The 63,733-nt window shown below is 40.3% G+C and overlaps 4 protein-coding genes across 4 annotated transcripts in view; 1 reads left to right on the forward strand and 3 right to left on the reverse strand.

The window, feature by feature from the left end:
• The window catches only part of LOC131878512 (uncharacterized), a 14,968-nt gene extending 7,219 nt beyond the window's left edge, over window positions 1-7,749 (forward strand). The window contains exons 6-13 of the mRNA XM_059224503.1: window positions 2,106-2,246; window positions 2,358-2,513; window positions 3,206-3,366; window positions 3,909-4,409; window positions 4,505-4,666; window positions 6,809-7,168; window positions 7,236-7,416; window positions 7,513-7,749. Of these exons, the coding sequence (XP_059080486.1) occupies window positions 2,106-2,246; window positions 2,358-2,513; window positions 3,206-3,366; window positions 3,909-4,409; window positions 4,505-4,666; window positions 6,809-7,168; window positions 7,236-7,416; window positions 7,513-7,532 (1,682 nt within the window). The 3' untranslated portion in view covers window positions 7,533-7,749. The remainder of the gene's footprint in view (window positions 1-2,105; window positions 2,247-2,357; window positions 2,514-3,205; window positions 3,367-3,908; window positions 4,410-4,504; window positions 4,667-6,808; window positions 7,169-7,235; window positions 7,417-7,512) is intronic.
• A 140-nt stretch (window positions 7,750-7,889) lies between these two features.
• Window positions 7,890-9,323, reverse strand: LOC131878515 (uncharacterized). The gene is made up of 2 exons (XM_059224507.1): window positions 9,160-9,323; window positions 7,890-8,622 (listed from the first exon to the last, which is right to left on the reverse strand). The coding sequence occupies exons 1-2, from the start codon at window positions 9,227-9,229 to the stop codon at window positions 8,033-8,035; spliced, it is 660 nt and encodes a 219-aa protein (XP_059080490.1). The 5' UTR covers window positions 9,230-9,323; the 3' UTR covers window positions 7,890-8,032.
• A 23,627-nt stretch (window positions 9,324-32,950) lies between these two features.
• On the reverse strand, window positions 32,951-35,935 carry LOC131878227 (uncharacterized). Its single transcript, XM_059224142.1, has 2 exons — window positions 35,025-35,935; window positions 32,951-34,965 (listed from the first exon to the last, which is right to left on the reverse strand). The coding sequence occupies exons 1-2, from the start codon at window positions 35,847-35,849 to the stop codon at window positions 33,211-33,213; spliced, it is 2,580 nt and encodes an 859-aa protein (XP_059080125.1). The 5' UTR covers window positions 35,850-35,935; the 3' UTR covers window positions 32,951-33,210.
• Window positions 35,936-58,453: 22,518 nt separating this feature from the next.
• LOC131878269 (uncharacterized) lies at window positions 58,454-60,735 on the reverse strand (the record flags this gene model as incomplete). Its single annotated transcript, XM_059224196.1, is given in 1 exon segment — window positions 58,454-60,735. A coding segment is annotated over 1 exon segment (1,887 nt). The 3' UTR covers window positions 58,454-58,791.
• Between the last annotated feature and the right edge of the window lie 2,998 nt (window positions 60,736-63,733).

Here is a 63,733-nt window from a genome sequence, read left to right on the forward strand (position 1 = left end):
GTTCATGGTTTTGAGTTCCCAGTTGTTATTTGGCACACTAACGATATAGTTGGAAGACTTCAGCATGTACAATAATCTATTCTCTCCCCAGGTTCTAAAGTAGCTCTAAATGAGCTCCTCGTCCGCCTTGGAGTGCTCAATGTTTTTTGGTAATTTTGGTATGGTGGCCAACCTTGTGTCCCACTCACCCATGACTTACTCAGCTTCCGTGTTTCGGGGTTCCTGACATCCAGTGAAACATTTCTGCGTTTGTACGTTTGTACCTGAATTGTTGGAGAAGCTTGGGCCACCATAGATCCCCATGGAATCATGTACACTAAAACGAAAAACTTCATCCGTCTGAGAAATAATAAAATCAAGTAGAGGAGGCACTTGTTTCTGAAGAATGAGCCCGGGTCCAAACTTGCTAAGCACTGTTTGAAGTTGCCTAATCGCCTGCCCCGGGAAGGATCTCTAAAGTTGGGATTCGTGGAACGTGACAAGGTTTAAGACGACTTGACTACTACATTTAGGCAGTGGTAGACCAACGAGGGTGGCATTTTCCCTTTGAAGACATCTTTCATATGTAATGTATACCTTCCCATCGTGGTACGCTTCGATGCGGATCGGCAAGATATGGAATCACACGAGCATATATTCCTAAGGGGGGTTCCAAACCTTCCACAATGCCTGCTACCTCCTCCTAGCAGATTTTTCCATCAACCGCCCAAAAGGATTTGCTGAGTCAGAATCAGACACTTCAATAGCTCGAAACGGATGGAACGGAAGTCGAATTTGAAGGCATCCAACTCCAAGTAATTTCCATCCGATTGTTATACAATACAATTGTGTGTGCGTGTGGGCCATTTAGTGAGATTGCCTCGTTCAATTTAATAACTTCCTAGGTGATGATTGGATCATGTTGGCAAGCACATCAGATTGCCATAGCAGATTAGTGAGAAGGCAATTGAGTTCAGACTGCGGCACCAAACGGTGGGAAGAATGTCAGAGGCTAAGTACTGTACTGCTATTAGCTTAGCGAGTAGAAGGTTGGATAGTTGGAAAGATGGACAGACAGTGAGACCGACGGACAGACGGACGGACAGACGGACGGACGGACGGACGAATTGCACCCTTAGCTCGACTATATTGGGGAAGAATCTCGATGATGTGAAGTATTCCTGTCACGTTGCTAAAAGGTCCTGCAAAAAGTTAATTTTGGTCAAGCCAGATGATAGGAAGTGGTCGTCGAGCCAGGGAGACGCGGGCACGACAAGAAGGATGTGTGCCCAAAAGTCAAGGAATTTGTCCCACCACAGGGATTTGGACGGCTAAGAATGTGTCACTTGGTATAAAAAGAATCTTTCCTAAAGTGCCGTTGAACGAGGATGAACCTAGCGAGTGGGGCTCGCCTAGATGAGTGACCATCAACCCTTCTCCACTTGTTTGGTCTACAGTATTCTAGGGAATTTAGCACTTGAGAAGCTCCTTCAAATTCAATTGTAACCGAGGTCATTGTTGTGCCTGGTGAACGACGAGCTTTCGTGGGGCTTTCAAGTTGAATTTTCTTTGTGATGGCAGGTTTCTTACCCATTCTTTATCGAATAGCTCAATCCCACCACCACAAACAGAGCCAACTTGAAGCGATTGTCCCCTATATATTGTACTTCCCCACATACGTACACTCAGACGTATTTACTGGTAGCCCATTCATGAGAACGAGAGCGACCACATCGTCAATCCTCCTGGTCCCCTTCCTTCTCGTTCCATTGGAACATTGGTGGAGAGGGCGGACTAACATTTCTCACTTTGTGACACCAGTAGCTTCTCAGAATCGATGTCCCCTATCTCCCCGGGGCTCTTTGATGCACTCTCGACGAATCTCGATTTGTGAATCGATTTCAGTATTCTCTCTTTTCGTCAACTTCGGATTCTGGCTTCGTTTTTCGGTTCCCCAGGCCTTATTTCGTGGTTTGGCAAGATGGGGAGTGACGCTGAGGGACGTGGAGGGGGCTGAAGCATATGATGATGATGATGATGATGATGAAGATGATGATAATCTTCTTTTTCTCCCTCGTCGCCTTCTTCTCGTTTTACTTCTATTGCTGCATTTCGTTCATTTTCAGTTGCCTACACTGAAGACGAAGTGCTTTACATCTGGTCGAATCCTCAAAACGCCGTGGGCTACGAAGGAAAACTTGAACTCTCTCAATTCGATATCAAGCACACGTCTTTCAGAGGATTAAACTATTCGAGAGGACACAGCAGTAAGCAAAAAAGAATAATCCGGTGGCTGTATGCCACAAAGACTTCGGCTCAAACATCAAACCTAAATGAATACTTACAACAGCACTACTTTGATCCTTGTTCGTTTCAAGGTGGCCGGTATTCGGTGCTTCAAGTGGTAATCGCTCTTCAAAGACACACGGGCTACTTCTTAATCCAGATCTATTTGCCTTGTACCCTTCTGGTCATCATGTCTTGGGTGGGGTTTTGGTTGAACCGCGAGGCTACATCCGATCGTATTGGATTAGGTACGTCCAATTTCCGTGTGTAAGTTGTCCTTAAGGCCTGGCACTCTCCACCTGTGACCAATCGTCACGGAAGGGTTTGCCCATTTATACTGATTTGGTTAAAATCAATTTTAAAAGCACACTCTACAAAAGATGGCACATTGTCCTGAGAACTGGGTCAACAGGAGCTGTCTGTTGTGGCCTAAAAGTCCTTGAAGTAGAAATTGAATGACAAACCGGGTGAAACTTTAAACTTTGAATTGAATCGATGACCATGTTAGGGTTCGAAATTTATGCAAAGAACTTGTAATACGAAATTGATAGTTCTGTTCAATGCAAACTCGGCTCTTCAAGAGAAAGATATGATTAAAAGCCTTTGTCCAGATTGGTCAGAGTTCACTGGAAGGTGAGGCACAAATTTGTAGGAAACTGTTCTGTGCTCCATCATTCTTCTCTATCTCTCAGATTTCCTCTTCATTCTGAAGCTATCTTATTTGAAAGATACGCCTCATTCGTCATCTGTTCATAGAGGAATCATGTGTGTGAATGAGATTTATCTTGTGTTCGGCTAGACTAATCAAAATATTCAAAGGTTTAATCAAGACCTCAATTCGTTCAAAGTTTTGCCACTCTTTCTTAAATCCCGTCGCTTGTAACTTGAGTAAAGCCATCATGTGGATTCATGATTGTGAGTTATCTTTTTACACTTGTAGGAATTACCACGGTGCTGACCTTGTCAACACTGTCCTTAGAGAGTCGAACAAGTTTGCCAAAAACTCATTACGCCACCGCCTTGGATTGGTTCATCATCTGCAGCTTTGGATATTGCGTGGCCACGCTCCTGGAATTTGCTGCCGTTCATTACTTCACCAAGGTGATCTAGCAAAAGAAGTACTCGTTGGGTCCAAAAAAAGGCTAGACGAAGTCCTAAAAGACCCCCCCCCCCCCCCATTGGTCCCTGATCTCGAATCAAAAGTATCTGGAAATAAGTCATCATTTGAAGAAACTTCTTGTCATCATTCTAGGATAACTCTTGAGACTCTTTCCTCTTGACCCTTGACCGAATCTACTGAACACTACACTGTAGTAGGTGGCAAGTTATTTCCTCAATCTTGATGATGAGAGAATGGCGATCTTAAGAAACCGGAGAAATGCCAAAGAAAATGGGCAAAGGCTCCATTCAAGAGGGAAACTCTCATTTAGTCAGTCCAATCTTAGCCAGAATCTACGATTTTCTAGAGCTCTTAACGAATTCGAAAATACATATATCTAACTTGGCAGGCCGCTTTTTTCAATGATAAGATATGCCCAACCACGTCAATGAGCAGACAACTATTCACCTCAAAGACTCAGTACGACATTTCCGAGCAAGGCAAAAAGAATACGAACGGCCACATTGATAATATATTTTTACAGGTTGGAAGTGGCGAAGTGTTCGGCTTTGATGAGCCATCCTTGGCAGAGGTCGAGTTGCTGGAAAATGAAAAGTTCCAGACAACCCAAGAGGACATCGAGATTGTGATCGAGGACCACCCACTCAAACAAAGCGGGTCGTCTTCCCACATGGAAATGACTCATCACCCACTTTCAAATCACTCCGAGGGAGAGGATGACAATTGGTTAGACATAGAAAACTCATCCTCCGATGTGTGGGAGCCTTCTCCCTCAACCATTCCTCCCCCTCCTCCCGTGATGCCAGAAGAAATTCCAACCTATTACTGTCCTCAACACTCACGGCCATGTCTCGATCAAGTTCCCAAATTGGTCACCGTGATGGCGAGCCAATCTTCAAGTTCCTTAACCAAACAGGGGCGAGGATTTTTCGGAGGTCGAGGCCTCAAGAAGAGGTTAAGATGGAAGCGATCCCGGGAGAGCGATGTCACATCTCCTCAATTTACCCAGACTCCCTTTTACTTGGTAGCTAATATGAATCTATTTTACGGGCCTGCCAGCTTTTTGTACAAAAGAACACGGTTTGAAATTGAGTTGCACCCTGGACATTGTTGTTGCAGACAAACTCCGTAAACCCAGCCTTTAATGTGGACCGCATGAACCGCCAATGTGAATCTCACGTGTTAGGTGATAACGCCCAGCTGGACCTTTGCGATAGTACTCTGAGTGAGGAGAGCCGACTTCAAGGATTACGATATCACTCCTTGGAATCAGTTGATCAGGTGAGAATGACTCAATTTCAAATTGTAAAATACAGCACGTCCCACAAATAAGTAATTATTCTATTTTCTGGCCTGAAACCGTCAAGATCTGTCGTATGAATTAGAATAAAAGCCGATGTAGCTAGCCCCAATTTCTTGCATTTTCTATTCAGCTCATTGTTTAAGATCTACACAAAACAACAAGTCTAGATAGACACCACTCATATGCCGTTGTGTTCCTCCAGTAAGAGGACACGTTCCAATCCGCCTTTCAGCAACGCAATAACCTTGCTCACGGACTTCTACAAATGTGGACTACGAAACGAAAGCAAAAATATCTTTTCTCCTAAACCGCTCACTTGATTCCACATAAGCACGTCATACGACCACAAGATCTTGTTGAATAGATGAACTTGGGCCAGTTTGAGCCCAAAACTATCGTTAGGGAGCTCAGGAGATGTGTCCACAGTAATCTAGCAAACACTACATAAAATTTAAATTTTCGGCCTGCTCTTGGTAAGCTATACAAGCTCTTGACCACATAACTCGGAAACGAACCACTTTACAAGTAAATAGTATAAAATGACCTACCATTGATTGAGAAGATCTACGTTTCTTATCTTATATCGTCAATTCTAAGAGTGGCTCAGAATTGCTATGACCAAAAGTAAGCCGATTTGGCGAGAAACTCGTTCACAGTCCATGTTTCTAGAAGTTCGTGCCTTGGTCTCGACCTCTAATGCAGGGGGAGGAGGAGTCAGCCACGGCTCTCAGTTTAAATTTCACGCGATTTTTCGTGACGTTGGTCCCCGCACATGTCCCGCAATTGCAAAGCCTAAAGATATAATCATTGAAGCAATGACATCAATGTCAATGATATTTGCTCTCAAAACTGATGAAATAATATTGAATTCCATATCTTTTCATTACCATTGAATTCAACTTGTCATGAGAGGGCCAAAAAGATTAACAAATTCATGCATGTTAAAATAAGATTGACTATCAAATTTAAGTAAAAGTTTTTATTTTCTTTGAACTATTTCATTTTTAGGGGAAATGTCTTGCCTCAAAAACAAATTAGTTTTCTTAGCCATGGCATTATTGGTCATTGTAAAAAAATGTTGCTAGTATTAATTGATAAGGTGAAAAACTAATGTTTTGATGATTTCCACTTTATAGCTTTTATAGTTTGATTAATCCCTAGACTTTTAGAGACATAATGACACTAAACATGCTGCATTTATTGGTATTTCTGTTAGAAATGATTAATATTAATGGTCTTTTATCTGTCAGGACTCAGTTTTATATCTAAAATTATTTTTGAGCTTCTAAAGTTGGCCCCCATACATTACTAAACAATACCAGTTTTATATACGGTTCTAAAAAGCACCTCAATCAAGAGTTATAGGCCTATTTCTGACGAATCTTATGTCCTTGTTCATATACAGCTCCACTTTTTGAGGCGCGTTGTGACGTCATAGCTGGCCGTAGAGTCCTGACGACTCCTTAGTACATTGCCGTTCTACCTCTTTTTTCTATATACCTAACTCTAATATAATACATACCTTTGCACTACATAAAATCGGATATCCTTGTTTAAATACGAATTCAATAATTAAAATTGGTAGTTGTTTGTGTAGGTCGGAGTTCAGGGTGACTTGGGAATCTCAATCTCATGAGGTCAAATGTGTTTTTTAATCATTTTATTTGAAACGGTTTGGTTAAAAAAGGAGGTGCATTCTTGAACACACTTTACAGGAGAATTTCAGGGCGACCTTTTTCATGAGATCACGGTCCATTGGAAAGCAGAAATCTGTGGTCCAAAACCAAAGTTAGGAAAGCTGAAACTCTTTCAAATGAGGGAAAGAAGTTGGCCAAGTTTTTTCATTAGCGAGGAAATTGGTTCCATGTGGTCTCAAGTGAAAAGAGCCCTGAAATATGAGCGAAGACATGACCATAATCATTCCCATTTTTTTCCTTCACCAGTTTAGCTATAGATCGCCGGCGGCAAGGGTCTCTGGGGAGTTCCAGATTCCCTATGACCCACCATTAATTGTCTCAAGTTTGGGAGTTCGAAACAATGCAATATGAGAACACGGCTAATGAGGAGCTTGACTTCAGGCTCATATCTAAATAAAGACAACAACATTCTCTTCTTTCTAGTTAGAGAGCCTCGAATACGGTTTACCACTTCCAGCCATCCGGTATTCTAGTAACCACAGTTGTGAGCAACAACCCCAAAGCGAGACCTTAAAACTGAATCCCCGTCCCAACGGACTCCTGGCTCAACGAGGAGCTCCCAGTAGTAGGTCCAAGAAGTACATGGCCTTGTCCAACTCAATGTCGATGCCCGCCATGGCTCAAGCGGACTTGGCAGAGGATTCTACAAGGGTGCCGCCCTACCGAATGGCCAAGAACGGGGTCGAGCCGCGTCGACGGTGCTCGCAAGCCATCGCCCAAACACAAACTATAAGAAGGCCGAGGTGCTGGAGGCAGTTCATATTTTGTCTTCTGGCCAACGAGGTGCGACTTTTCCCTAACTAAAGTCTTGCTATGCAGCACCCTAATGATCTTCATTTCATTTGATCAGAATTATCGGAGAGAACGGCAGAAGGAAGCAGCTAAGTCGGGCACGACCAATTCCACGTCGAAGATCGATTCAGTGGCTCGAATACTATTCCCTGTGTCCTTTGGTCTCTTCAATCTAGCTTATTGGTACAGCTACTTCCAAGCTCAAGCACCCTTTGCTTGGGAAGATCACCCACTGAAAGGTGCCGAATTGATGCCTGCTATCGTTGAACATCCGCTTTAGGGTGCCACGAGTTGGATTGGTTTTAACGAATATCTTTACTTCATTCCTTCTTTAGGCAACACATTGAGCCATTGATGAGCAATTCTCAAAGGGCTCGCAGCTCATGAATGAGCCTGTTCTATCCTTGGTAACTGTCTAACTAAGAATGTCAAGCCTTCAAGATGCTTTAGGAGAGAAAATGGACATTTGTTTCGCCAGAGTTGGTTTTCGGCCGCCCTTTCCCCAACATTCATGGTCGATCTTAAAAGACACTCATGATTTGATTGATTAACCACCGTTCATTGACCTAGATATTGTCGCGCATTTTGAGGGTTAAGGCACTCGGTCTCAGAAGTTGTTCAAAGTGCAAAGAATAACAAATAGTTTGTGATGTTCTAACGAAATATTCGCAACGTGAATCAATACAAAACTGAAGGAGAAGAAAGCGCAGCGTTGAGAATCCGTCTAACCAGAAAATGAATTATTTGATACTGATAATCTTGTATCTGCATCAAAGTTTGGCACCAAGGTAGTAGTACACAAGTTTGGGCATAATGGTGGTGTGGGCGTTTGTCAGTCTCTTTTCTGCTTGAATATCAATATTGATCATATTGACTCGACGAGCCGTAGTCGTCAGCCCCCTTTGATGGTCCATCTGAATATAAATCGTCTCCGACGTCTAGTTCCGAAATGGTTGAACCATCCTCCGGCTTTTGAGACTCATTTCCGTCAAGCAATGGCGGTCTGACTGGACAGGAGCACTTGCGGCATTGGGATTCGCAATCCGAGAGACTGCATCGACACGTGCTACAATCTGTGTTGCATTTCAAGCAATTGCTATTGCACGCCAAAGACAGGTTGCAGTCGCAGATATCGCAATTGAAGCACTTCGGACACACGCGATTGCAAATGGGACTCTCTCCACACTCACATGTGTTACAATTGGCCACACACTTGGGGCACTCGGACGCGCATTCGGGTACCCGGCAGTTGCAGTTGCGGCAGAAATCGCTGCACCGATTGCATTCCCGGCGACAGCGACTCCCATTCACGCAATCGCAAGCCTCACAGAAGCATTCTTGAACGCAAGTCAGATTGCATAATGGGTTGGAACATTGGCAGATTCCACAAACCAACAATTTGATCTCCGGGTCGTCTTGAATGCCCGTGGCTACAACCTCCAGGTCTGCGTGAACGTAGACGAGAATGAAAGATAAGAAGGGCAATAATTATATTAGAATTAGTATGGAAATCAAGTCACTGTTTGCATATTCTAACCGGTTATACTGCACAATTGACAGCGCACAAATGAAGTCACAATAGATAAGTTGCATTAAACAATGAATCGTCTTAATTTTGACGGCTTTTGACCATTTTTGGAATCTTTTGATTTTTTTATTGTTGTAGATGCTACTTGTGTTTAGTTGCATTGTCACTGACTAACTTCACAAGTCTTGATGCATTGTTTTTTTGGTCAATAAACGCATTTACGAAGTAGAGTTTTCATAAGTCAAGATGAACTAACATAAAACCTGGTCAATCGATGTTCCTTTACCCCATTGGCGAGATAAAAAGCAAGTTATTGTCAAACAGGACGGATAAAAGCCACACCAGTTCACCTCTCTCATTTCATTTTTTTTCCCATCTTGTTAAATTCTTCAATTCTGATGCTATGAACCCACACTTAAGCAAAATAATCTATTCAAAACAAGAATAAACTTACCATTTTGAGCTAAAACTTGGGTAGAAAAAAAGACAGAAATCCCAAGAGCTAGAGCAAAAACAGACCTCATGGTTCAAGGGTCGAACACGTTCTGATGGTTTGGTATAGAGTTGGAGATGCCGCGAACTTCAATCTTGATTCAAGATTGAGTACAATTAAATTGAACATTCATTTAAGTATTCAAGAACTGGTTTCAAAATAAAAGGAAAACCCAAACACCTCATGAATAGTGAGGAGAGCATATGTCATAAAAACTCACATTGATCAAGTTTTGCTTAAATGTCAAGCTCGATCATTATAGATGCAAGAACATTCAAAATAGCTTGTGTGAAAAAATTGTCTCTTTAGTAAAAAATAAATGCATTGGTACATTTAAGACAATTAAGAAACTGAAAAATTCATAAACGCAATTCGGAGATGTTATAAGTTCCCTTCATTTTAAACCAATAGACAGTTCATTAACAACTATTCGATTAATGTTTGCATATGATCTGATGAAAACAAGCTTTTGGGTTTCCAGAAACTGAGGGATATTTGCTCAAGCATATTTGTGTAAAAGACATATAAACTGATTTGCTTACTTGCTATTGTTGGTTCTTGAAATATCATTCCTGAAATCAATCAATCAATCAGGATTGAATGAAATTATTTCATTCTTCTGTCGAAAAGGTAAAAACTGCTCATGATATCATTTAAAACTTGAGTCATATGTTGTGCTCACCTATGTATTTCTTTTAATTGAATTTAATTTTCAAACCTTGTGGAATTTTCATGCGGGAAAATTATTTGATTAACCTCCTTTTCTCCGACCGAAAGATTACTTTTTTGCTTTTCGTAATAAAAGAGAGAAAAGAAAGTAAATCATACTTTTTCACTTTAAATTGTTGGTGTTTAGTTTAGTGTTTTAACTTGTTATCACATATGGTTTAAAGGCAAGAGCCTTTGAGACTTGAAATGTTTGCTTCTTAAGGGAGAGAGTAAGTTGGTTTATAGTGAAATAGATTTTGGTGTTGAGATCCTCCCATTGAACCCATTAGGATCAATGTTTTGCTTGGCAGCCTGAATCTTGTTTTTCCTTAACTCTTACCTTCAAGCAAACATTCAAGCGTTACGAAATATAAAAGCTTACTCTCTGAATGAAGTCTTTAGTGAATTTTCATACTAGATAACCTTCGTATACTGACGTCAGTCTGACATCAAAGCAAGAGCCAGGGTTAACCCCAACCCCGTTCTGGAACTTAAGTTGATGATTCCATCCTAGATAGTTGGTGCAGTTCAAGCTTGCTCCTAGAACGGTCGGGATTCACGACGCTGGATATGTCGCATTTTGTCTACAAAGTTTTTAGCTACTCTAATTTACACGTCAAAGGCTGGTTCATAAAATCTTGGATCAACGCAAACACTCATTGACCTCCGAAAACACCTTCAAACTGGCACGTCTATGTAGGCCATGTCTAAACATCAATAAACATTTAGCTCCATGAATGCTAAAACTGAGCCACACTTAAGAAAACATCAGAATATGAAATAATTACGTCGAAACTTTCAACCATTTCAACTGTTTTGCTATTGATTTTACAGGAAAACGTCAAATCAAAATTGAAAATAAGAGATTGCTTGTTATTTTGGAAACGATTTCATGGTACACACATGTACAGAGGGTAAAAGGTCTTTTTAAATTTTGATGGAAATACCGAAGGACATCTTGACATTTTCCTGACACGGAAAACTCTTCGGAAAAACTTTGATTACATTACTTGATGGAATTCTAGCTCATATTACAAACCTGCGTACCTAAAAAACAATAAAAACATATTATTTTCCAATCACATTTCATGAAATTTCGGAGAACTTTTAGCTCCAACTCCAAATTAGCATGTGACTGACCAAATCAGTTTTGAGTTATACTCGGTTAAATTTTAATGATTCTGCTTTAATTCGTTTCAGTTGCCACGGTTTTATCTAAACTCAAGTTCGCAGACAAATAATATATATTTCTAATATCACAAAATAAAACACCGTTTTCCTTCTTCTTGCGTAAACAAAAAAAATAGCTCAAAATGTTATTCAACATCTGTCAAATATCAATTAAGTATTTCTGCAATCGCTCGAATTTGGAAGAAGATATACTTATTCTCTGATTACGTTGTTGAAACGGAGTAAAAATTGCATCTTTGAGACCTCATTGAATTATAAGGATCGCTTAAGTATTGGACAGTGATAATTCTTGAATGGTTTGGCCATATAAGTATTTTTTATCTGAGCTAAAACTCTATTGAAGGATAAAATTAAAGTAATTCCGTATGGTTTTTTTTGAGCTAAAAGGAGTGCCAAGATGCATTTGGGTAGTGTTCTAGAAACTTTATAAGGATTTTAAACCATTTTGCACAATATAAAAAGACTGAGTAATTATTATCCACTCTTTGTCCAAGTACAGTTGTAATTAATCTATTTTGAAGACCTCCTCCTTACCAACATTTCAAGTTGAAAAAGTTATCAAGGAATGATGATTATTTTACCTCGGCTTGCACTTAATCAATTGGATTTGTAATGAAATTAAAACAAAGACTAAGGTCTGCTTTACACTATGATGTAAAACTTGGACAGTATCCGGTTTGAGGATGGAACTGGAACTAGTGCTGAGGCGATTCCAGCAAAGGACTCGAGTCTTTCATTGTACTCAAGTTGAACAAAAGGACTCATTTTGCGAAATTTAAACCAAAGAATGAGATTTTTTCCCAAATCCGGACTTGAGTCTTTTAGCAAGGACTCGGACTCGAGTCTGGACTCGCCCCAATACTAGTCCTACTTCCATCCTCAAACCGGATTCAATCCTGGTTTTCTATCATATGTAGTGTAAGGCCGCCTTAAAATCCTTTTCATCTTATCGGTATTGAGGTTTTTTGATCGAAGCAGCAATTTCGCTATCTTTAAAATCTTTTTCACGCAACCTTTAAATGACTTGAAAAGTAAGGCTCAAGAAAATAGTCGGTTATTTTGGTCAATATAGTTTTTTAAGTAATGAAAATCAGCCAAGGAAAATTTCCTAAAACGCAAAAACTGGGAATCCCCAGCGGTTCGAGATTTCAAAGAGAATACATCCTAACTTAAATAGCTTTATATTCATATGATCTCTGATCAAACAACGAACTATAGCTGGTAGATCTGGCTAACCAATGAATATAGGAATGATCAAGAATTTGACAATGTTTGACAATGTCCACGTGTGCAGTAATCCTTAGATTTTCGTACATTTCCAAATAAAAACTTGGTTTAATGCATCAATTTCTTTCATTTTTTGGTAAATGCAATGTTTTGACCCGTTGATTGCCGTTTATGTACCTTTGTCGAGGTAGAGTTGGTCTTAGCATCCAATTTCAGGGACTGGATCCGATAAGTACGCCTTTGTGCTGTTGTCATTAAAAGTCAATGCTTTCAAACTAATGCTTTTTTGTTTTACAAAAAATAAATTTTGAAATGGCATGATGAAGGACAAGTTCCTCACTTGGATGAAATGAGGGGGACCTCTACTTCTTTCATTGCTAAAGTCGCGGAAACTATCCAATCGATGGGAGAGCTCAATATCATACGAGGGCAAATCAGGTAAAGATGAGATTAGGCTTAGAACTTTAGAATGAACAAACATTTTTGAAATATTTGTGAACTCGAGGGATAAATCTTAGCGTCTTTTCCATCAAGTTTCACTATTACAGTCAAATCTAAAAGACCCCTTCCCTACAACCTTCTTTATGCCGTTGAAGTCGACATCATTTGCTTACCCTTACGGATTCTTTCAAGTTCTTAATTTCGGATCATCGAGACACCAAAGGAACCCCTCTTGATACACCTCGAGCTGAAGCGTTTTGGGTCCAAAACTAGTTGACGACAGTCGTGAGACAATTGAAGGCGAATGCCGACATCATGGGCACTGGACCAAAGAACGCATCGTCGAAGTTGACCTCCTGGTCAAAACGTACGAAGAACATTATCAAAGACATTGAGACAGGAATTTTTATTGTGCATATTATTGTAGTTTAACTTGTCCTCCATGTTGATCTAGGCCTCTCCAGGTCTGCTCGCCAAGACACAGTGGGTAAACGTAAAGAAATAGACTCAGTCTCATCTATACTTGATTTGCCCTCGTACTTGATTATAAGTTGATGATTCAATGTCATACTTGATAAGGCATTAGCCAAGCACCAGCTGAAGCATGGGATTGATTTTTTTGCCTAAAATTCGGTTGTAAACAGTCTAATGATTCTCCAGAAACGTTCAATTCAGTGGGTGCTGGGGGCAAAGTCGCGAAGGCACTAGGCATTTAGACTTGTTTCCCTCAAACATTTACAAGGAATATGTAGGCGTTGATCGAGTAGTATCTTTCAAGTCAAACTTGGACAAGTTTCTGATCAAAATTCCTGATCAACCCTAAATTCAAGGGCTGGTCACATCCGTCAAATCGAATTCATTTTTGGATCAGGTGTCAAACAAAAATACAACTGAATACAATGAGTAACTATTCCATCGTAAAGAGCTAGCAATTCCATTCCCATTAACGGTGAGGAAGTCTACCAAAAACGTTGATTATTCTCATATCCGCAAAGTTGTCGTAACACGGTGTCCTGATGACGGTTTAGTAAGGCCAGAAATAAGGCCTTATATTCACCGAAAACAGACAAGGCGGCAATATTTGTATTTCGTGGCTAGTTGCCGATACTTAACGATACATGGAGTCTCTTCGTCATCATTGACAAACATATTAGCGTGACTTTGTCTTTTGATTTATTAAATGTAAGAGACCAAAGTTGGTGTCTTCTGTAAGCTTCATTTTCATTCATTTCTGACTAAGTGTTTGCTTAAATGCCAAGACTTCTAGTTGCTATTTTCTTCGCTAAAAAGACGAAAGGAACAATTTTTCTTTGAAAATTTTTATCATATTTCTTGTCAGTTTCCACAAGGTATAACCGGAGCATTTTGCGGTCAAATTTGATGCAAACTACGACATTTGAAAGGTAATATCTCAACGTCTGTTTGATGGATTTTTATGATATTGAAATTGAAAACGTGACTAATGGTGCGTCTACACGAGAAACATTCTGTCACAAAGTTTGCCTAACAATTTCGGAAATGTTTGGTATTTGACAAACAGTTCATCTCTGAGCCGTCTACACGTGAAACTACCCGATCAAAACGGTTTGACAAATATTTTGATATAGATTTCTAATCAGATGAACTTGCAAGTGATCGTAACATTTCCCAATGGGCCTTTCATTCAATTTTTATGTTATGCACGGTAAACAAAATGATTAGTATAATGAACATAGGGAAAACTGAGGAATGAAATTTGGAAAAAAAACCACCAATGGGCACTATCATGATGAGAATGTTTCGCTTTCCAAAAAGGTCCTTTATTTTGCCAATTTCAATGTGTGCGGTCATATGCTGGCTGAAACCGATTACTACTTGAAGGCATGTTTTGCCCCGTTCTATGAACTATACCCCATAAGCCACCTAATGATTCACTTTTAATAAAATGTTTGCTTTTCGGAAGATTTTCGAAATTCAATTTGACTATAACCCATAAACCAATTGTTTGGCAACGAAAACCCGACTAATTTTCCAACTCATTACAATCGTGAATAAATGGACAACAGTTCTCCAATAATATGATAAACTATTTAATAGCCGAGTATAGGTCGCAATATGACAACAATATATAGTCCAAAGGTCATGTCAGAAACGTAAACACAAATATAGTAAGAGCATTAAACATGATGAAGACAATTTGGATATTTATATGCAGTTAACATTACAGATGGCATTGATTAAAAAGAGTTCAGCTTTATAGAACAAATAAGGACCCGCCCACAAGAACAAATGCCATTTCACAGGGAAAGTGATGGTCATGGGCAGCTTTAAGGTAATGAGTCAGTGAGTGGGTAGGACTCGGTCCCTTGAGATCCGACTGATCTGGCTTTCATGGCTAAAATTGGCGGGCGGGAAATGGACGAAAGAGCAGCCAAAAGTGGCTGGCTGGTCTGGAGGCTGGGGTCTCAAGGGTGTATGTACAATCATGGGCTTGTGTGTCGGCCGAGGGCTGACTAATAACCGGCGAAGAACCTCCAGGTATGAGCCGATGATTCCGTTGTCTCTGATGATCTGATCCAACTTGAATCGGATCAGTCTTCTTTGGACGAGGTCAAGGAATCCATCCATTCCATCCATCCGTCTAGCTTTGGGTTGGCTCGCTCAAGTCTTGCTCACAGACGGATGTAAAAGAATCCGGGTCGGGTCCATGACCGGGGCCGGGTCCATGACATGACCGGGCTGAGCCCGAGGACAGGCCCAGGGTGGGTGGGTTTGCTGGGGTCGACACTTTCATTGTCTGGACGGGAGGAGATGAATCCGGATTCCGGAGATAAGCGTTGTTGGTTGCTTGATCGATCGATCGATCGTTCATCATTCAATCCTCGATAGGAGATGGAAGTGTGACTATTGAATGAAGAGGGGATGAGATGACATCTGATGACTTTGAACATTGATTGATAATTCCAGGCCCCTTCATACTCTAAGTTGGGGTTATCCTGTGTCAAAATGAACCACAATCAATACATTCTTCTTTGTAATAAACCATCATGGATCGAATGAGTTAAGTTCCATAATTACTGAAAATAGACACTTTGGTTGGAAGGGCTGGGGAGGATGCTGTCTTCCATGAAATATTTGCTCTTTGGCAAACAAACTTTAAACATGTTCAAATGAAGAAATGTTTGTGAAATGCATGTGAAATGGCAAACAATGTTTGTCAAATGGCTAATTATTTGCCGAATTATTTGTCGTGTAGACGCACCATAAGGATACTCACAATATATATATCAAGACGAAGGCCATGGTTTTCCATAAAGGTCGTCTGCCTCCCACCTCCTTCCATATTAACAATAGTCCGATTGAAATCGTCAATAGTTTTAACTACGTCGGTTTCACCTTCTCCACCCAACTCTCATTCACCAATCACCTCAAATCCACAATAACTAAGGCCAGGGCCAGGATCGGATACATATGCAATAGACTTCCCATGAAGAATCTTCCCTCCCAATAGTCCTTCAACTCTTCCGGATCTACGTCACCCCAATTTTTTCTCTACGGCCTACACCTTTGGTTTCCCAACTCCGCCCAATCCGCCCTCAAATCCGCCGATGCCACCTACACCAAGTTCCTCAAGCGATACCTCTGCGTGCCCCAATATGCCAACAATGCATGGACACATTTTCTATGTGAAACCGAGCCCCTCACCATCGGGCTGGCAAGGTTAGTGTCCAACAGTGTTGGAACCTGACCTTTCCGGAGGTGATGTCCGGACACAAGTTGTCCTTCCCGGTCAAGGACTTGCTTACACCCGGCCGCTTTCGTCCTTGGCCCGACATCTCTTCGGAGTATTGGCGGTCACGTACCTTTGTCCGTCTCCCAGCCAAATGCCATCAGCGACGGGAGTTGACAAAGGATCTGTTCAATCTGGCCCATCCACTCTACTGCAATAACCAAGATTTTCATCACTTACCTCTACCTACCTGTCTTTGTACTATCTGCAACTCGCCTCTTACCTTTTTTCATGTGCATTGAACCAATTTTAGTCATACTCATTGTGATATCACTTTCTAGTCAACTATTTTATTGCCTTTACCTTTTTGACATTCTTCTTGTTTTACCATTTTGTATAATGTATATACATCAGATTTTATTTTATAGGTACTTTTACGCCATGACATGACCAAGAGTCGCAATAAAGATTATTATTATATATATAAATCACGCTTTAAAAAAATAAATATCTTCTAATAGGTTCCCACTGACTTATTGTATTAATCAGAGCAACTTTTAATGATGCATTGTTTATCAAAGTTGGTGCTTGGCTTGTGTTGTTTTAACAATGAAAAGCGCTACTAGAAGCCTTGGCGTTTGATCTTTTTTTTTTTGAAATGTAGTGGGCACCACCGTGTTCACGTAAATATTTATTTGCTTCACTTCTGTTTCTGCCATTTTTGTGCACTGTATTCAATTTTACATTCATCAACAATTGCATCGGGGACTTAGGCCTAAATTTAGTCCTCGGTATTACCCGGAAATTCCAGGAAAAGATTCTACTTTTCTCGCTTTCCCGTAAAAAGACATTTAATTTGGAAATTCTGAACTCTGGTGCTTGTTCTGGTTCTTGCACATGCGTATGTAACGAGACTTTTATGATGGCAATGAAAGAGATAGTAGTGGTGTATGCATTCGTTTTATACTGCCTACGAATTCGATCGTCCATTTTGGGCTGCAGCACTTATGAAGATGAGCAATTCCCCCTGCTAAGTGGCAAATGGCCACCAAGAACGGCCCTGCACCTTATAATGGGGAAATCAAGAAGAAAGGTCATGTTCGGTGAGTTTGCTCTTGGGCTTGCCACAACCGGAAATTTTTGCGAACTTCACATTGACAATTTGTTCAAGCTCATGTGGAGGACCTTCCTATGGTTGGGTAATGCCAATTGAGATGAAATGAAAACAAGGCAAGGAAGATTCAGCAGAGACGTTTCCATATGTTTCCGTATGTGCACTATCAGTTAAAAAAGAAAAACTTATTAAAGAGAAGTTCCCGAAGATACGTTGGGATTGTCATCCTAATGAAACCTCCGACTAAAGCTTTTTCCAAGGTGACGAGCAAAAGTTCGCCAAATTCAAAGGTAGAGTGTAGTAATTACCTTTTACGTATGAAATTATCAAAAAAGGCTGTGCGTAGGGTAGCTATTGAGAAAGTGCAAATAATAGGGATTACTCGTTCATTTCCTGCAGAAACTTGGCTTTGGCAAAGGGTCGTAAGGGAAAACCAAATTATTGTCGGTTTCAAGCTAATTTGCTGATAAATCCTAGAGCCCTAAAAGTCAATGGAAAATATTTCAATAAAGTTGGAGTTATGGCTATCATTTTTGTAGATCAGTTCTCTATTTTACATAAGAGCATGTTCATATCATATCTGGTTCATGAGGGAATTGATGTGGTTGATCAGGGAATTTCGTCAGAAGTTTGTCCAAGTCTAACTTTAAACCTGTCAATGAAACAGATTCCTTACATATGCTAGAGAGAGGCAAATTAAACAATGAAGTAGTCTAAGAAGGAAGAGAGATGGATGTCATTGTTTTTATTAACCTGGATTCTTGAAGGATTGAAGGGGCTCTTTTAACGCACCTGGGTTTTTTTTTCGGACTTCCTTACCGCTACAGGGATTGGAATCCCAGCAGTTCAAGACGAGAAGATGATTCATTTTACTTGACTTTTATTCATATATATTATTTGATCAACCAACGAATTAGAATTGGCTGATCTGGCTAACCCTTGAATATAAGGTTGATCCGGAATTTTAGTCAAAAACTTATCCAAGTCTGACTTAAATCCACCTATTGGATCAACGCCTACATAAGCCCTACGAATATTTGAGGGCAGCAAATTGAACAATGAAGGAGCCCGAGAAAGAAGAGAGTTGGACTTCATTGTTTTAACTAGCCTGGATTCTCGAGGGCTGGAAGGTGCTCTAAAAACGCACGTTAAGCCTCTATGGTCACTACAATTGACCCTAAATCCTGGGTTGGGACAGAGCTCATGAATGCATTTGAAAACGTACAATATCAGATACCTTTCGTACCTTCTCTGAGTACTGTACTCCCAACCGTTCTAACCTCTCCCAATACGAGAGCTCTCTCATATCTTCAATGTTTCCTAGTAAAACATCTTTGGACCTGCTCGAGCTTTTGCAAACCTGCTGAACTAATTGGAGCCCAAATGGGAGAGGCATATTCAAGATGCGGCTGAACAATCGACTTGTACAGAGTTAGCATCGTGATGCTATCTCTGGACTTAAACGTGCGATATATCCAACCACACATTTGAAAAGCCTTACCAACTTTCAACTGGATATGGTCATCGAACATATCGGTTTATCTATTGGAAATAGAAGTCACAAAGAAATCCATGATAGATTCTGATACCTATATTACCTCGCCGTGCATAATTTTTTATGGATTTTCATGGTTCATTCCTGTTTTGGAGCTCGCTGAGCACAGACGCATTTTTTTTTTGATTGATTGATTTTTATTTTAGGGACTCGAGATTTGATGTAAAATGAACAATTAGTAGTGTTTTATAAAAGATGAGATCCCTAGGGACCCACATAAACCGTTCGGTTTGTTTTAGTGGGAGACCTTGACTAGAAGTGACACTTTATATTCAACTCACACCATTGCTACTAGCTCAAGAAGCCCGCCCAAATTCTCGCGAAATTCGTCTTTCACCAAGATCGTCAGTGTCTGAGGAAGAGATCACAGTCTGCACGAGTAGCAATTATTTTTGACACAAAAAGGGTTGAATATGATGCAGTGACGGTTTACGTCAAATGCAAGGTCAATCCTTTTATTATTTTGGGAAAAGTCTCCGCTTCCATTTTGGTCTCGCTCATAAATTTGTTCCAAGAATTTGGCAGCCGTTGAAACCAAACCAATTTGAAAAATGGTAAGTCAAAACGTATCATTCCTCCTCGAATTATTTCATAAGATAACTTGTTTACAACTGCAGGAACACTGTTTTTGTAACACTTGAACATTGATTTTAATTCGTTAGCTTTCAAGAGATCTAAAAATTTCAAAAACTTCTATTTTTTTATATGACTAGCATGAGACAGGAATTAAGCACCAGCTATCCATCTTATAACGCGTTGTGAAGCACTGTTACGCTTTTCACTGGTGGGCAATTACTGTACCATAGAATTTTACTTTTAATTAATGAGTTGTAAAGAGTCTGTCCGGTTTTGACTGGAATGGCTTGTTTGGCATGAATAGAGTGAACATAATTTTCCTGATTTTGTTGCTAACTATGCGAATATGTTCTTTCCATTTCAAATGATCGTCAATGTTAAGTTGATGTGCAAAATATTTTGGATTAAGTCGGATTAAGCAAATATATCTCGGATTCGGATTGAGTAGAACATGTCGGATTCGGATTCGGTCAGATGGGGAAAAAAATGTCGGATTCGGATGGCAAAAAAATGTTAAGGTCGAGGGATCCCTTAGTGACATACATAATGTCAAATCGGGTACTCCCCCAGGGTTCCATCTCCTTTTTATAATATTCGTTGCCCCGCTTCAAAAGCTTAGTATTACTGCCAGCCTCTCTTCCTTTGCTGACGACACGAAGTTAGTTTCTAGCAGGAATGGCCAAGATTCCACTAGCCTTGCCAAAGACCTAGAGAGAATCTACTTTTGAGTTACTGAGAGTAATATGGCCTTGAACGGAATGAAATTCCATTCACTGACCTTTGGGTCAACGCCTTTGAATTAGAGCTGTGCATTGGAACTGACAGGGTCTCTGAATTTGATCCGAGGTGATTTTTTGTAATCCGAATCCAAATCCAAGAATATTTACCCAATCCGACAGAATCCGAATCCGAAATTTTTCTGCTAAATCTGAATATGAATCCGAATCCAAGACTATTTGCTTAATCCGCCTATAATCCGAAATATTGTGAAAAATCTGATACAAATCTGATTTTTTCACTCAATTGACTAAAGAAGACCTCATTTAACTTGATCTAACCTTTTTTTAAAGTCAAAATATAATCCTACTGTTGCAATAATGTCACTTTTTGTAACAATAATACAAAAGTACAACTTGTCTTTGTCATATGCTTCAATTATAGTACTAATGAATATAATTCTGCTATCGAAATGATGCAAAGATTGTTCATTAACAGGCTTGATATGCTGAGGTATTCTAATTTCCTTTTTCCTAATATTGATTGCATGGACCGCAAATACTTTAATCCCTTTCTTATTTTATGAAATTTTGGGTTTCTTTATTTATGTGGGATTGCCACACAATTGTGATAGCTTTTAAGATAGTAAGTCCATTCACTGATTTGTATGTATGTATGTATTTCAGGGGTTTTAATGCTAATAGATCATGATGTTAAAAGGCAGCAGCTCCCCAAGACTTCCATAGGCCATAACTTTGATGTTCTTTGATTTCCCTCACATTTTGAGCGTAGTGAAAGAAATCATTATGAAAACAAATTTACATTCATCTTATTCATTTAGCTTATCTTGCAATTTTGAACTTGGATCGGATCCGAACCCAATCCGGCTTTTACCATTCCCCAATCCGAATCCACATCTGTATCCGAATTGTTTCCCAATCTGAATCCGAAAATTGTGGGTCAATCCGATCCGAATCCGGTCCAAAAATCGGATCCGATGCACAGCTCTACTTTGAATAATCCACTTGAGGTAAAGATATTGAGCAGGTGTCATCCATGGAAGATTTAGGTCTAGTCCTCCAAAACAATGAAAAATTCGATGAGCATATCCAGTTGGAGTGGGTAAAGCTTTTCAAATGTGTGTTTGGATATATCGCACGTTTAAGTCCAGAGACAGCATCACGATGCTAACTCTGTACAAGTCGATTGTCCAGCCACATCTTGAATATGCTTCACCTATTTGGGCTCCAATGAGTTCAACAGGTTTGCAAAAGGTCAAACAAGTCCAACGATGTTTCTATAGGGACATCACAGGAATGAGAGAGTTCTCGAATTGGGAGAGACTAACACTGTTAGGGCTGTTCAGTGTTTAGAGAAGGTATGAAAGGTATCTGATACTGTACGTCTTCAAAAGCGTTCGTGGGTTTTGTCCTAACCCAGGATTTAGGGTCAATTCTGGTGACCGTAGAGGCTTAATGTGCGTTTTGAGAGCACCTTCAAGCTCTTGAGAATTCAGGCCAGTTCGAACGATAAAGTCCACTTCTCTTCTTTCTCGGGCTCCTTCATTGTTTAATTTGCTGCCCTCTAACATTCGTAGGGAATACGTAGGACTTGTTGATCCGGTTGCATCTTTCAAGTCAGACTTGGACAAATTTTTCGAAAGCATTCCAGATCAACCCCACATTGGGACCAAACATCTCATGCACGTGCTTTTCTACTATAGTGGCTCTGTAACACCTAATGCGAAATCAATCAGAGTAATTCTTTTTAATTTACGAGGAGTAGCATTTATCAGAAAAGCTAAACTGAACTTGATGACGAACAAATTACATTATTGTTTTAAGTGAAAAGCCTTTTAGAACTAAATGAAAATAAAGTACGGATCAAATGTTAAACAAGTTGCTTGATAAATTGAAACCTAGTGTAAACGTCATTCTCAGTTTGCTTTCATGACATTTATTTAATTCTGTGATACTTGGTAATTGATAAGCATTAGAGAAAATTGCTTGGCGTCAAGTTTGTTCGTCTGAAATGTGTAAAGTTAATTTATTCGAAGGGAATATGTTTAAACCGTTTTTTGACCGAAAAAGTACGTGTCTGACGCGTCTTGGGATTTTCGTTCAAGATCAAGAACAGGGTGGTTCTTGAACCTAGTGCAATTTTCAAACCTCCAAATTATATGCATTAACCAATGCAAACGATTCAGTGCAAACATCCTTATCAGCGGAACACAAATCCCAACGTTTGGAATTGTACAATAGGTTGCACCTAGTACTTTAGATTTGTACTTTTCAAATAGCTTTGTTTTCAGTAACCCCCGAAGCGTTTGAAGCCCTACCCAAGGACTACGTAACCATTAGACAGAGACGGTAGGTAGGGGGAAACGTAACTTCCATCCAGATAAACCGAATGCATTTACCTTCACACAAATTGGGCTCTTGTCAAAGAAAGCGTTCGCCATTTTTTAACTCAAACGGACATTTGTGTAAAATGTAATGGGCTCTCAAATATCAGTGCAATCTACACTTTACACGTAGTTTCCATTTGACAGTATTGCTGATTTGTCATGTGGCGCCACAACGATTTTACTATTTCAGTCATACTCAGTTGCGCCCCTTACGGAGAGTCTGAACCTGTCTGAACCCTTTTTGAAGCGTTTTGAACCATGACTTTCAATAGCTGACCAATCAATGAAACCTGGCCCTATATCAGGATGGTCCTTATATGATAATTTATCAATGTGAATTGATTGCCATTAAGAGGGCTAAACTAGACCAACGAATTCCCTTGAATATAATGCAGTATAACACTTCATGCTTCTGATAAAAAATTATCCGGCTGAGAAGCGTTTTCAATCTCGTTACTAATTAGTAATTACTATTGTGGTGTTCCTCCCAAGCTGAATCTTTAAAACATATTTGCATTGTAATGGGTTTTTGGCTCTTGCTATTCATCAGGGGTCTAAGTTATTTGAAGCTCTTAAACATGTGTTTGGAAACATCTTTTCACAAATTTATTTACAATGACGCCTAATTCCTACAGAGCCTCAGAAATGTTAAACAAACAGTGTGTCCAAAAATTGATGGCGGTATTCATTTTCGAAGGTTTTCTTACATAAAAGTTATGTAAGTGAGAGGACTGATATGAAACCTGGCTGATGCAATCTTTTGAATGTTTGCCTCCCTTTCTGATGCAAATTTGTTATCGATTCCATCATCCAAAAGTATATAAAACTGTCCTATTGTTCTAAGCACCCTTCCACCATGGTGAAGGGGCACAATATCGAGCTGCAGGGTCGACATGATTCAAGCCAGAATAATCCACAGGGACGTCTCGGAAAGTCTCAAGATCCCTTTGCGAACGGTGGAGAACTGGTGGAAGCAAGCGATTGCTGGCAAATCGCTGCAAAACTGAGACGGCCGTGGAAGGCGACCAACGATCTCCAGTGTTGCAAAGCTCGTCATCGTCAAATCTCTAAGAAAGAAGCGGCAATCTAAGCGAAAACTGGCATAGAGGCTGACCGCAAAAGGATACCCGTTGTCTAAGTCCTCTGTTCACAAATATTTACGCAAAACACTCAATGTTTAACCTTACAAACCTCGACTGCAACCAAAGCTAAGCGAGGCACAGCGAAAGGTACGGCTTTAACTCTGCAAGGAGTGGAAGACCTGGACCGTGGAGGTCTAGAGGAGGGTCCTATTCAGCGACGAGAGTCCGTTTGAGCTTTTTCATCCTCCAAATCGCCAGACAGATCGCGTTTGGGCCAATAACATTGAAGACGTTCCAATAACACCGACTGTCAAGTTATTCATTTATTAGCTGTGATGAGTTTTAACCCCCCCCAACAATTCTTGGACATACTCTACATGTGTTAGGTATTTCATTCCTTCTGATATTTTTTTCTTGCCACCGTGAGTTTAGACAAATGTAAAGATAACCACCAACTTATCAGTCCTTGGTAAGAATGATTGGATGAATAGAAAATGGTCAGACCGGTAGATTTGACCACATCCACATGATGTCATTTTGAATAGTGCGTAATACTAAAGGGAGAGGACGGACTTTCATTACCTTTATGAACAAAGCAGCCTCAGTAGCAATATCTTATGACGTGGTCTAACGGTCATGATCAATGGTCATACATTGGAAAGATTGTTAAGTAGGGGCCTCTGTCTCCTTTTCTTAATTCTCAAAGCTGTCCTCGACATCACCAGTCCTGAAATTTCGATCTTTTTTTTTCTTGATGAAAAGAACCTGGTTAATGTGTCAGGGGTTGGTTGTCAATGAGTGCAAAGAATATAAAATCAAAATATCTTGCGTGAAAGTTTTGCAAACAAATACCTATTTGTGCTTGATTTTTCCGATCATTCCCTTTTTGGATTGACGCAGGTCTTCCAGTGACTATGAAAAACCTTTATTGGAAGCAATCCTCTGGTAATCTTCTGTGTACCTTTTCATCTTGGTAAGCTGGATTTAGAGTCTAAACGGTTGTTTGACGTCGTTCAAAATAAGCCACTGTAAGCTGGTTCCCTATTCGTGGGGAGACCCAAAAGCCAAGCAATAGACTCAGGGTTTGGACAAAAGGAGTCGGACAGCACTGACGAAATTAAACTAAAGGTGGTGAGAACAGTTACAGAACACTGATGACGCACCATCATTTTTCTTCCATTGATCCCATCCGTTCATTTTGAGGACTTACTTTGGGAAGCTGGCAAGCTGGGCAAGCACTGCAAGTTCTGCAAACTTTTGTGACAATTCAACAGGCGTGCACTACTGTAAATTAGTTTGAATGCAGTTACATGAGCTGATCGCTTTTGATAGCTTTTGCCAAGTTGGCCTTGGTTTGGAATGCTCAAAGGGAACAAGCCATACAACTTTAGATAACGGACGGAACTTTTTGCACTTGAGAGAGACAAAACGCTCATAAAATTCGTAATCCGGGAAATATTTCTCGCCCGTAACAATAGCACTGCTTGTAGTCGAAGTCCATTTTGAAGTCAGTTCTTTAAGATTCAGCCTACTCAAGCTATGCAGATCCCAGGGTAAACAAGGATGCACTTCTAGACAAGACGGCTCCGTGGAGCCTTCTTTGCACCCTAAGACTCTTCCTTTCAACCTTTTGCTTCCTTCGGGATCGGGAGCGTGATGCCAAGTGCACCAACTCACCCATACTCATCCTCTTCCATTCATTCATTCATTCATTGATCGAGATATGCTCGAAAAACATTTGTTACACATTTTGACACATGAGAACGCGGCTAAAGGAGTTAAAACGAAAAAGGAAACGATTCTAACGAAATTATTGAAATAAACTATCCGGAAATTTTTTTCTGGAATACATTTGAAACAAATAAAATCTGAACATTTTGGCATTCTGGTGGTAGTCAAGATCACAATAACAGAATAAGAAATTTGTGGTCGAGTTGTTAAATTGGTCAGAAGAAGTTTTATCCCAAAGTATGATGCTAAAAACTTGTGTTTGAGAACTTGTTAACCACTATTGGAATTGCTATCTCTAAGAGTATGGCACATTTCGTCACTTGGCCAATTCCTTTGAATGATAGAAAAGTATGAATTAGTTCAACCTTTAGAGAGAGGAAGTGGTTTTCTTATTTTTCTCTTCCATTTCCTTTGCAAACATCTTGCTGATAAACTTAGCCAAGATTTGGATTTATGTAATGCTAAGTCAAAAACCAAAGATATAGTTCATATAGTGAAACTTTTTCAAAGCAAAATTGCAACAAAAAAATACAGCACTGGAGGTACAGTACGTCTGAATTATCTAGGTACAAAATAAATGACTCCTCTATGTATCAATATGCAAGAATAATGTCAAGATGCATTATTGATGTTCTTTGGTGCAGAACTTCGATAGATAAATGTACAATGTAAGGATTATTTGAAAACAAAACCGTTAATTTTGGAGAAATTTGAAACAAAACCACCTGAATATTTAAAAATGTCCCAAATGACAACATGCCTAAAATGAATATACGTATAAAGTGGTTTTTTTTTCGGAGCCTCTACTCATCAATAAAGCATCTGAACGAGCCGATGTTGGTTGTGAAAGCAATGATTGTGAAAAAGAGAAAAACGCCCACATTTCGACTGCTTTTGGACTCATGGAGACAAATATTGGGGTGACCAACTCGTATGAATCTAAGACATTGCATCGCATTCCTCGTTCAAACTCCATGTTTTAGGTGCACAATGGAACGGCAATTTCAAACTAGCCGCAGATTCTGTAGAAGTACATTTTGATTGTTATTCATTATGCCTACACTTTACTCCATGGTAAGAACTTGAATTAGTTAATTGTCTCAATGCATGTCAAATATGTTATCTAATTCGGGCAATTCTAGATATGTAGGTTTGTTTAACAAAATTAACTCAAAATTTGCTATATGTAGATTTTTCAAATAATGTTAAAACTTGTCTAAGTTCCATGAATTTGTTGTATGATTGTAAAATCCACACAATAAAATTTATCCAACTCTGACTTACTCGAGATCTAACTAATAACAAGAATTAGTAAAGTCTTACTCAAAGTAAAATCAAATCTCTTGAAGAATGAAGGTGTATGATATTTCATTCCTTTTGGGGTAGTACATTCGCTCTCACACCTTTTATTACATTTTTATGAGTAATTTAAACAAGTACTTTATACACTGCCGTTACCTTTTCCCTCAGGAGCCGAGAGAAATGGAAGAGTATATAAAAACGTGCCCTCAAGAGACATGATATTTCTTTTGCAGTCCAACCATCAGGGCAATAGTATCGAAATTACAGCAATTCGTTTCTTTTTTTCGAAAAAGGAATTGTAGTCTCAAAATTGAGTAATTGTAACCACCCTAAAAAACAGATAATACTCGTTACCCGTTTTTTTCATGCTCGAGAGTGGCATTCAATTATTCGTTTCTCTCTTGGTAATTGAGAAAATTTGAAGCTTTTAGGCAATCCTAACTGAAATGTTCATTTTTATACGTCATATATCCTAAAAAGGAAGCTCAGGGCCGAAAATTGTGCTTGCTTTTAACATCAATGAGTGTGGTTTCAAATGTTGTTATATTTGCACTGCTTTATTTTTTTTTACATCTTCTCATACAAACTCCGCTGAACTAAAAGACCTGACTCAGAGCGAAATCTTCGTTTAACTTGAGCATGTTGTACCAAATTTCGCAACTCTCCCCACATCCATCCATGACTTTATTCTCCATCATTACTTGAGCTCAGGAAAGGATGTCAGTTTTAGATATGAAATGTCTAAATGATATGCACTACAAAAGAAGATAATACATGTACATTTGCTACTTAGGCATACTCGGTAGGTATTTAGAAAGTGGCTGAATATTTGGAAAATACTTAAAAGAACTAATCACACACTGCCGAACATTACTATTTTTAAAATGTTTTCGAAGACAGTTTTAAATAAAAAGCGAAAGAACAAAACCGAAGTTAAAAAATCAGTTTGATCTGAAAAAACTCTGGCCTGACACGTCCTACCTCGAGAAGAAATTGAAAACATTCGGAATACTTCCAAGAAATCTAAGTATTAATAACGTTGAACATCAGTCTCAAAACTAGCAGCCATGCTATTGTGCATGGTTTTTGCCCTTGGCTAATATGATTTCAAGGTCGCAATAATGCTAGTGAGAAACTTGGTAAGTGCCGATCCTCTCGCGATCTATTTCTTGGGATACTGGCACGTCAACTATGAGCGGGTTCTGTCGCTTTTTTGAGTGTCGTTTCCCTTACACAACACTCGCGATCAGACCAATCTTGGCCTCAATGTCTGATCTTACCTTTTAAACAGGTTTTTTGGGGAGCTTTTTGCCTCTGGGTTCTTTATTAGCCTTCTGAAATAGAATTGAAACGATGTTTCTCTTTCATGTCGGCTCCTATTGTCCCCTAGTACCATCCAACATTTCCCCGGGAATTAAACGTGAATACGGCAGAAACTGTCAAATGACTCCCTGAAATATGGGTGGCTGGCACTCACGTTGTCGCCCTAATACCGGTATTTGTCCTACTCACAACGATGGCTCCAAGTGCAAATTTGCCGGAGCATCTTTTAGACATATGATATATGTGAGGGGGCTCTTTTTCGGAGGATAAAACGAAGTTTTTAGTGCCTTACAATAGAGGGAGTACGTCATGAGAAGAACCATCCAATGGGTTCATGGAGAAACGGCGCAAAGGTTTCCAAATCCCTGGTAAACAAAACATAAAATTTAGACATTTTTTAATACCTCCCCGAAAACCCAAAAAAAATCAATGACTGAATGAATCCATAGTAAAGTTTTTGATGCCACTTTTGGACAATACTATAGCTATATTTGATACTTCTTTCTTCCACAGAATTATAAGAATTGCTATAGCGTGTAATTCTACAAAAATGGTGTCAGCCAAACCATAGTCACCCAAAAAGTTTCATTGGTACTATACTAGTTTAACATTTAATGGTTATAAACCTACTTGAAAATGAAATACACGAATTCATGTTACTTTCACTCTTATGAAGATTTGTTGCAGCGACAATTGTAACAGAAATATCAAATATAGCAATGCTCTTGTCCAAAAGTGCCATCACAAACTTCACTTTATGTTTTTTGATGAATTCACTGAGTCAATTTTTTATTAACATCACAAAGCTTATTTTCATCAAACATACTTATGTTGCAAAAAAGCAGAATATCATTTTTGATCCTGTGGTACCCTTTTTGATGAAATTTTGTGTCTCCATTTACTTATTCACAAATCTGTAAATTTCATATACTGTTGGAGATTTTGAGCGGTTTCTCGATGAATGTGTCAGTTTTCCGATGTGTCGAGTTCTCCGTGTGTCGACTTTCCCTGTGTTAAATTTTCCATTGTGGCGAGTTACCCTGGAAACTTTTTATTGGGTCGAGATGGATTTCAACTGGTTAAACTGTATAAAGCAATAGAATAGCGTGTCCCAAAAAGGAAAAGCAGTTGCAAAAATCATGGTTTTCAATGTTGAAAATTGTGCTTTAAGTACAGGATGCGCCATATTATCATCTACAAATTGATTTTTGTGGACTTAATGAAGAAGAACTTATTTAAAGTAAGTCAGAGAGCTTGATACATATAATGCACGTTGAAAGGAGCATTTCATATAATTTTATTCTCAAATACACCGTCTTCGTTTGGGGACAAAGTTGGCGAAATTCTTTTTTGTGTAGCCATTGTACATGGCGGCCAAGGCCTCACAACTGACTCCTTTGGCTTGCACATATTGTTGTAGACAGTGGCAACTACTAGGCCTTGGTCTTTACATGACCCCAAATACTGAAATCCACGGGATTCAAGTTAGGGCTGTTTGGGGGGCCAAGCCAATTACAACCAGAATCCTCTTAAGTCCAACTTTTGTTCAGGATAGGCCTGGACATGGCAGCATGTAGCTTATTAATGATATAAACTGTGGTGCGGTGGATGCCAAAACTATTGGCAATATTGATGGCGATCTCACCTTTGTCAAGTTAGTACATAACCCTTGTTTGCAGTTCTCCATGTTTAAGAAGCTGTTTTGTCTATTTTTTTATTTGGACTTGCAATATGCTCAAAAATGGTTCATAATAAGCAGAGGGCAGAGAGTGCGAAACAGCAAAGCCTTTTAGTGATAGCAAATTAAAAAAAGATACGCTTGAAAGTGCAAATAAAGGTGCAAAAAGACCGAAAGGGTAACAAAATGAGAAAGTTAAATCAACAAACAAGAAACATTCCAATATTTGTTTAATTGGTAGTATCAATTTGCCCAGGTGCCTTGTAAAACTCAAATTTAGCCTCAATTTTGGACAAAATTGATATAAATTTGCTTTGAATGAGGCTTGGGAATGGTCCCCTTTGCTTACTTCTCCCTTTTCCAGCAGTAGATTTGCACCATTGATCTAAATGAATAAAAATATACTTTTTTTTCAAAAGGTAAAGTTAGTTAACCTGGAGGAAATGTAACTAACTATCTTAATCCCTTGTTTGGACTTGGAAATGGCACTTTTCATGACTGCATTCACCTGTTTCTCAATCATGGTGTGGTGCCCATGACAACAATAAGGCGAACTACTTTTCATACTTTAATAATTGACGTCAATTGTTCAAAATTCAACTTTTCACATATTTATCTCAGCAACAACCTTTGATTTAAAACTTTGTAACGAATTCTATCGCCAAGAAAGCAAGAAACTACATCAAAACGCCGTTTTCTAAGCCGTTTTATTTGCAAAATAAAAATGAAAAGGTACAAATAAAGGTTACATGTGCAAATGTATAGAAAAATGGGCTGTACTACTACCATTTTTTTTTTACAAACAATACTCCTCCCTACTCCTGAGTACGTCACCAAATACGAGCTTGTTCCCCTTGTTACATAAGTGTCCACATTCGTAGATGCTTGGGCCACCGTGTCCTCAATTTTATAGGCCGTTCAATATACAAGGAAAATTGTTGGGACAGAAACTCGCTTTCTATTCCATAGCCAACCATCCATCTCTTCTTCTCGCCAAGTGAAGCTCCTTCTTAAGTGGGGAGAAATTTTAGAATAGAGATTGGTTGTTGGTGGCCTTTGGTTCACTATGCGGAGGAACTAGCGGCGTTGAAGGGCCCCTTAAAATCTATTAGTATACCAGACAATGTTGTTCGATGAAGGGAGAAATTGAAAGGCTGTAGATATCTTCAGTGCACAAACACAGCCTTTCCTATTTTTCTTGCTTTCCCTACAACAGAAAGCACGAATGAAATCTTAGAAAAAACATCAGATCACCTTGAAAGCTTAAACAAATATTCTTAAACTCAAAAAGATCCATAAAGCAAGTGCTCTTAAGTCTGTGCCATTTTACTAAGGTTCCATTTCCTTTGTTGATTGGTAACATATCTTGCAAAAATCATGGCAAACATAACAATCATTTTACCAAAAATACCTCAAAATAAACAAGCGCTCTACTCTGACACAGTGTTTTGAGTGTTCTTTTTTTCAATCATTTTTTGGGCACTTCTCTTGACTTTTGTTTTTTTTTATAGGAAAGTGTTGAATTTTCTATTCCTGTTTCTTGACAAGATTGGCCAAAAAAAACCAGTACCAAATAGTTTTTCGCTATAAATTATTACCTAATAGGATTTGATAGGTCTCTCAGAATGGTTGGTGGTGTGTTTATGGTGTTAGAATAGAGTAGCAATAAGTTGTTCACCGAAAAATACCTTATTAAAGTCAGGCTTTTTAGACCGTATTCTTGTACCAGTTGTGTCATAAGTCATCGGACAAATTTTATTAACAACTTCGACCAGATCTACTTGTTGAACAAGGGGTCGAGCGTTCAATTGGTATTAAAATAAGATGACGAGTAAAAAATTAAAATAATTTATTTTTTTTAAGACTCTTCCATTGGCAGCAATGTACATCTCCAACCGCCTCCAGATGGACTGGAATGCCTTTATGATGGCCTCATCAAACATGGCGACCCTCCTAACATTCACAGCCATGATGAAGGAGTCCACCTTCAGGTGGTAGACGCTGAAGGTCTTCTCCTCGATATGCGTACAAATGAAGAAATCCAATCGATACAGTGTTGGGGATGAGGGGGGCAAAAATCCCTTGGGCCAGAATCCATTCCAGCTCAACTTCAACTGCTGATACTTCTGAGTGACGTCAGAAGTGTGACTGGGAGCACTATGCTGCTGCCACACCCAGTTCCCGCCACCATAGTGGTTGTTATGGGCTGGGATGACTTTTGTACCAAGAATCCGGCTAACCTGGGTGCCATCCAGGAAGTCGAAATTTAGGACTTATGGCACACCCGGTATTTCTCCGTTTGTTTGTCCTCAACGAGAGGAGGGAGAGGAGAATGAAATACTATTAAACGGCCAGTCTAGTACATAAAGCTAGTTCATTAACGACGTCAACTAGAACAGCAAGATTTAATACCTTAGTGCGTACCTCACTCATTAATATGAGTGTCAAGTGCTTTCAATATTAGATAAGTAATTTGAGCATATCACTGAAACAATCATTTGTCTCAACAAGGGGGTCTCTGGCCTTCTTTATTCTGTCATACTTTTGAATCAAAATGTAGGCACCTAAGTTGGTCGAGCGAATAATATATGAAAATAAAGTTAAGTAAAATGAATCAGTTTTGCGTCTTGAAAAGGCTGGAAATTCCAATCCTAGTAGCGGTAAGGAAGTCCGCAAAAATAGAAATAAATGCAGATTCCTTTCAAAAGGATATCAATTACTTGCCCGACAAATGTCTGTTCTTCAAACATTGTAAACGTGCTAAATCGAATTGAGCTGAGTGAGCTGAATTGACGAATTGATATTTTTGAATGAAATTTACTCCTAGGTGTCCAAGTGTTGGTTCATAACTATAAAATTTAGACCTTGGTAGTGCTGAAAAAACAGAAAACACATAAAGGTCCAAACTAGTCGCAGCCACCTAAAACTGTCCAAACAGCCCATGGCACACTTGTTGCCGTTGGCGGTAAGAAGATAATGGAATCACCTAAATCTTTAAAATCATTCTTTATTCCAGTTCTGGCCAGGCCAAGAAATGAAGTAGTGGAACAGAAAACCCTCCAAGACTGTCCTGTCGAAAAGACCAAGCTCATCCGTAAATGGGTAATAATCGTTAAAAATTAGTTAATTTCGACGAATTTTGTTTGCAGTGTTGGTGCTTTATCAGGAATCTTTTGGATCTTCATGCCAGTATTCGTCAAAATTAAGTTTGAGCGTTACTTTGGCTTACGATGGTTTTTCCTATCACAGGTTTAGAGTTCTTGTCTGGATTGCTTCGCTTGATCGAGAGTTGGATTCTCGGTTGAAGAAGGGATAGCTTGGTCATGTTTTTTTAGCTTTTCCAATCTCTCCAGATGTGCCTTCTTTTGAATAAAATACCATTGATGGTTGCCTTTGATTTTGATGGACTCTTCGAGGTCTTTGTTTTTGTGCTTGTAGCCATAATCGATCAGAATCTCTTCACCAGCTTTGATAGGTTTCGTACATTCCGTTCCCATAATCAGTCCAAACCGCGGATGTTCGATGTCGACGAACCTCGAGGTCACGTTTGGTTCAAAATCATTATTAATCTTGGCAGCTGATGTGGCACAGTTGTGATCACGTTGATGCCAAGGGGTGGGAAGGTAAATGTTGGCACCCATATAGGTGGCTATAGAGTATTTGTCGCACGGATAGCTCCCATTCAAATTGGCGTTGCAATAGTTTTCATGCAAAATTTTCGTTTGTTCGTCGTCGACTTGAATCCCAGCGTACATGGCGAATAACTGTTGTGGTTGAATATCTTTCAGGGCATAAACCCCCTCACCAGCACCAGGGACCTTGGATTCACGCACTTCAACCAATTCAGCGTCGTACGGGTCCGCCAATAAAGGCTGAGATGTGACGGTCTCATTCGTTGGCGGGTCGAAGAAGAAACTTGACCCTGAGGGCTCGGTGAAAGTGAACCGAGGCATGTGGTAGTCACAACGGAAGCTTTTCAAATGCGCGTATTGCGCCGAGACCATCATGTTATTGTCAAATTTGCCAACTAAGGCAGAAACGTAGTAGGGGTAGAGCCAAGCCGTATGATCTCCAGTAATATTCCATGTGCCTTTAGTCGTGGACCCGTAGAGGAAACCGGGTGATTTGGGATCAGCGACCGTCCCCCGAAGAATGAAATCAGTCTTCTCCCTCCCGTTGTCAAACCAAGCCAACATTCCTATTCCAGAATGCATGTAGAGCCTGGCAGACTCTTTCGCTTTTTGTTTCGAGAACACGTAAGGCCACACTGGAACCAAACCGAAGGTGGCCACCAAGCCGTGGATGATGCCGTCTTTGGCCAAACCCATCGTTGATTGCCATTGAGACCGGTGAATGATTGAAAATGGTCCTTGGAGTTTGCCACGCCCAAAGTGCCCGAACAACCGCGTGAACTTGCTGATTTCACAAACCCCACGATAGCAAGTGTTCTTAGCTATTATCTGAATCTCTCCATAACCGTGAAAGTTGTCCTCGGCGTCTCTGGGTCCAAAGTATCTGAACTCAATGATGTGGGGCTTTTCTAGGTTGAGAACGGCCTCATAACGATTATGTTCGATTTGTTCAAGGTTGGTGATCAGCTTACGACCTTTTTTGGATTTGAAGGTAGCTTCGTCGAATGGCTGGCCAAGAATGAACTGATGAGTCAATCTACTTAGGTACGACCTGAAACCCTGGGCAGCTTTGTCCCTACCATGGATTTCTTCATCTGGGCAAATCCCATGCCATTCAAGCGATCGGAACATCCGTTCTTTGGTGGTCAGATCATAGACGAACTCGTGGGGGTATATGCCACTAGCAAGTATGCGCGAGCAGTTGCCGTAGCCCCTCAAATTCAACAGAGTCGCATCAAAAGCGGGTGACAATGTGTTCTCTTTAACCTGTCCGGAAACCGGGACGAAATCTTGTTGTAGAGATCTGGGAAAAACGACAGTCAGCGAGGAGGTCGATTCAAAGACAAAAGGCTGGGAACAGTTTCCATATCGAATCTGAAAGAAAATCAAGATGATTGCAGATTCTCACGATATCAAGGAGTGCCCGTCTGTACCTCAGTCTCGGTCACGATCCAGCACGGATCATTTTGTAGACCATTGTAAACGGCACCGACGGTGAAGACATGAGTGGGTTTGCCGAAATCGATTGAGATCTTGTAAGGCCCATGGGGAATGCCTTGGCTAAAGAATATCTCCGTTTCGACCTGATTAGCCAGTGTAATCGACAACTTCCCATCCGGATATCCATACACAAAGTTGCCTCTGATCTCTTGCACATCCTCTCCAAACAGTTGTTTGGTTCGTAGACATTGTTCGGGCTTCTTCTTGGGTGTACGCCCGAATAGCATGCTCCCATAGCCATGGGGATATCCATCAAAATCGACCGGGCCCTTGAACTCGTAGTCTCGTCTGGCTTCTGGATGCCGGCAATCAATTGGTGACACAATGACTGCGCTCAAATTTCTCGCCTCTATCTTCTTATATGACACACTGCAGCTGTCTTGAAAACCCTCTCGCTCAATCCGGTCGAGCCAAATCATGGCATTTTGTTTAATGTTAAACTCCGGATCGGGATCATCTGTCGATTCATCCCGTTGTGCAATCGAATGGAGTTTGCCAACAAAATCCTTTTCTCCCGATTCGACCAAAGCGACAGAAATCACAACTGTCAGAATTAGGGTTAAATGCCACCGCATGGCGATTGATGGGAAGTGACGAGTTGCTAAATTCGCTCGGAAGTCGACACACTCCCTTAAGATGTACTGTGGTACACATAAAGCAATGCACTCTCCGACATTTCGTTTCCACCTAACTCTCAGCTCGCCGTGTTCAAGTCTCTCTGGTTCAGTGGATGGCGATGCCAGGTAACATGTACTCATCAGTCAGCATGCACTGGAGGTTCTCCAGGTTCGCACAGCATTTTCCCAAGACAAAATGTCGACGAATAAGAAACGCACAACAAAGCCGACGCTTACCCTTCGCCTGTTTCCCTTTGTGCATGCAATAAAGTATCAGGACCAGGAACTGCACAAATCTAGAATGATGGTTAACTATCGTGCAATCTGTCTGTCCGTCCGTCCCTTAACTTAGTTTGGACCCTAATCCAATCGAACAAGAGGGAATGATGCATGGAGACAGAATCATCATAAAAAAGATATGACCATCGTAATTTACGTCTGTTGGAAAGAATTGCTCCGGATAATTTCTGGATATCTCATTCGTAATTCCTTTGATGAAGGATCATTGACGAATGCCCGTGGCACTGGCCTGGTCTGGAGAGGCGAAATGCACTTTCCTTGCGTTCACCACAAAAACTAATCCTGAACGGTTCTTTTCCTCTCTCTCTCTTCCTCGCTGTCGTCGTCAGAGTAACTAATTACTTGCGGGTTCCAATGCCTCAAAATCTCGAGTAGTAAAAAGGCCTAGGGGGCCTTCTGGAGGCGGCGTCACCAAACATGCATGCATGCATTGAACCGTTCTGGCCTCGTTATCACGCTCGTACGTACTTGTGGTACTTTTACTTCGGGACGACCATGTTCGTTCTGAACGATCATTTAGCGATGAGGAAGTGTTCAGGCGTGTAAGTAGTTCGTGATTTTTGGACCTCATTCTAGAAAGCTGAGGTACGCGATGTAGTATAGCATAGTTGAAGTGGTCGATCTGTTCACCCATGAACCTAAACAAACATGTCACGACAACACTGGAGCTCCAAGATCACCCAGTGTAGCTAGCTGGCTAGCTGGCTAGTTGGCTTCATCGTGAAATTGTCGAGGAAGGAAGATTGGCCACGGGAAAATGGCTTGTCGCCGTTTGGTGAGATTACCCAAATACGAGAAGTACGAGGAGGAGGAGCAGGGTAAGCTAGGCAAAGAGGTGGATAAAACTTGCCTCGACAAACGAGAGGGATTAATCATGAAAGAAAGTGCATTCTGAATCTGCCATAAATGTCCCTTCGTGCATCCAAAGATAAACCACGGGCGTAGTCAAATCAGGTAGGAGTTGGCTATTTTTGCCCTTGAAAGCAGTCTTCATTTTCATCAGCTTAAGATCCCAATCTCTATATGAAATTGCCAACCCGTCTTGAGTAGGCAATCAGCTTAAGAGTCATGATTTAATTAATATCGGTAGATTTTTTAAGCAGCTCAAGCTCATATCAACGAGTCCAAAGTATTTTCAAAAACCGTATACTGTTCAGCTTGGAAGAAAAGTTTTCTTCTTTTGGGCTCTTTGTATGGAAAACGAATATCGTGTCACCAAAAATATGGCTCCAAGGCATTAGGTTGATTTGGTCAAAATTCCCCTTTCCCCTATTTAGATGATGATCTGACAATTGATCGACAGCAGAGGAACTTGCGTATGTAAGATAAGATAGAAAGTAGAAAACCCAATGTTTGCTCATGTCACCCTTTAAAAGTCCTTCAAAGAAATCAATGGTGGTTGTATTAAATAGCTCTTGAGAAGGACTACAAGAGTTGAAACCATTGACCATTAAACAGAACAACATGATGTAAAAATAATGTGCCTTTTGCATGCTCGTCTTCTCCAGTTAATGGATTCGGGAATGTATATTTTGATTGATTTTCCATCTTAAAAACTTGAAAAGTGGTTTCTCTTCTATTACAAGTATTTCTGAATAGAAGGGGTATCTTGGGATACGAATGACATTGCTCAAACCCATAGATAACTTCATATATAGATCGATAAAAGGCGCTGCGATCGTTTGTTTTCGTCTCAGCTGTCGCTGGTGGGCAAAATGTTTCATTCGTAGTCAAGCTACTTAGGACAACTATGGTACAAATTTGAATCGTTGACGACTCGTCTAAATTCAGAGTAGAAACCACTAATACGACTACTTGTCAAGCAATTACTCTCGTCTAGCACGCTTCATAAAACGGGTTTCAGTAAGTTGTCCGACCACATTTTTAAGAACGAAATTTTGAAGGGGGTAAAAAGGGGCTCAAGTTAAAGTTTTCATCCATGTGGTGGAAACACTTAACTGAAAGGCAAGGAACAAGCCTGGGTTGAGGCGGTTGAGGCTGACACCTCCAGAGGTGTCAGAATGACCTTGATTACGTAAAGGTGCAATCATGTTCCCCCCCACATTCAAGCACATTCTTGGGAGATTGAAACGAAATTCCGAATGCCTCATCATTAGGTTGCAATTTCGGATACATTTTGTTACACTTTCGACATGCGTAGCTAAACAAGGGCAATCAATAAAGTACGTGATTTGCTGTACTAATGTCCGAATCTTTTTTTGACATGTTACGTGTATTATGCTCCAAAAAGCATGTTTTTTATTCTACCGCTCTTTTTACCTGTATATTTGTAAGATTCAAAAGAAATTAAGATTAAAGAGGAATAACAAACGTTTCATGACAATGATTCAACTTGTCTGAAGCGAGATTTCGCGAAATAACTTTGCCCCACCATGCGCCACTGCTCCTGTTGAGCTTGAGCATTCTAGTTATGGTTTTCTATGCTCAAACCATACGAGTGCTTTCTGCCGTGGTTGGATCTAAAAAAGGAATGTAGGAGGGGTTTTGTTAAGGCATTCGTGTGACATATTTTACTCTTCGCTCGATCAGAGATAATTTATGTATCGTACAGTATGAAAAAGTGAGCAAAGTTCTGACAAATCAAAACCAAAGTGTATTTTGACGCTAACAAGCTATTTATTACGTTTGTTATGTTTCGTATGCATTACGTACATATTAAAAACTGAACGGTTAGTAGCAGCCATAACATGTCATTAAGCCCCTATTCCTTTCAACTCATTAAGTAGAAAGTTGAGAATGACTTTTTCTAAGTAACAACCGTCTGATGATGTCAGCACAAATTTTGGAGATCACACGGGTAATTTTCAGTAGAGTAGAGGTGCTTAAAAAACAAGATGCAACGCGCATTATTAGACAAAAAAAACTTTTCAATGTTTCAAACAGTCTTTTGTAAAAATAGAACATCCTACAGTGGAAGAATTAAGTTCAAAAATAGCTTTTTCGGCTCCAATGTATTTCTTAAGCATGTTTATGAGTAATACTGGGACAGTTTATTTAACTGCAATGCCACATGAACCATTCCTTTCTTGAATGAATGCATTGAAACTCTAAGACGATCCTTTCACAAAGAACTATTAAGCCTCAAAAGAACGTGTGACCTCTCAAAATTTGATGGCGTCGTCATCTTCCTTTTCTGCTTCAATATCCCATTAGAACGTTTGTAAAGTGGAACGTGTAATAGGAAGAAGTCTCGATAAAATGGGAGCTGTGAACCACTTCTTAAACTTTTTAAATAAGATGTTTGCTAAAATGCCCCGGGGAACACGGTAGGGTCTTAGTGAGCCTTGTTCTATCCTCATCTCGCACATAAACATTAAATAGTGAGTGAGTGAATGAGTGAGCTCATTCAAAAACTTTCTTCCCTCGAGCATATATTCTTGTGGGTTTAATGCGGCTACTCGTTCCTTTGTATGCTTTGTAGGGCCGGCATAAAGCGCGATGGATCGCAACTCAATATGTTGATGATAGTACCTATTTGTTAGACATATATTTAATCGTAACTCCCTCGTGAATCCATCCATGAGGTCGGTTGAAAACTTCTTGATCCATGCGTATTCTCATCTTGATTTGATCTTCCAAATATTGACCCTGCTGCTTCCTCCAGCAGTGCACGTCCAATTTCGAGACCGCTCTGCAATAACGGCCAACATTATCTCCCCTTCCCTCACTTGACACAATGGGATTGTCTCCGACAGAAAGGAAGGAACCAGAGAATGCCGCTTGGAACAGTCTCTTCAGTTAAATATTGGAGAAATCCTCACTTGGCACACATCATTGTCACGGTTTCTGAGAAGGCCGACAGTTGAGTTTCGTGGGCAGTTTTTTTTTCAGATATCCACTCACCGGATCCGGCCAATCCGAAAAGAAACCGAGAGTTCGTTGGAATTGTACCTAATATGTGCTCATAAATACATGGGTCACCGATATGCCCTGAGGTTGGTTTTAACAAGATCCCAGAAAAATTGGACCAAGCTCGACTCTTCTGCGTGAGATGCGGGTGCTATTTATATTGGAATGGAAATGGAAGGATGGATGGAACGCGAAGCATCATCCCTAGTTGGATCCTGAGCCGACGACGAATGAGCTAGCAGACAAATATTTGCTATCAGCTCCGACTTGTTGAAGCACATAATTACGAAGTACCTATTTCCAGAAGTCGCTGACTCAACTTACTCGCCGCTGCTTCGAGCGACACAGGCTGGTGGTGTGTTTGTTAACATCCTCGTGTTTCAATGGATGAGTTGCCGGACACATCATTAACATCATTAACTATCATGGTATGAAGCAACAAAACCTAAGACATTTGCCGCCCTTCGTGTCTCTCAGTACTTACGTCTTCATGTCTGATATTCGATGATTGGGCACAGAATTAAGTCCATCTCGTTGTTCTTGGCCATGACTCCCTATGATTTAGAAACATACTCTCACACTTTGTACTGACTAGGTGACTAACGAGATCCTATTACACAAGAACCAAACATCCAAGAAAGAGGACAATAAGAAGACAATGAGAAGAAAAGACGCACTTTTTGTCGGGGGTCCAAAGGACGAGTTTTGGATGCGCATTACTCACCGTGGAAACGTCGAGCAAGTTCAACCCGGTTCTAAGCCCACCAACAAATAAATGTTCTCTATGAAAAGACGAGCGACGAAGACCGAGGAATTACCCAATCAAGAGTGAAAATTTACTGCCGTCAATTAACAACCCAGCCTTTCAGGCCAAACTGGCATTTGAAAAGAGGTTCGTTCGAAATTCCATGCCACAGCAAAGACCCGACTCAAAAGGCAAAATGGGTTGGTTTGAATCGTTATGGGCTTAAATTTACACGGGTGGTTCCAATGAATCATGTTGGTGTCTAATATGAAATAAATTCGCACTTCGTTTATATTACAAAAGTGCTGACTTTACCTTAAGGTTAGAACAAGGGGTAAATCATCGTGTCACGTTTGTTTCCTGAGTGTCGTTAAAATGAAATATTGCTGGCAGGACCATCTGGATCAAACGAAAGGAGTGGAATCCCCCAAAACCCTTAAAATGGGCCAAATGCCAGAATGCAGAATAACGAGAAGCTTTTTGTCGAGGCTCTGAAGGCTATTCAGAGTACATACTAAGAGCACAATGTGAAACGACAGGGTGAAGTGCCAAAAAGGGACCCTTTGAGTCTAGACAATGAGTTGGGAGTTGTAATGTCTACTCAACAAGGTCTGGCTTGGCTCTTCTTGCGTTTATGGGCTCTACGTTGGAATTGACCGCCAGAGAAGTACCACTCGTCGAAAAGCAACAAGGAATATTAACAGACCACAAACTAAAGGAAAGGTTGATTCCGAGACCCCTAAACACAGAAAAGTCTGTAATCCGTTTCTAGACCTTTTAATCTGTTGCCTTTATCATGCGTAATCATACGTTACACTACCATATTAGCCAAAAGAACGCTTTCAAACAATGCGTCGCAAGGCCGTAAATTTTGGTTCCAAGTCGCCCGTCTCTTGGGAACACCTGATTTGCTTTTATTCACTGCTTTTAGAGGCAGGAAAATGGAATTTGAATTGGAATGTACTAGAAGGCGTTGAAATTCCAGAGTGATAAATGACGGTGCAGGTGCTACTTTGAACAAAATAGCGTAAATCAAACTTGGAAAATCGTTTCATTGGCATCGCCTTCACGAACCATTGTGAGTTAAAAAAGTTTTAACCAGCAAAATGAACGAAATTTGGCCCTAGATAATAGTTCCGTAATAAAACTATTGTTTTTGAAAAATGACTTTTGATTCCAAGGACAGCTTGTGGTTGTGATCAATGCCTCAGAATTTGATAGGAGCATTATTGACGGTCCCTGAATGGAAGTCACTCTGCGGTCGGGGACCTGAAGGGACCCAGCTTTTCTACATTAAGACCCTGTGAACCTGAGAATTGAACCAGCTGATGAGGCTTTCATGGCCAAAAAGATTCTTGAGGTGCGAAATGGATCTTCCTTCACAGGTCCGTATTTCATGTTTTCCACACGCTTGGTTTGAACCCAGTCTTTCTGAATATTTACTGTTCATAGAAGCAATGGAAAATTGACGCATGTGTCAGTTAAAACAAACAGCACAATCTACGGGTTCGAAGCAGACTCTCTCGGACTGGACTGGGCTGAGCTTAAATAACTTAGATGAGCACTGGCAACCCAAATAAAGAGTTATTCACCCAATGCGATGCCAAAAGAAGCTTGTTGTGCACGTAAAAGAAAGCGAGTTTCAGGAATGGGCCACGACAGAAGTGCCGCATTAGATTCCAAGCCTTTAGTACATACCGGGTGTCCCAAAAAGATTGGCCCGATTTTTTAATTACGGATGTCGGTATCACGTAGTCTTTTCACATATTGTTTCAATGTGTCAAAAAACTTGACTTTTGACTTCAAATTGGAACTGTTTTTTTGTGGCTGTGGCTTACATTTTGCTGTCAAGAGCAAGAACCGTGAGAGTGTGCTATCCTCTCCCAACTCATGGGACATGCCGGGCGATGAATTTGAGCCTGCCTATATGCAGCGCCAGCATATAAATTGGGTTCAAACACGGCTAAAATCTGGACAAGATCTCACCGGAACCAAACCATGTGATTGCCATGGATTGCACATCAGCTACTAATTCGGATTATTTTACAGAGCTTAGAACATGTGCCCCTCCTCAAGCCCAGAATAAGCGCCCCTGGACTAATGAATTTGGCTGCGTATCAGCCAACTGGCTTGTTAGATCCGCGCCAGGTGTTTAAAAGAGACTAGGTGGACCTTGGACCTGGTCTTGGTGCCGAACGTCTGCCGGGGTTTTTGCTCACACTAAGAGCGCTATGTTGCCACTAAAGGTGTTTATTATGAATAAAACATTTCATCGAGTAAGCTAAAGGATGAGCATAAAAATAAAATCCAAAATCGACAATGAAACACCAAAGTTATGCCAAGTATGAGACGGAAAACTGATATTGGGCCAACCTTTTTGGGACACCCGGTATGTACCTAACTGCACCAGGGTCAACTTGTGGCAAACATAAACATGCTCATTTCGCTACCGTGTGTTTTGAAAGCAATTTGCAGATACTGGGAATAGTCGTGTTTATATGGTATGTATGACACGCAGGAGAATGGGTGACTGGACTGACCTGAAGAGAGCACTCAACTTCAGTCAAATGTTCCAAACGATGATCAAAATGGCCGTGTGTGGCCTTGACGATCAAAGATAGGGACGAGACAGTGTCTAAGAATCTACACATGTAAAGTTAGAGAACATGGCGCTTCAAGCGCAAGTTCAATTTTGGATGGAAGTGACCAATACATCGTGGAATCAATTGCAGCTTAACAGATCATGAGTTAATCCACAATCAGAAAGAACGGCTTTGATTGGATCTCAGGTGGAGGTGGGTGCGAAACTCAAAGTCAAGACTTAATTGTCTATAAACACAAAAACATGTATAAATTTAAGATTAACTCATGATCTGTTAAGCTGCAATTGAGTTACACTGCTTTCATTTGCTTTAGCTTTCGCCGATTCTAGCCCCCAATTCCCCCCTTTACATCTTCACTCAAACACCCAAATATCTAATAACGGCTATGAAAATGGTAATACACAACGTTATCTTTCTACTTCTTGAATGAGATCCAAACGATTTAAATTCAAAACACATTAAGATATCAAGACTTATTATTTTTTACGAATTATTTTTTGGTAAATACTAATAATATAAGTATTTAGTTTTATGAAAATGCATGGCACTGGTAATCTTTTTTATCTAAACTTTAGCTGAGGCCATTTTAAATTGAACAAAATTTTTACTCACTTCGTTGACTGATTACACAAGTGTGCTTGCAATGGTTCCAAATTATATATGTTTTCAATAATATATACTTTTAGAATATTTTGATTGATATCACAGAACATTTTGGTCTACTTTGCTATTAAGTTGCGAAAAAAGGATATTTTTTTTCTTTGTGATAACATTGAAAACCAGGAATCGTAAGAGCATTTGTTTTAAAGGAAAGGAAACATTTTGGGGTTTAAATTGACGCAAATAGAACCATTTGGACTCATTCAACTCAGTGGCTACTTAAAAGATCAACGTAGCCTTCATTTAACTAAAATGATTTTCCTTTTGAATTGAAATGCAGCTTTCGTTCTTTAGCTAAAAAACAAGCCAAGATGTGTCTAGTGTTGTCATCGAAATTTCATTCCGCATTTTTGCACCGTGTGGTAGAAATGATTTTCATATATCGCGTTTCTTGTTGACGTTGTTGCTCGTAGAATTATACAATGACACCACTCCATCTATTTTACAGAGGACCCCAGCTTTCATGGAACAGAGTCGTCTGTCCGATGTTCTGAGGAGTTCTTCTTTTTATTTCTTTTTTGCAAAACATCTAGAATATTCAAATAAATGGGCTAGAGGCGTCCCCACGAGTTTTGGCAGTTCCTTGTGACAGGCCTTCAGTACGACGACATGGAAACTTTACCCTAAGCTCTAGACTTTGAGTGGAACAAGTTGGAGGAGGACCAATCGGAGCCACTCTTTGTTCCAACGCCCAGGATTGGTTCCAACAACCAATAATGTTTTCCTTCTCAGACGTGCCTATCGAGCAAGATTGCTAGAGTTATTTTGAGCACTCAGCGCTGGCTAATCCAAATATTAGAAAAACCTACAGAAGCAGACTTCAAGTTTTTTTCCTTTCCTACAGCGAGCAAACAGTGCAATGACGAAGCCCCAACTAAATTGAGAAATGACGAAGTACATTTCTTTTCTGTTCCATGTAAATTGTACAGCATTTACGTAGTACGTCGTCTTCATTCCGTACTCACAAACTGGCCCCATTGCACGAGGACTGTTGCATCTGGATAAGGAATGCAATAAAACTGATACGGGAATTTCCTCCTACAGCTGTAAAGAAATGAGAAAATATCTCATGCCTATACNCCCCCCCCCCTTTTTAACAACAGATGCATCCCCTCAAAAACGATGCACAAATGTCAAGAAGCTCGAGAAAGAAAAAAAGGAGTCTCGTTTAATCTGTTTTTCATGGACCAATGTGGGCTGCATGTTTTATCGCTCCTGCTTGCTTTGGGTTACACATCAGTTCAAGTTATGCTCCCCAAGTACAGCATATGCAACTGCATAATCACCATCAGCCCCAACTAAATTGAGAAATGACGAAGTACATTTCTTTTCCGTTCCATGTAAATTGTACAGCATTTACGTAGTACGTCGTCTTCATTCCGTACTCACAAACTGGCCCCATTGCAAGAGGACTGTTGCATCTGGATAAGGAATGCAATAAAACTGATACGGGAATTTCCTCCTACAGCTGTAAAGAAATGAGAAAATATCTCATGCCTATACTACATTTGACTCATTCGTTCACGCTCCTTGGTGAACGACATAGAGATCAATAGAGGAAGAAATATCACCATTAGTCAAATGAACATCTTTCAGATGCTTAACAAGAAGAAAGGGAGTGTAACCTTTACCACATCTGGAACCTTTTGAGCCCAAGAATGAGATGAAAGTTGTACTGATAACTTTGGCGAGAAATAACTTAATATCAAGGTAGACATCGTTGTCTCTGCCGCTTCATGGTCCATCTACCTCCTCTGAAAATTTGGGATGCAACCAATGTCAATGTCATCGTCAATCGCAGGAAAACAAGTTCCACTCGCAGTTCATTCCTTGCATGTGGCTCATGATGAGCCAGCTTTTCTCAATCCACCGGCCGGCTCGTTTCCGGATATTTGTGAGGGTAATGGATTTGGACAGGGCAGCCCTCAAGCACGCTTTGAAATGTTGGGAAGATGGTGGTATGGTGCATGGAACAAGTTTTCCCTGAAAGATGTGCTGAAGATGTGCATTTATTCCAGAGAGAGACATCATTTCCTTTGGGACAGTTGCGCTCGTCTCCAGTTCAACAAGATCAATTCAAGAAACTGGAAATGTGACCAGGTCTCGAACTTGAGGAAGCTTTATCTCGTTGATTTAAGACCGTAACACGCAATCCCATGACTCTCACTCTTCCTTGCCGTATCATGCTCATTACGTACGTACATCTTGGCCTGGATCTGATTGGCCAAGCGAGCTGAACTCATTTACGGCCTTTGGACCTGTTTCGCTGAAAATTTCTCTATCTGAACTTTCATCGAACGACCTGCTCAAGAATCTACATACTGAATGGCCCAACTTGAAAACAACAAGAACAATGCATAACAATTCGAAGTTCCTTCGATCATGGGTGCAAATAAACGTAAAACTTCCAAGTCAAGCCCATTACCGAGCAGTCACACTCGAGCCAGTAACCTTACCTAACGCCTTCTTTCGTCATAATTGGCCTTCGCTGTTGAAAGAGTTTCATTATTAGCGTTCCTCCTTCATATCGGTCATCGGTCACTCTATTCAAGAAGGGCGTCACTGCAGCACAGAAACTGTTGGGGATTATCGCCCACTTCCACTCGGGGACGGCCTTGATCCATCAAACAGGAACACAAGCGACAACAAGACTTGTCACCGGCTCCAACAATAATCTGGCCATGAATAGACACAGCTCCAATGAACGAGTACCTGGAAGTACTTTTTTTGAGTTTGGCGAGGCATTGCAGCTTTTTAGCGCTGAGCGAAATAAATGTCTTTACTCTCGAATTGGTAAAAAAAAAATACGGTATATATTAAAAAGTGGCTGTGAACTCTCGGTTTTGAGAGCAAGAGAAACAGGTGATCTTGATTGTGATGAGGCCAAATATCCCTAAGTATGTCCAAAGAGATTATATTTCGGGGAAATATTGCGATTAGAGGGATTTCGTGACAAAAAGTCTAATTTGCCATCTTAGTGATGACAGGTTAATCCCAAGGGATTCCAGCCGTCAAAACTTAAGAGATGAATTTCTTTATCAAGCTAGTGCTTCAATTGTTCCAAAAAAAGGCTGGCTACTCGTTCTCAGTCAAACTAATTAGCCTCGAATCTTCAATTTCAATCTCTTTTCCAAGGCTTCACGAAAAAGTAAAAAAAAGGAAAAATGAATCAGTTGGTACGTTAATGAAAAAGCCAACCCCTCGAATCAATGATTTTGCATAATATAGTAAGCGCGCAATACCTTCCCGTTCTTTGCAGTTGAGGTTTATCTAATCTATAATTTGATATATAGGCCAACCTGAGATTTTTTTTCCTGGTTCTAGAAAGGTACTGATCGTCTTAGACTGAATGACTGAATGAATGTCTCAAATTGGTCTGTTTGTTGTACAACTCAGAAGAAACTGGTCCCGAAGGAAATCATGTTCTCTCTTCAGTCTATTCCAAAGCTAGCACTTCCAATTCGTATCGAAATAATGCCATCATGGAGAAGATTGGGAGAACCTGAAGACCCTATCATGACGAAAAAGATCCTTGAGATGGCTCCAATTTGATCGTTCCAATTGATCACCTCCCACGTTTGACGCATCGTGATTACATGTACGTACTGTAGATATGCAGGGTGTACAGTAAAGTGCGAGAATGAAAAACATGCACATTGAAACCATGACATGACCTTTCTCCTCATGTGAATTCACTGGAATGTCCCAAAGGAATCAAGCAAGGTAGGATGATAAGCCATTCTTCAAGCTTAAGGTACGCTGCTAAAAAGTTCAAAACAATACTAACGCATTGTATATTGCCTATGATGGTAGCGTATGTTGAGCCTGGATTTTGGTAAGTTCAGATTAAGCTGAGGGCCTTCTCCGAGCTTCTAATCTATGTTGACACAGTGACCCAGCACGTCCTAAAGCAAGGACGTGAATGGATTTATCTTAAAACTAGTGGTGCAAGCTATTAAGTAAGAACGAAATGCTTCAATGTTTGAGAGAAGGTAACTTTTCTTTGAACCTCTATTTAATAATCTTATGTAAACGTCACCCTTTTCTTGAACCGTTATTCAAGGTATATATAAAAACTTCTCTGATTTTCCTTCATTATCATATTCCGGTCAAATATTGCACTTCTCACCAATTGGTAACCCTAGATAATCTCTTTTACAGAATACTCCATTGGTTGGAGTACACCTCGCCGGATCCTTGAGTGGTCGAACAATAACGAGGGCCTACTTATCCTAACACAGACAGTCTAAACTAAGTGGTGAAGACGCACATAAGATTACTTCTTGAACTTTTTTGTTATGCCTTGGGGAGAAAAGTTAGCAGCCCATTCTGTTAACGAGAACATTAAGTACTCATCCAACAGTTTAAAGAGTTTACTGGAGAAGACTCGTAAACAATAAAAAAATTAAAAGGTCGAACTGAGACATTTCAGCGCCTAACAATTGAGTAATCCCGAACATCAGTATTGAGATAAGTCAATGAGAAAAAGGTTAGGGAAAAAGGGCGTTGATGATGAATAAGCCGCTCTAGTTTTAAATCAATTGGCATGTTTGGTAAGCACTTTTTGTCAGAAATGATGTAGCTTTTGGTTAGCAAAAGTGAGTGATGCATTGTTTCGGGATTAACTGCAATGATATAGTAATACGTTTGGCCTAAAAGTACATTGTTTTTCAAAGTACCGTTACTTGACTGCTTTATTAGCTCCTAACCCTTACTTTTACCCCGAACGTATTTATGAAGTTACAACCTATTCATATCCAATTTTCAAAGTGAGTGAACTGACAAAGCAAGAAAAAATCTTTCTCTCTCCACACAATTCCCGAAAGCAGTTGTAAAGGAATGTGTCAAAAAAGATTGACCGAGAGCCATTTTGACAGTGCCTTGTCATTTCAAGTTCAAATTAAACAAATAACTTGCCTTTCTTCGGAGCAAACTCAACCTATTAAATCAGTCAAAGGCTGACTGTGGAATGCCAAGGTTTAGAAAGCGAATATTGCTGGTACCAAATGAAGATATGGGCATCTTCAAAAGGCTTATGATTTCACTGACGAATTTACCATCAAAACCAAACGCAAAAAAGCCTTTTCTTTCGATTTGTGCAAGTCACGAATGGATATGACAAAAATGCTCAATTCTGAGGAAGGTAAGAATCCAAAACATCGATCGACGCTGATGTCAGTCTTGCTCTTTCTAGGTATTCAACACATTTGGAACACATTTAGTTAGATGGGTGAGTGACAATGGGAAACTTGGTGTATTATGTGCCTTCCAAGAACCCACTCTATGTTCGTGTTAGTCGAGAACTTTGTTCGTGGAAACCCAAACTTTTGAGCCTCAGCTCTCAAACATGAAGTTGAAAGCAGGTGTACAGGGTCCACGAAAGCTGACTGACCTCATCGACTCTGGCGGCAAAACTCAACTCAATTCGGTAACCAGTACCGTCGATTAAACGAGTTTAAACTACTTCAATCTCAGACATTTTTCAAAGAGGTGATTGATTTTTTTGAATCAAATGTGCTCCTAGGCGCCTATTTTTTTTTTTATTCAAAACTATAACATTCACGAATCAGGTCATGGCAGTGGTAGAACATCAAAAAACAAGTAACGGCCCAAGTTAGCCCTGGCCGGCTAAGACTGCCCAAACAGCCCATGACACGCTTTTTTGCCGTGTCCCACCATCCTCCCACTAAATAAAAAACTACATAGGATTCAAATCAGGAGAGAAGGGTGTTTATTTCTTTTTGGACTTATAACTTCAAAAAATAGCTGTTTAGTTAGTCATGAAAGGAACTGGGAGGGAGGATGTGTTGACTATCTAATTCTGATATGATCCATATTGCTTGTACAACAATCCGCAAATTCTGCTGCTTGTCATTGAGAGCAAAGGTTGTAACTGCTAGTTATTGTGTCATTAAAAGTCCATCAAAATGCTTCAATCTTAGATTGATAAATGATATATTGTCTTTTAAGCCTTCAATCAAAAAGGTTCTTCCTTGCTTTAACTGTCGGAAAGGATTGACAGACCCTGTATGTTTGTTGGTTGGTTGAATGGGTGTATGATATTAACCAGATTACAGACCTCTAAAATTCTCTGAAAAGTGAGATTTGGTTTATTTTCAGACCACATGTTGGCTTCAAATGTCATTAGAGATAAGAACTCTTTAATTGAGTCGCATGTAGCATCTTCGTGTACTACTGGTAATTGGTATTATGGTGGCTTTGATGAATCTTGGCCACTTGTAGTTTGACAATTTTTTAATCAATCAGGTAAAAATTATTCATACCCATTCTCAGTAGAGATATTAAATAAGGGACGTACACACCTCCAATATGATGAGAAATGCTCCTTCCCAAATTCTATAAGTTGCTTTTGCTAAGTCCTAATATCCTCCAATGATACGAGGATCGCGCATCCTTCACTCCGAAAATGTAAGATTATCATTATCTCACGCCTCTTCTCCACATCCCCATCTTCAACTCTAAAATCATTGTGTTCCATCGGCAAAGGAACTTCCCATCCCCGCCATCCTTGCCACCATCATCATCACCACTATCAACTTCAATACCGTGCATCTTGCTTGTCGTCGAGAATACCAGTTCCGAAAGATTACTTGCTTTTGGGTCTAGAAACCGATATTTCCTCAGTTTCCCATGCGCTCCTAGAGATAAAATGTCCCGCAAAAGCCGCTACATACGAATACTACTAATGCTACATTTTTAAATCAGGAAACGGCTATAACCCCTTCCTCTCTACACTCGTATTTTTGAGGGATCTATGGTCTCAACATCTCTGTGTTATTTGTACTGAGGCATCATCATTTACAATCTGTTCTCAAAAAGTTCGGGTATCTCTTGGTTTACGCCATGCACGTGGGGGGGGGCTAACATGCGTCCGAAAATATGAAAAGTAGATTACTCAAAGCTCACTCTATGTATACCTGTTAAAGTCTTTGGTTGATATTTGGAACAAATTGATGGATTGAATGAATGATGGGAAATTTGGTTGAAGAGAGAAAGGACAAGTTAAAGTCTGCGGATGATAGAAGAAGTTCTCCCCTATCAAATGCAAGTCTGGAGTGTGTTTGTTTTTCTGCTTTTCAACACGTGGCTCAGGCTTTGAAAAATTTGCATCCCCATTCACGTTTTTTCAAGATGACTCTTATTTGGTTAGCCAAACGTTGGAACTCCTGAATGCCAGAAGATAAATGTTATGACTTGACTTTCCCTTCGCTCTTTATTGCGAAAGCGAGGATTGTATACCATACACTATTTCCCGTTATTTTGTGTATAGTGTTCAGTGTTCATTTAGTGTTTGCATTGAAACTGGGTGGAACCTACTCCACCCGTGCAGTTCGGTGAATTTATTCATAATGTGTATAAAGCCGATGTTTATTATGGTTCGTCTATTGAAACTTTGAATAGGTCATGCTTGGGGAGAGTGTCACCATGTTCTAGAAAGCAATCATTCACTTTATTGTCCGACTCAATACAGCAAAAAATGAATTGCATTCTAGTGCTTGTCCCATGAAGGGTGTCTCTTCAAAGGAACACCTTATGTCCTTGAATAAAGTATGTATAGCTAAAAAAAAGTGTGTCACTGAATTGGAATTAATGTAGATTACACATTGATTAGCCTTGTTCGGCATGGTGAGTTAATATTGTGTCCGTTATTATTTTGATGGAAATAGTAATCAATTCGCCTGGCGAGATAGACAGAAATAATGGCAAATGTTTCAATTGCTATTAATATTATTTGTGATCGTCTGGGATCGTTATCAATTAAAGTAAATTTGCAGACAAAAAAGGTATTAGGAACTAATTGTATTGAAGCAACATTTCCTAGATTTGCCCACCATTACATGTTATTCAAACATTTGTAAACTTGGTTAGCTTTTGGCAGATCAACCCAACTGGATTGGGACCAAAAGAAAGTGCCACGAAGAAGGCGATATCAAAAATCTACTGAACTAAGTTAGAGTGATGGGAACATCGTTGCTATGAAAAAGCTTTTACTCCTAGTTTCTCGAAATATATGCAAAATACATATTCAGGGTTTGGCCAAGAAAAGACTGCTCCCATATGAATGCGACGAAGTACGGTGCAAGGGGCCTCAGAGCCACGATTGCTGCACTTACCTGATGAGTCTTCGTACGTCCAACAACTGTGCAATGACAAATTTGTACCCACCCGTTTCCAGGCCATAGATTTTGGTTTAAGAAGTTATTTCCGATCCTTACAACAGAGGGAGCTATAGATTACAATTTAAGGTCAAATTACCAACCCCGCTCTACAGCAATGTCTGTCCCATTTTGGCCATCAATAAGAATTGTCCGCTCCTAGCCTCGATCCCGAGAAGACAACCGTCCTAGCAGAACAGAGGACTGTACCTCCACCCGATGTAAAGGGCAATGGTATTCTTGAAATGGCACCCTAACTAAGGCAAACCACATCAAATATGGAGAATAGATGATTTTAATTTTGCCTTCACGTAAACGTAGATTCTCGCAGCATAGTCTCAAAATGAGAGAAAAATTAGACCAAACTCGGTCCGGCATTGTCAAATAATCTTCATCAATGTCGAAAAAGCACTCGCTCGGCCCTAGTTTTGTAGGGAGCTAACTGGCGAGGACTGAAAAGTGCATTCAAGCCCACAGAGTATAAACTATATTTTGTGTAACCTAAGCCTTGTATGAACCAAACTTTTTGATCCATCCCGCAAAGGACAGACAAATATTTGCATTGTAATGAAATAACGAACTCTTATTGGATCCAAGTAACGGTGGTTTCAATTTGTGTTTTATTCTCGAGGTCTACCTGCTCCTACAGAGACTTTCGAGTCCTCCGTTAAGATGTTTCAAGCGAAGAAGCTGGCCAGACTCAATGTGCACTTTCGTCCGCTCTTGAAGGTTAATATCCCTATAAACCGATTACTTTTTACCCTTGCACTGTTGCTTTTCACCTTTTCAACAATTTAGAGCCACTCAAGACATCAATAAGGCAGAAGAAAACGTCAATATCATTATTTGAATAGGTACTCTCTTCTCCAGAGCGAGCTCTGACATTCGCCGAAGGCCACTTACTGTATATGTCTTTAGACGACCACGATAACGACGACTAGCAAATTGGGTTTTGTAAATGAAGGTGCTATTGGGAGATTTGGTCCGTTTGTGCTGTCAATGAGGTAGGATTTTATTTATTACTTAGTCTTTATATTATTTCTTCATTGTATTACGCTCAATGTTGGTGTTGTACTCGTACAGTGACATCAGTCTTCAATCTCATCAGTTGTTGCAGATTGCAAATTGTGTTGACACGAAAGGGGCCTTAAAACGTTGCCTTGGTCATGAATACCAATACTGAAAGTCGACCTAAGAACTAGCTAATCAATTTTTGATGTGCTCTTATTTGCAAATGAAAAGCATGTTTACAATATGTCCTTCCACGCCCTCCCAGGACTGTATTTTCACTTCTTTTGGTTCAATTTTCTTGAATTTTGGATCGTTATCTTGTCAAGCCCAAATTGATGTTCTCGTAAGATGTTGTCAGAATAATGGTGATAGGATATTTCCTCACTTGCTTTGTAAGATAATCTGCTAAATATTAAGAGGCTTTCACAACGAGAATGCAATCTACGTACGTAACCTCTCGACCTTTGCAGATCTTAATTATCACTGTGTTCCATCATTTTTGACGTGCATAGGTCGGCATTATAAGGTTACCCAAATCACGCTCACGTTTTCCACGCCAACAATGAGTTATTTAGTTGTTCTCACCGCTTTGCCGCATGTTTCAGCCTTCAAATGCGTGACACAAAACCCCTGAAGTGTGCAAATTGTTTTTTAAGAAGGGGAAAATGCAACAACTTTAATTTGCACGTATCAGCCCTCACAAAACATGAATATAACCGGACATTATGAGATCATATCGAATTGGCAATTCAACTACCAACAAGTTGCTCTCATGGGAGACGAGAAAATGAAGCGCTTTCTTGTATATCCAGTTGCACCTCTTGGGTTAGGTCAGAGCTTTCAGCCAAATCGAATGTACTTCAATTTTGAAATTGGATCACGTGATGGCTGGTTTTGTTAGCCGGACAATATTCCCCCAGTACACCCCACCACCCACGAATGAAAGAAAACCGACTCGTTCTATTCGAAATCGGTATTGGTGACGTACTTCGAACCGGAATGTCAGCATTTTAGCCTCAAGGGCCTCGGTTAGGGCTCCCATCACCAGCGAAATAGAATACCCAAGCAAAATGAAAACCGCTCAGCAGAGTGACAAAATGTGACCCTGCCTTCCTAGGTCTTGAAACCAGGACTGCTTTAAATTCTCTCCTGGTCATGGCTCTTCATTTTTGACCCCTATGTCGTTTGAATTGGAAGCCCTAATGGAGGTTCTTCAACAAAGAGTAGTTGTTTTTTTTTGTTTTCTTTTTTTGAGGACTTGCTTGCCGCTACTAGGAATAGTTATGATCAAATCAAATTTCAAATTCAAGCTTGCCAGAAAACTGGGAAAGTGAAAGCACCACCCGATTCCATCGTAACATGAAATGTTAAGTTTGAGCAAAAAGCAACCCTGGTTTGACAAAAGAAAATCATGGTCACTTTCGGGGCTAATGATGCATTTAGACGACACTTGTTTTGACACATATTGTGATCACATATTCGACGAGAAGTTGGCAATGTGACACAAATCGAGATTCAAAGAATTTACACACACCAGTACTACACAGAAGACTATCTTTGTCAAATATACTGGGCCTTGACGAGATTACTGGTTCTCAATGATGGCGTGCAATCACGTGACAAAGGTAGGAGTATTAGTTGACCGAAATGAAAATCTTGAAAAAATATGAAAAGTTCCATTGGTTTCATTTGTCAGTCTATGACAACGTTTCCTGCCGTCATTACAATGCTGAGTGACTTACTTCAGAAAATTCAAGAGGGTAAATTGTTTCATTTTTCTCATACTAGAAATAAACTTATTTGATAAAACCAAAACCAAAGCATCTGATTCGATCTGATTTATTTCACCACTGGTCATGCTGGTTTAAATGGGAGCTCTGTGTCCGCCAATTGTAAACTCCAAGGGAGACCATATATGACCACTCAAAGTTATATCAAAATGCATTTTGTTTCTTCAAATTTCCAACATATCTCGCAAATGCCGTTAGTTTGAACACATTCAAACTTGAATTTTAGTCATTGAATAATTTCACCCCAAACAGAATTGAGGACTGTGAAAAATACCGACTGCAATTGTATCCCTAAGGTCACGCTTAATCTTGCGTGGGCAATTGCGCTGACCTTGCCTCAGAATTGTTTCACATATCGCAGAAAATTGGAGCAGGTTCCAAATCAAATATGTGGCCATGTGTTCGAGAATATGTCATGTGAAAGCCGTATGTGACCACAATATGTGTCAAAATAAGTGTCGTCTAAATGCACAATAACTAACAGGTTTATGACATTCCACCCCTAATGTCATATGCCATTGAAAATGTAAATTGACAGCCTTAGTTGCAACTCCCCGTGATCATTAATTTGGTCCCCATTAGTAAACAGGAATGGAGCTCCTAGCAGTAAAAAAGGTTACTGGGGGGAAAAATCTCCCTTTGTTGGCACTGCCTCTTAGACCACTCGATTCTCGTCATTGATTTAATATTAATAGGATGTCTTTCAACTGGAGTGAAAGTACGTACGCTAACGTGAGTAGCCAACGATCTGTCATTCCATCTAAAATACAACCATAAAAGAGTTAAGATAGAAGAGGATAAATCGAGTTCGTTGTGTTTTTTTTATTGCACCTGAATCGGTGACGAGTGGACAGAGCAACTCCAGCCTATTGAAAAATCAGATACCATACCCCTACAGCCTTTCAGCTGTCACCAATCAGATCCGAAAACGAGTCCGCCTGGCTAACTCGCATCGCATTCTCTAGGCCTTGCTTCCTCTATGATACAACTATACAAAATGACACGGATGACAAAACGTTTATTTAGGTTGGCTTCTTGGCAAAGGCAATCAATTGACCTTCAATATGTTGATTGGCCCGTAAAAGTTAGATACCAAAGCATTCAAAGCACTCTGTTCCAACGGAGAACATTTGAAATCCAATACGAGTACAGTTGGGTGGTTGATATATGTATTGCTTAACATTGAGTTTTCTGTTTCAAAGCTATTTCCTAGTAGTCAACAAGAAGTTGGCATACCATTTATGTGGTCTGAATTTCAAAATTGTGAGTAGATGAATTATGTACGATGAAGCACAACGATGCAAATACATATAGCTGGATTCTCCGATGTGGTACTAGTTTGCCCCTCTCCTCTCACCAATAAGACGACCGACACGGTGGTTGAAATGCCATATTGAGGGTTGGCAGTGATATCAAAACAGATCTTGATAGTTTTTAGGCATGCTGGTGTTGAACCTGAGCAATGACTCAATAAAGCAGTGATATCAAAGGTGTTTCAAATGTTTTTGCGAGGCAGAAAACTGATAAGAGGCATTGAGGTATTTCTCTCCAAACTTGATAATGCTTTTCGACCACCGTGATGATAAACGCGAGATGAGACGAGAAAAGAGGAGGACCGTATCCAAGAATCAAGCTTGTGTTGCACGAGCAGGAAACAACTTCTCCAAGGATTTCTTGCCCGCACAAGATTCCGAGATTTCGGAATTAGTCTGGCAACTTGATTCCAAATAATTCGGCTCGAAAAAGTGTGATGTCCGTCCGATGCCATTGAACATGATATTTTTCCTCCTTACTTACACATAACTAAATAACCAAAGGAACACCTAATGAGCATTATCTTCCTTAAGCAGGATACACAGCATTAGACGAGAAATGGCAGTGGACAAACATACAAGCGATTCTGACATATTTTGTAACTCGATTGTATGTAAATTTAGAGACATGCATTGAATGTGTCAACGAAACCTAAAGAAAAAGCAGCCTTAGCTTTAATGCCTTTCTTGGATGCGTCCAGATGAATCTTGTCTCCTAGGAATGTTAAGGAAATGATGAAGTTCGTCATCAAAGACAAAATGGCAAATGAGTAACGAGCGGTTTCATCATACAAACTTTCCACATCAAGTCTCAATAAGTAATGTAATAACCAATATGAAAGTGAGTAAAGTCATCTTAACTTAACACCTATGTAGTATATGACATTGAGCAAAAAACCATCGGCAAATCGCGAGTTCGATATCTAGTACGTATCTTGAAACAATAAACCCTTACCCCTAAAGGGCAAATTTGGGGGATTTAGGCATTTCTAACATCGAGCCAGCAGCGTTTGGGGAACTCCCAATCCTGCACCTGACGGCCTCCAAGATAAGGAAAAGAAGCGATTGTTTATCTTTTCTATCAGATGGACTTGACAAATAGTGCTTTAAGCATGTTTTTGGCACAAGCCTGAACGGGACTACGGGAGCAGGAAAGTAATGTTAAATCTGAATTAAAAGGCGTTTAAGTGTCTCCTCATCAGTGGACTCCTTAAGATGTTTATCGGGATTTGTTGACTGAGCCGAGATGATGTGGAGTGGAAAGTGTGCGTAGGTATGCTATGTGCTTTGTGCAGTAGGCGAATGACAGCAAACGATTTTTCGCGATTTGGATCTTTGCACAAACCAAATATTTTGCCGTCTGGCGGAGAGAAGCGAGCAAAAAGTACAAGCGAAAACAAAAAAAAACAGATAAATACATGGCGAGATTAAAAAGTCACTGAATCTAGTTTAATGGATTAATGTGTTATCAAGATAGCCAAGGGTGTCTACACTTGTTCATCAATGATTGCAAGCCATTTTTTTGGATTGAATCTAATGAAACAATGCCAAATCTGATTGTAGAATGCCATTTCCTAATACGTTACGACCCGGATTGTAGAATCATAAAAAAACGTGCTTTGATACAGATCATACAACAAGTTACAACTGGTGAGTTCATTGTCTTGACTGAAAATTCGTTTGGCCTTCCATGGATCAAAAGTGAATGGTACATCGTAGCTCCTCTATTGTTAAAAGCTTATATCCTGTACAATAATTCTTTGTCGTGTCCACCGTTTATCGATGTTTTTGATCATGTTCACATGTTAATGTTTTGACTCAGTTTTGACTGTGGAACCATTTTGTGCCAAATATGAGAGTGAAGGGAACACACACTCCCAAGGGATGCTTTTTCATGATACGAACTTACTCACATGCGAAATGACATTGCTCAGCGATGATTTGTGGAGGGTCCTTGCTCCAGTTCCTTCCCAGCCAGTTCAAAAGCGGCCATTTCCTTCCGCCAAGACAAAAGCCCACGAGAGCAAAGCGAGCCTTGCCTTGGTAATCAAGCTCATTTTGAGACCCAGGATATCGCCAATGAATAAAGCCCCAAGGGCAACTGTCGGGATGAAAACAAACAAAACTACACGTCAACTTGAAAGTGAAGAAAGGGAAAATTGGCCCTCTCACTTCTGTGGCATGGACAATGTCCGCTATTTCCGCAATTTCCCCCTTTCTAGCTGAGTATACCCTGTATTCCCAACGGATGTTGGAGGACAAACGACTAGAATCAGTCCAAGTCACAAAGATGTAGTATATATTTACGAGTCGGATGTCAGACGACGATATATGTAGGATTGCTATAGTCCATGATGTGAGGAATTTCTCATTCAGAGCAATTCCGGGGACTTGAAAATTTCCTCAAGGTCTTGCGATAGACATTGTAGCCCAGTCAGCACAATAACAAAACTCAGTGTTCTTTCAAACTAGCAATATTCTCTCTACAGGAGGAGTCTTCTGAAAGAGTGACAATAATTTCCATGAGCCATCATGGATCACGATCTCACACACACATTGGACACCAACCAACACATTGATTTTTCTTCACAGGATGGCAGCTGACGAGAGGACTTCACACGTCACTGGTTTGACCTGAAGGGCAAATGGGATGTGGAACCAGTTGCTTCACCGAAATGGTCCGGTCCAAATCTCCTAAGGGGGGCGAGCAAGATGGGTACGAAACGGAATTGGGCGAGTGACATGGGTAATGGTCGTAAGGGGCTCGATTCCGTTGTTCTCCGCTGGGAGTCAATGGCATCATACCCGATTGATTCAATTGCGTTAGACCCAGTTTTCGGTCTCCATTGTCGGTAATGTTCGGTCCTCGACGGCGGTTCAAGTGAGCATTAGAATCAGTCGATCGAATTCGAAACATATCTACCAGCGTGTTTCGAAAGCTTCGGCCCATTAGACAGTAGACAACAAAATTGATGCTCGAGTTGAAAACCAAAAAGAAGTTGTTGAAGCTAGTCAGTATCCAGACCGCCACTGGCGACGGGAAATAGCCACGTTCTAAGCAATACTCATTGTGACGCCCACCGAGAATGGACGGATGAACCACGGCATCTAATTGAATCACCAAACGAAACACGTGGCAGACCAAGAATACGAGCACTATGCCCACCAAAAGCTTGGTTGACCTCTCACTGGCAGAACTTCCAGATCCGTGAGGCCGATGGTGATGATTGTTGAGCTGTTGCTGTTGCTGCTGCTGTTGTTGTTGGTGGTGGTGGTGGTGGTGGTTGGGATGTTGTTGATTTTGATGAATGCCAGCAGACCTTCGCCTCTCAATGGGCGTTGTACTTAGTCCGTGACTGGGAATGACATTGTCACTCAATGGTGGACCCGTGCTACAAAGGTCGTTGGGTGGAAACAATTGCTGATCTCCAGAATACATTGCAGATGGTTGTCGACTGACCGGGGGTCGGGGGCGTTGACATCGAGGCGTGGCGTGAGACTCGAGTTGACGGCGGTTTGAGCTGTTCAACGAGCAATGGGATTTGTCGTGGAGCTTGCGGAACTTATTCGACTTCCTAATCTTTGTGTAGATTCCATAGTTGAGAAGGATCAATCCTAACAAGGGAAGGATGCCCATCACCACAATTTCATTCCAATATCGACTGAAAACGATGTATCGCTCATCCGCCATGAGCTCAGTCTGCTTGAAATTGTATTCACCAGAGGCGTCTGAGGACCCGTTATGGATTGGCAGGACCAATTCGAACTCGAGAAATCGTCCAGTATTAACAGCCATCGAAATCAGCATCACGAGAGTCACGTAAAAGATCGGACTGGGCTTATATTGCAAAGGCCGACAAATAGCCAAAAACCTCTCTGTAGAAACGGCCACGACCATTAGGACACTGGCCGTTATTGCAATATTACCCAAGGGCCAGAGGAAGTAGGGGAACAACAATTTGAACCACACCGGTTCACTGGCCAGCACCGTGAAGGAGGACATCAAGGTAAAGAATACGATTAGCACAATATCCGTGACGGACATATACACCAAGAGTTGGTTAAACTTCGTGTTTTTCCCTTTGCGGAGAACTGCCAGAGCCAACACGTTGCCCAGGATCCCAAAGAGCCCCACAAAGAATAGCAAGATGCCTTCAATCCAGAATTGCGCATTGTCGTAAAGTGGCCGATACTCCGTGTAGTTCTCGTAACAAGTGTATTGCTCTTGCTCTTCGTACACCAGACTCCCTTCATGAGTCAAATGAGATTCTGCCCCAATGGGTAAACGATCGACCTCACTTTCAGGTACGGAGGACACTGATGGTTGTGGCTGATGATGATGTTCCGGAGGGATTTCTTCTGTGTCCTCCTCACTTGATGAAGAAGGTGAGAAGAACAGCCCCAATGTCACGAGAATACTGGGCAGGCTCAAGAGTACCCACAAAGCCAAGGCTTGGAGTTTGATCCGTAATCGCACTGGAATGTGTTCCACTTGGGGCATGGTGAAACCAATTGCTGCTACCTTTTCACGCTACGATACCAATCCCATCGGATCATTGTTTTCCGTTTTCACGTTTCCAAGTCGTCCGTCTAATTAGAGTCCAAGTTTGTTCAAAACCAGACACGGAGGACAAAGGTCTCTCTTTCTGTCTCACACTCTTCCCCTCTCTATCTCTTTTCTCTGTCTCTCTCTTTCTCTCTCCTTTTGATTCTTGGGCGTCACGAATTGAACTGAGTCAGGCTAGTTATTATTGTGTCGTTCCATCGCCGCTTTATTACTTTCCAGAGAGAAGTTGTCGTATTTCTCGTTCGTTCGTTCGTTCGTTCGTTCGTTCTTTCTCTTTCTCTCTGTTTCAGTCAAGTCACTCTGGTTCTCTCAGCTTTTTGCGCCCTCAAACTCCCTTGAAGTTAACCCTCGGAGAGACCGTGCTTCGCCGTTGTCGATGGGCCACGAAAACTTGACCGTCCTCATAAGTAGCAGTTTTAGAAGCACTTCTTCTTCTGCCACGTATCATTTTAATCAAATTGACCGTGGGACTGAGCTTCTTCTACATGTTGATTTTCCTCTTCCTTTCAATCACAAATTCTGACTTATTTCGTCGAAATGAGGAACTTCTATGTCCCGAACCCTAAAAGGACCTAATGAAAAAAAAACAAAAGTACAAGAAAATAGGAACTGTTGTAATGTAACGTACTTACGATACGCAGTAACGACTGCTCCAATGGGACTCTTTTTTACATTGCCCACGTAAACCCTGAGACTCAGGGGAGAGCAGGCCATTTGTCTAAAAATAAGTCCTTTTAAAGTGAGATTCATGCCCTTGATAAAGCTGTATTTTGTGGATCGGTGAAAAGACGGAAGGAAGGACAACTCAATTAACCTAACATAAGTGGGCAGAAAGTGCGGCCAGTCTCAAAATAATAAGGAACAATTGTATATACAATGAGAAGGTTTTTTATCAACATATAGAGTATCTCCTGGAGGATGAACACACCTTGTTGATGTGGGCAGAGATTCGGATATCCCAAAAAAAATATTGCTTCCCGAGAGTTAGGGGGACTGAAAAACAATTCCCAAGAGATGCAAAAAAAAAAAAGAAAAAGAAGAACCACTCTAGAGCTAATAGAGAACATACTGAGGGCGTACTGCGTCGGAATATTTTCTAAAAGAAGGGGTTTGGTCAATGACTAACTACCTTCCTTCAATTTGGAAAAACCGTTTAAGTCCAAATTTAGTCTTGAAATGCTTCTCAATGGCAGCATTTTACAATTGCCACAATTGCCAGGAAGCAAGGAACGGGAATACGGGAATATGTTTTCAGGAAATAATTCTGGATATCAGTGGTGTGCAATACATAAACACAGGAAAATAAGTTTAATGAGTGCCAAGGTGAGTTGTGAGGGGTGCAAAGGCAAGCATGAGATAGTAAAGCTATTTTTTGATGGCAATGAGTTCGAAAAATGGAAAAAAATAAGAAGGCGTTGATTGACTTATTATTGTTCGGCCATTAATTGCTCATATGTGTGGATTCTATCTGTTTCCGCTCCATCAAGAATTTTGCCGGCTTGTCGAGTTCTACTTCTCAATCTCGGGCCTCTCTTTAGACGAGTTCAGCGGTTGTTAATCTGAGTTCCACTAAGCTATTCTGGGAAGTCTGGCATTTGAATTAATTTCCGAGATTTGGGCTCATTTTGATATTTGAGGGATTAAATGGATTTTATGGTAAAAAATATTCCGCAATACGTCCTTGCGCTGTTTTCGAGTAATTATGGAAAAAGTGTATCCAAACATGTACTCTTTCTACGTATTGCTCAACGTCATTCCTTCAAGAAAAAAACTGGTGTCAAGCCGAATTAAAAAAATCTGATACTCGCCAAGCTTACTCTTTCATGATTCATCTTACTAGGTCATACTTTATGCAGGAACAAATAACTAAAATGAGGAAACAGAGCTAGAGGGAGCCACAGAACCTATTGGATCGGCAGATTTCCAACATGAGTTTTTTTACCACGTTTCAAAAGTTGGCCTTTCTTTGGAGAAACCTTGAGCTTAAAGTCAGATGTACTTTTGAATCTCGATAGAAGGATAAATACCACTCGAAAACGATAACCGAAATGGGATCCCAACTAGAATGTATTTTTAACATTGTTGAAGCTCTAATACAATATGAGAGTTTTTTTTTCAATAACATGTTGCCGACCACGTTTTTGAATTGTCGACCTTACTTTACTATTTAATAAAAATATTTGACCACAGATTGACACCTTGCATGATCGGTATTGTTCCACAAAGTCATGATACGTACTCTATTCTGCGAATGGCATATATATTTCGTCTTTTATGAGAGGGGCTTGATCCGAGATTCGAACCGAAGATTAGCTTTCTTTAATGCGCAGATTGTGGTCAATGCTGTGGTTGTAAACAATTAGTTACTACCGACCAACACAATGCACATTTCATCCTTCGAACAATTTTGCCCAAGACTGTCAGTGGCCGACAAAAGACAAATAGTTCACGTTTACACAAAGTCAAAGTAGGTTTGGTTTGCTTTAGCAAAAATGACAAGCGGATGCCAAAAAGAGTGCAAATTTGTGAGAAGGAGCTTTTTGAGGGTTCTAAGTTGGAGGTGGGTATGAATCAAGACTTGACCAAATGCCAAAAATATGAAGTCACTGTATTTACGGTACATTCTCCTTGTAACAGACTCTCCTGGTGTTGAGAGATCCTTGTCTAGACTTTGAATGACAGCAAAATTTCTCACTCAATTTTGGCCAACTACATCGAATCCCATCATTTTTCAAAACTTCACTCAACAAAAGAGGTACAATTCGTCATGGTCATTCGTGTTTTCGGACGAAGCTCTTTCTACCGTGGACAATACATAGTATTGTATCACTATTTGAGACATGCTTTTGAGGTTATGGTGCGTCTGCTGTTTGACAAACAATTTCGGAGAAAATGTGACAAGATCCAGGAGCAAAAGAAGATACCTTAAAACCTGAGCTTTTATCTCTTCGGGCTAAATTTGAGATCAATTGCCGAAAACGTCAGCTTC

Source organism: Tigriopus californicus, chromosome 3, assembly GCF_007210705.1.
Source record: "Tigriopus californicus strain San Diego chromosome 3, Tcal_SD_v2.1, whole genome shotgun sequence".
In the NCBI taxonomy this organism is placed as follows: domain Eukaryota; kingdom Metazoa; phylum Arthropoda; class Copepoda; order Harpacticoida; family Harpacticidae; genus Tigriopus; species Tigriopus californicus.

Bases quoted from the DNA above. Each gene is read 5' to 3' on its own strand.
- LOC131878515 (XM_059224507.1), bottom strand. From the start codon at position 9,229: ATGAGGTCTGTTTTTGCTCTAGCTCTTGGGATTTCTGTCTTTTTTTCT. The intron at 8,623-9,159 runs GTAAGTTTATTC...ACGTTCACGCAG, and splicing joins CCAAGTTTTAGCTCAAAATG to ACCTGGAGGTTGTAGCCACG.
- LOC131878227 (XM_059224142.1), bottom strand. From the start codon at position 35,849: ATGAGTACATGTTACCTGGCATCGCCATCCACTGAACCAGAGAGACTT. The intron at 34,966-35,024 runs GTACAGACGGGC...ATTTTCTTTCAG, and splicing joins GGATCGTGACCGAGACTGAG to ATTCGATATGGAAACTGTTC.